The sequence below is a fragment of the Gavia stellata genome, chromosome 2, assembly GCF_030936135.1.
Source record: "Gavia stellata isolate bGavSte3 chromosome 2, bGavSte3.hap2, whole genome shotgun sequence".
Taxonomy (NCBI): domain Eukaryota; kingdom Metazoa; phylum Chordata; class Aves; order Gaviiformes; family Gaviidae; genus Gavia; species Gavia stellata.
In genome coordinates, this window is record NC_082595.1 from 86,894,110 (window position 1) to 86,964,568 (window position 70,459).

The 70,459-nt window shown below is 42.3% G+C and overlaps 4 protein-coding genes across 5 annotated transcripts; 3 read left to right on the plus strand and 1 right to left on the minus strand.

The window, feature by feature from the left end:
• The first annotated feature begins 2,899 nt into the window (after positions 1-2,899).
• On the plus strand, positions 2,900-11,051 carry LOC104251981 (glutathione S-transferase 3). Its single transcript, XM_009821867.2, has 6 exons — positions 2,900-3,001; positions 3,696-3,747; positions 7,224-7,356; positions 7,707-7,848; positions 8,880-9,011; positions 10,929-11,051. Exons 1-6 carry the CDS (start codon positions 2,915-2,917, stop codon positions 11,049-11,051), a joined length of 669 nt encoding a protein of 222 aa, XP_009820169.2. The 5' UTR covers positions 2,900-2,914.
• A 9,178-nt stretch (positions 11,052-20,229) lies between these two features.
• On the plus strand, positions 20,230-26,208 carry LOC104251232 (glutathione S-transferase). The gene is made up of 6 exons (XM_009821869.2): positions 20,230-20,321; positions 21,257-21,308; positions 23,433-23,565; positions 24,428-24,569; positions 25,447-25,578; positions 25,907-26,208. The coding sequence occupies exons 1-6, from the start codon at positions 20,235-20,237 to the stop codon at positions 26,024-26,026; spliced, it is 666 nt and encodes a 221-aa protein (XP_009820171.1). The 5' UTR covers positions 20,230-20,234; the 3' UTR covers positions 26,027-26,208.
• Positions 26,209-27,740: 1,532 nt separating this feature from the next.
• LOC104252083 (glutathione S-transferase) lies at positions 27,741-38,119 on the plus strand. Its single transcript, XM_059835808.1, has 7 exons — positions 27,741-27,763; positions 31,045-31,151; positions 32,298-32,349; positions 32,594-32,726; positions 33,835-33,976; positions 36,468-36,599; positions 37,461-38,119. Exons 2-7 carry the CDS (start codon positions 31,065-31,067, stop codon positions 37,581-37,583), a joined length of 669 nt encoding a protein of 222 aa, XP_059691791.1. The 5' UTR covers positions 27,741-27,763; positions 31,045-31,064; the 3' UTR covers positions 37,584-38,119.
• Positions 38,120-40,156: 2,037 nt separating this feature from the next.
• On the minus strand, positions 40,157-49,030 carry TMEM14A (transmembrane protein 14A). Of its 2 annotated transcripts, XM_059835490.1 has the most exons (5): positions 49,015-49,030; positions 47,445-47,530; positions 45,591-45,692; positions 41,655-41,742; positions 40,157-40,662 (listed from the first exon to the last, which is right to left on the minus strand). In XM_059835490.1, the coding sequence occupies exons 2-5, from the start codon at positions 47,518-47,520 to the stop codon at positions 40,623-40,625; spliced, it is 306 nt and encodes a 101-aa protein (XP_059691473.1). In that variant the 5' UTR covers positions 47,521-47,530; positions 49,015-49,030; the 3' UTR covers positions 40,157-40,622. The 2 variants fall into 2 exon arrangements, 1 of the variants encoding a protein (XP_059691473.1); XR_009484974.1 differs by lacking the exons at positions 41,655-41,742; positions 47,445-47,530; positions 49,015-49,030 and having other exon boundaries at positions 40,623-40,662; positions 45,591-45,629.
• Between the last annotated feature and the right edge of the window lie 21,429 nt (positions 49,031-70,459).

Here is a 70,459-nt window from a genome sequence, read left to right on the forward strand (position 1 = left end):
AAACGGCATATCTGTTAAATCTTCTTGAGCCTTTTTGGCTTTACTGGTGGTTACTACACAGTCGTGATGTGGAGCTCCTTCCCCAGGTGAAGGGAGTAGAGTAGCAGGGTTCAGCGTGTTAGTTACCATCCCAGAGGCTGTTCCTTGCCCTTCATGTATAAAAAAGGTAAATGGTTTACCGTAGTCTGGTGCAACTTGCTTCAAAAGCTTGAATGTCTTTACCTTGTCTGTTGTCCAGTGAATGGGTTCTCCATCATCTTGAGCAATAATCTGTGTCAGTGGTTTTGCCATTTCCTCAAAAGGAGCTATGCAAGGGTGGCAGAATCCTACAGCTCCTAAAAAGACTTGCATTTGATTGTAGTGACTGGTCAGGGCAGATTTTGAACGGTTTTAATATGGCTTTCAGGTAAATGCTGCTCCTCTTGTTGGAGAATGTAACCCAGATATTCTACACTTCTCTTACAAAAATTGTGACTTATGTGGAGAGGTCCCATGGCCCTTTTCAGCTAAGGTAAACAGTAAGGAACGGGTGTCAGCTATACAAGATTCCTTGGCTACTAAAAAATCATCAACATATTGTATCAAAAATGGTTCAATTTTCTTTAAACACAACATCCTGCAAATCTTTCACTAAAATTTCAGGAAAAATAGTGGAGGACTGAGTGAGGTCCTGAGGGACCCTTGTCTATGTTAGCTGTATCTTTCCCAAAATAAATGCAAAAAAGCATTGAGAGTCTGGATGAAAAGGTATACTGATTTAAGGTAGAAAAAGTTGCCCCGTCTCCAGTAAGTTGAGGGTTGTATCTGCCCACCTTTAGGGAATCTCAAGTGTCAATAGACACATAGGAATGGGCAACTAAACTGAGCCCTCAGGGCAAGACTCAGGTCCAAACCCAGGCACCAAAATGTAGCTGTCTTTATGTGAGCTACATGTGTCAGGTCCCTGTATAGTCAATGGAGATACATTCAGTGCATGTAAAGATTGAGGAGACTTTACAAAAAAAACAAGTTGGTTTTTTTGTGTGTGTGTCAGAAGCTTAAGACAATTAAAATCCACATACAGCTGACAGAGTTATTCTTAATAAAAAAAATAAAGCTGATGACAGGTTTTTATTCTCCATTTGTCATTGTTCTCACAAATTTAATGCCATATAAAATTTCTTGTTCATGTTCATTTTTCACTCCTTCTGCTTTTGTTCTGCAAACAATAGATAAATTTTCCAAGAGGATTAAGTTTCATATTCTTGGTATTGCAGTCTGTGGCTTTTTTAGTTAAAGGAAAAGTCTTATTTACTGTAAGTTTCTGCACATTTCAAGTTGGGGGATGCAATATATCTGAGAAGTATGGTAATGAGAGGCACTAGTTAGCTGTTGTGAACTACACGGATAAGCTGCACTGCCATATAGTGAAAGCTAGTCACACAACATGCAGAAACTAATAAAACCATTGTCTTAGAGGCAAAACATTGTAATTAACAACAGCTATTCACACTTTAAAGCTGGAGGGGATAATTTTTTCCTTTATGTGCATTTGGATTATATTGTCTAAATTACCCCAAAATACCTCTATTGATTGTAGTAACATGTCTTGGTTCTTACCAGAATTGCTCAAGGGAGAGCTCTCAATCTGATAGTTCTTTAAAATCAAGTTTTGGCAAAATATGTTCCAAATGTACTTTATTTTAAGTACACTTACAAAGCACTGTGACTTGAAGAAAACACATCACTAGAGTGTAACGAACCTGATTCGAATGGGAAACGTCATGTGGATGCGAAGTGTGACAGACGTCATATTGCAACTTTGGCTTTTAGCTCTGAGAAAACTGTGGTTGTCTGTAAAATTATTTTTTTAAATCAGGAACTCTACTCTGGTTTCTGAGCCATTATGAGATGATTAGGATACCCATTTTTAAGCTTTTTTCTCCCAGTCATTAGTGTATGAGCTTTATGAAGGGGGAATGCTAGTCCCATTTTTTTAGTAATTAGGGCAATGAAGCACAGAGAAATTAAGGCCTGGATTTGTAAGCACTTACACTCAAGTGTCAGCACAAATAGTCCAGCTGGTTGTCCCTAAATATGAAACAGCTCAATACAGACGCTCTGTCTCTGCCACGCACTCTACCGCTCATGGTGCAGAGAGAGGCACTGTTATGGCAAGCTTCCAGCAGCCTCCGATGTGCCAGTCCCCTGGGTGTGAAGGTCCCCGGTGCCTTGGGGGATACTTTTGGGGGCACCTGGAGCCAATGCAGCCAGGTTCCAGGTCTGGCTTTGAGGGACACCTCAAGGCTGCCGTAAGCAGCAAGGAAACAGGCTGCAGCCATTCAGTAGGGCCACCAAAGAAGCTCAGCCTGTTTCATGGAATAAAGGGAAGATTAACAATTCATTTGCCTCTACTTGAGGAAAGAAGTGGATGGCAGTTGAAGGTGCAAAATGCCCTCCGACATCTGGCAAACAATGCTAGACAAATTTCAGCCTGCCAGTAAAACATCTTCATCTTTCGTCTTTTCAATGAGGATGACGGCAATGAGGATAAGTGAGTAACTTCCCTGAGGACGTGGTAGGATTTTCAGTGGCTTTGTATAATTGTCTTAAAATGCAGCAAGGTTCCCCCTGTAGCTTGGTGCTCATATCACTTGTTTAAACATGTCTGCATTTGCTTGTAATCATAACAAACCTCCCTGGTAGTACTGGGGAACGCTTTAGAGATCTGCACATCTTTGCTTTCCTAGCACAGGCTGTGTGGTGTCACTGGTCTAGCTCTCATTTTATGTTTTAAATCAGATGAAGTTTGAACTTCAACAGGCATAGAGAAAATAGAAGTCTCTCTCTCCCCTCAAAATAATTGTACTTACACCAGTTTTATGAGACGCTGGTTTCTGCTTAATATTTTTCAGGGATCCAGGAGCTCAGAAGCATGTCGGGGAAGCCCAGGCTTACCTACTGTAATGGAAGGGGGCGAATGGAGCCCGTACGATGGCTGTTGGCTGCAGCCGGTGTGGAGGTTAGTTGACACTCAGTACGGTGTTCCAGACTGGTGTTTTCAACCGCCCTCAGAAAAGAACAATTTAACATGCACGTGCAGGATAAACGGCTGCAAGAGGGTGGCTAAATTCATTTGGCCAGTGGCACTGCATGTTTGTAACTACCTTGTTTGGGGGTTGGTATTTGCGATGCAAACTCAGTGGACCTGGGAGTTTATTAGAGTTGGTATCAGTCCTGTAAAATAATTAATCATAATGGGTCAAAATGGGGATTTATTTAAAGGCCCTTAATCTGAGTTTTCCAGCTGTGCAAAAACACCTTAACTCAGTCTTATTTAGTTTGCAGTTACAATGTGTATAAACAAAAGAGTGTCGTTGACTTACATACCCTGGGGTGGGGTTAGAAATAGTTGATTTACCTTGTGCTTCCCTTGGCACTGGCTGCAAACCGTCTTCCTCCAGTAGATGTCTGTACACTCTTTTCTACCTGCACTTAGGTTATTTCCGAATCAGTGCCCTGAGGCAGAAGCTCCTCCCCAGCTCTGAGGATGGGTGGAGGATCCTCAGGACATCTGCACCCAAACAGCTCAGCTGAAGATCCAGCCCATCATCTTTTGCTTGGTTCGGTTGTTCTGTTCATGGTTATGTACAGTCACTTATGGAAGAAAAATGTTCAAATACAGCAATGTAACACTATCTTCTCTCCTTTTCCAGTTTGAAGAAATCTTTTTGGAAACAAGAGAGCAGTATGAAAAGTTAATCAAAGGTAAGAATCCCAACGCCTGAGGCTTAGTCCCTCAAAATACTGCTCCAGTTGTGCTAAATTTGTGGTTTAAAATTAGTTTATTTAAACCAGTGCAAACTTCTAGGTGCACACCTAGAATACTGAAATGCTAGTTTTGAGTAACCTATTCTTTCCAGTGCCAAACAACTCCTATAAGCTAAAAGCCATAGCTTCTGTGGCTGTGTTCATTGTAGTACATTAAACAGGGGTAGCAAACTTTCCTATGTAACACAACTTAATTATCTATGCTGTCGAACTGTTAGCATGGTTCCTGGCACATTTTTGGTCCAGGGCAAACAGCACTCCCCAAAGCAATTCCTAGGCAGCATTTGGGAGTTGTCCCAGGCCAAGGGCCATTTCTAAGATGTCATTTACATGTGACCATCATGCTCTATAGGCAGAGAAAGATGAATAGGGTGAATGTGCTGAGCTGTTGCTGAGTTGACTAGTATAGATGTACCTGTGTGTTGGTTCGGAACTTCAGTCAGATAAGCCTCTAAATCAAAGGCTGGCATGGCACCAAAATCCCCAGGAAAGCCAGTTTTCCTTTGTGTTAGGCCCTGTGCAATCATACTAGTGACAGTCCTAAGCAGGATAAGCCTGAGCCATGAAGCTTCCCCCAGTTAGGCAGGGAGACCTGTGGGAAGTCTGACATGGTCAAAGCAGCAAACCACAAAGGCTTCATGTCAACCTTGGGAGTGAGGCCAGATCCCGAACACCAGTGCATACCCCCAGCCACTGCCCTTCATGTCTGGCCAGATGAAATCCAGCAGTGAGCCCCTCCGCAGCCACCCTGGAAGGAGAAGACCTTGCTGCTGGGGTGGGGAAGGAGTTGGGACTGTGAGGAGCACTACAGAGCTCCTGCCCGGCAGTTTACCTGATGCCCAAGACATGTAAGAGAAACCTCACAGCAGGCTGAGCTTGCCAAGACATACTGGGAGACTTGGAAGAGGACTCGGCTGCATTCTGGCTGCTTGCTCAGAAAGGAAAAGCTGTGTTTAAAGAAATTCTGACAGGAAAACTAAAATTAACAAAAATTAAAAAGTGGTATCAAGAAGATCAGAATTAAATTTGCAGGTCCAGCTGGCTGGGAATCCGATGACATGGGAGGCCAGTGCAGGGTAAAGACACCAGTTACAGCTCTAAATATGATAACTCAGGTACTGAAAGCCCAAATCTGAATTTGCTTCACAGGACTAATTAATCCAGACAGAGTGGTACAATTCTGGATACAGTGTCCAAGCTTATCCATATCCAGACAGAAGAATTAAATGGTGATGAAAAGAATAGGGAAGTTTTATAAAGAAGATCAAAGGCTTTTATGTATATATATTGAGCTTAAGAGGGTGAGAACACAAAGAAAAAGGTGGGGTTTAATAAGATAGGTTGAAGAAAGACAAATTAGTCATCCTAATAAAGGGATCTCTAGAATGCTGCCAGTCATGCAGGGCAGGACTGAATACAAATAACCTCACATTACCTCTCCCTCTAATTTTTTTCTCTCCCTACCAACATGCTTTTGCCGGGGTATCCTGTGTTTAGACACCACCACATCGTTAGAACAGTCCAGGTGTGACTGTGGCCCATGCCAGCTGATGATCGGAGCAATGCCCCAGCAGTGTCCAGGATGAAGCCTGGGCCAGGGGCTGTTCCCAACAGGCAGCTTGCAGACAGACAGCTGTTTTGGAGGCTGAGAGAGTTAAATAAAATTGGCCTGGCCAGATCTGTGCCCTTTAGCCTGAGAGACGACTAGCTTGGCTCAATCCGTGCAGCCACAGGTTGCCCAAGTTGCTACTTGGATATCAACAAGCTCTGCTGGTCGGTGACAAACAGTAGGTCTAGATGATTGTTTTTTAATGTATGCTCCACAGACCACTTTCTGACAGCACAATCCAATTTGCAAAGGGACTGGCAAACTGCTTTTAATCCTGCATATATATTCTATGCAGTGGCTATGTGAAGTGGTTCTCACTGCAAAGCGAGAAGCAGTACGCTACTGGTCATAAGAGGAAAATCCCTCTTTTCTGTAGATAAGAAACAAAGCTTGTATACAGTTCACTCACATTTGCTGCATCACTTTTTGTCAACGGCCAGAAAGTCAGATTTCATTTTTCACTTCACATCTTTCTGCTGAAAAACATCCTTGCAGAGCTGTTAGTTTTCCTGTTCTACTGTGTTTCTACTAGATACCAAGTAATATTTCTTCCTTAAGCTGCAGAGGTGTGTGCTGGAAAGACATGAAGACACAGGATCTTCCTGTGAATGTTTACAAGAAACAAACACAGGTTATTTGTGGCTGCAGAGAGAACTACTCTTCAAATTTAAACTGTAAACTAATAATATAGAATGAGTGAAGAATGATTATTAATTCTAGACTAGCAAAGTATTTTAATAGCTCTGTGGAGAAAAAAGCAAACAGACGTGCTTGCTAAAATGAACCCTTATACCTGAAATAAGGATGCACTGAATGGATTAAAATTCAGCAATTAAAATAAATTATTAACTTTGAGCGATGCAAACTGGCAGCTGCCTAGTTGGATTTGGAGTTTTGCTGTGATTTTAACAAGGTGGGATTGTTCTCTGGATGCCCTTAATGTGTAAATGTAGGAGGGAGTATCTCTAAAGACAGTGAATTAGTCCAGCAGAAAAGGGGTCTAGAAAAGACTGACTTTGCTATGCTGAATCACTATGTCAGCTTAGCTCTCAAAGTGCCTCACTGAAGGCTCAGGCAAATGGTCTTATGAGCACCAGGAGAAAATGGGACTACAAAGACGTATCTAAATAGGCTTAAATTGTTGTGGAACGACACTGAGGATATGCCTGTAATGAAAATCTATGGGGACTCTCATACTCTTGTCCCTGGAGTGACTGTGTAAAACTTAGTTAAACAGCAACTGCTGTCACAGTCCCTGCCTCTACCTCTGTAGCTCCACGATGTTTGAAGTGGCCTGACCTCTTCCTTTATCCCAGTAGCTCAGTCTTGCTGCGGTACTACCCCTCTCATTCTTTCTACTCATGTGTGTATGCCCCTGACAGGGAACCGATCTGCATTCAAAATAATTGGATTTTTTTTAAGTTCAGATTTAACACAGATCTTTATTCTCCTCCAATCCCTTGAGTTGAAAGTGCTGGTTCAGGCTTTTCCTGCCAGCATGAGGCAGGGTCCAGAAGTGCAAAGGAGCAGGTGGTGTCACCTCCCATCAGCCAGTGGAGCTCTGGCAATGCTGTAAAGCAAGGGGCCCCGCTGCACTGTGATGACCAAGCTACAAAAGTGTGACGCAGGCTAGTCAATATTTGATCTTTCCCACAATGTTAGTTTACTGCGTGGAGTTTTACCATTAGGGCAAAACATCAATCATCTCCTACACTGCAAAAGAGATGTGCTCAGTCTCTTGCTCTCCTGTAAAGCTAACACTCTAGGAGGAACTAACAAGCTTTCTCTCAACTTTCCACCCTAGATGGAGTCCTGATGTTCCAGCAAGTGCCCCTGGTTGAGATCGATGGGATGAAGATGGTGCAGACGAGAGCCATCCTCAGCTACATAGCAGGGAAATACAATCTCTATGGGAAAGACTTGAAGGAGAGAGCCCTGTATCGTAACACCTCATTTCACTTAATGAGCAATCCGTTATTTGATAGCTGCATTATGTATAACAAATTCAATCCTGTAAATCCAGTAGAAAGGCATGAGAAAGACTAACACAATAAAAAGCAAAGACTCTAGCCTTTGCTTAGGTTTTAACCACTGCTTCTGAAATGCTGCTGAACAGAAACAGGCTTCTAGTCCTTTTAGAAAATATTTAGCTTTAGTTATGTTTAGTTTTGGCTGTGAAAATTGGCACTATGGTGGTGATACAGAATTCCTATAAGTTGCCTTAGTTAATTGGAAAACAGATGAAATAACTTCTGTGCTCTTTTCTACTGTCTTCCCCCACCAATAGGATTGACATGTATGTGGAAGGAATAACAGATCTGATGCAAATGATTTTGATGTTTCCTTTCTCTCCACCTGAGGCAAAGGAGAAAAATCTTGACTCAATTAAGGAGAGGGCAACTAACAGATACTTCCCAGTCTTTGAGAAGGTAAGTGACAGTAAGGATATGTCTATAAAACTTGTATTTACAATTATCAAAAAGTTTCCCCAAAATAAGAACATGTTTGTAGCGCAGGTCAGTTCCAAATCCTCAGCTTTCTTGGCTCTCTCAAAGAAGGGGAAATACAGCAGCACGTTTTCTCTGTTTGTTGGCTTGTGTTGTCAGGACTGTGGTATTTGAACATCTACAAAGCAATATGTTCTCAGCTATACAGCAAAACTTTTCACTAAAGTAAAAGCAAGCACATACGATTTCTTTTCTCCTTGAAGGGATAGTTTCACACTTGTATTTGTTTAGAGCACATCTCTCTGCTGTACTTAATTTCAGTTGGAACATTTTCATTAGAAGAATGCAAAAATCCCTTGCAAATAAATCAGGTAAAGACATTAGGAGTGCTTTAGTAAAACAACAGTCATAGATTTCTGCACATCCCACTTTTGAAAACAACAAACCAAACCCATATGACTCAGGCATCTGGCAACATTTCTCACTTTTTGTAACATTCATCTAGTTTTGATGGAAAACAATAATAAAGACTGAACATCCTAGAAGTTCTTACGACTGTAACTTATTCCCAAAGGCAAGGATTTTCTTTGGTTAGCTATTGTAATTCTGCATTTCTAAGTTTACTTCCTGGTATCAACATTGGAAATAACTTTAAATGAAAAATCTAAATGGCAATTTTATAGATTCTCCAAGTGATTGTTTAGTTCCTCCATTATCCCTATTTCTATTTCTATGACTGTTACTAGCCTACTTAAGTGTGTGGTTTTGTCCCTGTTCCCAGTGCTATCATCATGACGGAGTGACCAAAGTTTGTAGCCTGTGTACTACAAGAGTTCAGATTTTTCCCCAACAATAATGAAGTGATTTAGGCTCACAGCTTCCGGCTGAAAACTCCACCCAGAAATTTCAGATATAATCACTCTTCAGCTCTACAGCTGTGCTGTGAGGCTTAGCTGCCAGGCATCATACGTCCCCATTCTCACCTGCAGCCCACATTCTCTTGTATTCTACAGGTTTTGAAACAACATGGCCAAGACTTTCTCGTGGGCAACAAATTCAGCTGGGCAGATGTTCAGCTAATTGAAGCCATTTTAGCAGTGGAGGAGAAAATACCTGCTGTGCTGTCAGGGTTTCCTCAGTTGCAGGTAATTTTGTTATTGAGCATGCCTGTATTCAGGAGCTAGAGGGCAATCCTGAAGTGACCATCTCTCCATGCTATGTAAATCAGGAGCGTGGGCTCAAGGAACTGTCACTACCGTATGTTTGCTTAACATCAAGCACAAGAGGGAATTGATTTAGTTGGTTTGTTGTAAGACACTGTGCTCCTGATTAACCCTGTTCAGGTACGCCTATCCCTGTTTGAGTGATGTATGCTTCCTCAGTAGAAATGAATTGATGTTGTCCCAAGGGAATCACTGATCTAAGCTGCCCTGTTTTCATTTTCCTGCTTCCTGTCAGTAGATGCTGTGTAATACCAGACAACAAATTAAGTCTGTGATACAGGCTGACATGTTAGAATAAGGTACAATGTGCCATTTTCTGTACTGGCTGGTATTACAATTTTGAGATCCCAGAAACCTCATTTCACTTCTGCCTTCTACAGTATGACTAGAAATTCAAGCCTTAGCATTAAGCCACGGTTTTCTTTCAATAATCAACTTGATACAATCGATGATGAATTCTCTGCCTCTGTGCCATGCAGAAATTCTGAAACCAAGCAGAAGTGAGGCACTTTGCTGTGAGACTCGACCAGAAACTGGAAGCCTCCAGGCATGCAGCATGCTATAGAGCACAGTGCATAGGCAAGCTTGGGGCGTGACCTGCAGGAGTCATTAAGAGTTGAGATACAGTGGACCCAAGTAGTCTGTGACTGGAAAGAAACAGTGTTCAGTACTCCTCCCAAGTGCCTGTAATCATGGTAATAAAGCAGTGTAGGTAATGTAAATTTGGGTTGAGGATGCAAAGCTTGAGCTCATGCTTCTTTGTTTTTATAAACATTAATTTGAGGGGTGCACTCAAAGACTTTGGCTTATTCCCATTAACAAAAGAAACAGTTCAGAATCAGACTATCACAATTAGGTTTTCTGCTTGGAACTGATGAGGAAAAGGGCTTTGATTTTTTTTTTAATTAATTTTTATTTTTAAATCTTAACGCCAACAGTTTAAGCCTGAATTTAGTGTGACAGAACGAGGCACTTCAGCCACAAAGTGGGCAGTAATGTGTGTCAGATTTTATCCCATATGCAGTTTTGCAGCCTCAGGGAGCCTCTAGCTCCCATCTTCTAGCAAGATATCTTAGTCACCAGGCCTGGGTGATAACTTAGTCACCAGTTCTGTTGAAGCCATGCCTTGAATTATGGAGGGATTCCTTCACTGCTAGAAGGGAAAAAGTTTCAAAAATTGGTGGTTACTTATTTCACAGTTTTTACTTTTCTTGCTCCTTCTTGTATTTACCCCTTATCCTTCCAGTGCCTGTAAGGAAGAGGAAATTATGTTCATACATGTGCCAGCAAGAACTGGCTGTTGCTCTGTGAAGCTCCTCTCCCTTAGCCCCATTGTTAGAAGAGGTTCTTGTGTATCTAAGATTGCTCAGCTAACTGTGGGGTCTCCAGCTGCTTGCAATCTGCATCAGTGAGTCCTCTCTGACTGTCTGTACCCTGAGATGTCTCAGGATCCTTGACTCATGGTTTGCCCACACAGTAGTTTGCACCATCAGAGCCAGCAATGAAAAGAAAAAGGTCATGAGCTGAGTTAGTGTATTTGTACCTTCAATACTATCCCCTGGTGCTCCTGGATATTGAATTTTTGCCTTCAGTTTCTTTCAAACAGCAGAGACTTAGACATTGCCTGCTCCAGTACTGCCTTCACTGGTAAGAACAGGCTTTTTGCAGCAGCTGGGTCCTTCCCCTGTTGGACAGAAGGAGACTGTGTAGGTGGCACGAGACCTGAATGGATGTTAGGATCTCTTCTAGCTGCAGGGGGAAGCAGTTGTTCTGTGCAAGTAGCACTATTTGCTACTGGAGTAGCTGGAATTTCTCTCTTACTCTGTTTTTGCTTTTTAGGCTTTTAAAATAAGAATGAGCAACATGCCTACAATTAAGAAGTTCCTGCAGCCTGGCAGCCCAAGGAAACCCCCACCAGATGAATATTATGTAGAAACTGTGTTGAAGATTTTTAAGAGATGAATGCCTTGCTACCTTCAGTGAGACCCAAAATGCTGGAAAAAAAACAACACAAATCCTTAAAGGAAGTAGGAAACTCAGTAAATTAGTATTGCTGTAGTTAAAACCAATGGTAAAAAAAATCCCAAAAACTGAAATAAAGCATTCTGATTACTCTGGCAATGTGACAGCAGATTTGTCTTTATTCATATCAAATGCTTGGCAAAACATGAAAACAAAGGAGCATGGAAGCAAAGAACTATTTGTAGGGTAGGGAATTTACTCCTTTGGAAAAAGACCGATGCAGTGTTAGTATTGTCAGAATGTAACTTATTGAAGAAGATATTTTTTGGATGAAAATAGTCTTCAGAATAAGAGCTACAGAGGAGAATAAAGAGAAGACGACTCGCTGAATCACTTACCATTTAAAGAAGTAGACTTATTTCAAGAGCAATTTTGGTAAGTAAGTACTTACATTGCATTATTTTTACAGTGTGAATGAAACTTCTAAATTATTATTAGTTTCATCTGTTGTTACCAAAGACAAATCTCTTTGGTTTCTCAAACTTCCCAGGTCTTGCCTAGGAACCAGCTCTTACAATGTTCCATTATTTTCTTCCTCTACCTTCCTCTACCAATGAACCTTAGTTCATTGTTCCCAGTGCACTGGAGTCTGTGCACCTCTTCACAGGATGAACCTCTTCGAAGGATGGGGAGGGCACAGCCACATCCTCAAACATACGATCACTCGGGTTCAATATTTGTTCATGCTTCTTTCTGTGCATTCGTCTGCCATTTTCGGGGACTCTCAGCTGCTTCCTAGCCCCAGTTCTGGACACAACAGCGAGCTATATCTTTGTCCTAGTAAAACAAGAAGTGCTAGGGTCCTTTCTCTGGCTCTGAGGCCATATACACGCTATTAGACTCTCTTATTACCCAGAGCTCTGTAGCCCCATCCAAACAGCCTGTTGCGGCTGGGCCCTGGTGTGGACCGACTGCGGCTGGGAGCCGTGAGGGCGAGAGCGGTGGGCTCAGACCAATAACCCCTGAGCGAGCCGCTGTCAATTCAGTAACACAGACAGCGTCTTCCAGCGCCCATGCCCTGGCACTGCCTCGTGTTTGATGCGGTCTTCAGAGAACTTCAGAGGGCAAAACCTGAGCCTGAGCTTTGCACAGAGTGAAAAGCGGGTAGCCGAGGGGTGCTGCTGCTTCGGCGGCATTGTGGGGCACCACCTGCCCTTGTAGCAATGCGGTGGGACCAGTCACACCAAGGTGGTCACAGCTTCTCCCAGAGAGGCCTGTCTGCAGTGGTGGAGGTGATTCACGGAGTGGCAATGGGGAAGGGAGGCTTGGGGTCACAGACCAGTGCAGGTTTCATGGCCAGGACGTCTCAGGTACGTTAAAGGTGTAATAATGTTGCCTAAATTTCTCTTATCATTCTCTCCTCATGCAGGTAAGTTCACTAATAATTTAGTGAGTCATGCTCATTAGCTCTATCCTAAAAAACTATTTAAGGTTTCTTGGAAAGTGACTTTGGTCCAATGTGAGCAATGAAGAATGTGCCACCCAAAAGACTCCCAGGTCTGATGTCAGAGTCAAGTCAGGCTGAAGGGAGGAATGGACCTGCATTGCTTTCACTCTGGATCTCTGCTCCAAATACGGAGCCACTGGGCACAGCAGTGGCAGCCGTTGTGGCTGGCATCGGCACCTTCCTCCACAAGACTGTCAATCCTATTTGGTGTAACTACCTAACCCCCTGGGAGTCGCAGGAGGTCTTGGAAAGATCTCCTCTGGAGATGGCTCTTCACTTAGCTGGCATGCTAGCACACAGGATCTGTGCTGGCGTGCCTCACTCTCACCAGGCGCTCTGAGCCATGATTCCCCAGGCCACCCAAGTGCTCAGCTTTGATACCAGCCTCCCTGTGTCACCCTCACCATCAGTGCTTTTTCTCCTCCTAGTTCCCTAGTAAGAGAAAGCAGCAGGTCTCAAGCAGTTGCTGAAAGAAGTTGCTTTTCCTGTAAAATCCGGAAGGCTGGAAAAGTACCTGAACTTATTTGTTAACAGTTGGCAATGCCCTAGGCAAACTGCCCGTGTGGCTGTGGTGCATCCTGCCACCCTGTGTCACCAGGCACCTCTGTGCTGTCCCAAGAAGAAAGCCCCTGCATACCTGCCTGTGCAGGGATGCCGCCTTCCTAGTAGCTGCTACTGCGGCGATGTACACCTCCATGCAAACTGCGTGGCTTCTAACTTTCCACGCTGAGCAACAGGATGGGGTCTGAATGTGAAAGTGAAATTACTGTGAGCTGGTTGGCACATCACTTGCTTATGCACCTGTAAAAGGTCAAAATGTAGTCAATGTTGCCATCTTTAAATTAAGGCCTGTGGGTGAATTGGCTTTTTTAACATCTGTCTGCAAAGTTTTCCTTGCAAAACTGATTATTTTTCATCATAAATCAATTATTTCAAACCATGTGTATGATCTTACCAGCATTTCACATGCAGGTTACAAATACATTATCTCTTGAGAATGAACCATCATGAAAGAAAGATGCAATCTGTTTTGCACACTCCGGTAAGGCAGAGGTGGCTTATTTCTACAGCTGTACAGCTTCCCCAGGGAAATGGTGGAGTCACCCTCACTGGAGGTGTTCAAGGAACGTGTGGACGAGGCATTGTGGGACATGGTTTAGTGGGCATGGTGGTGTTAGTTGATGGTTGGACTTGGTGATCTTGCAGGTCTTTTCCAACTGTAGTGATTCTGTGTGTGTGTGATTCTGTAGGACAGAACACAGAGAAACAGAGGTTCAGCTTCTATTGATTTTAAAACAAAAATATTAGGGCTTATATACATTACGGAAAACAGTAACTGCCTTGTGAAGAGGCCTGATGCGGCAGAGCAGCATCTGCATAGAAGGAAACTTTGTTCCAGCGGATGTCAGTAACCAAATCCGACGCTTAATATTGCCATGACAAAAGTGTAGAAAAAAGGAAATTAGAAAAAAATATTGGATAACGAACCTGGTAGGGAGAAAACAGAAGAACAAACTTCCTTTTCAGATTGCTCACTCTCCAGCATTCCCCCAGGCCTCTCCCATGCAGCAGACTACAAAAGGACAATTAATTATTTATTTCTGTTAGGATACAACTAGATGAAGTGGGGTTTTTTAACTGAATATGCTCTGCATTTTGTCAGAGGCAACTTCTTCTTTTACTACTATGTCTGGTAGAATTGTGTAGCTTTTTGGCTATGACCTGCAAACACTGAAACTCATCTTTGTTCATCTGAGGGCAAGTGTGTGCTTATGCACATAACTCAAAGAGTGAGTGCTAGTGAACTGTGTACTCAAGGGCACCTTTATGCTCTAAGCATAAATAGAGCTGAAGTAGAAAATATACTTATGAGAGTTATTCACGTGTGTGTGTAAGGTAGGGCCCTTCTGTAAAATTTTATTACTCTTGTAATTAGGATTTAAAAACAAAAAAGTGCATCCCTTAGTGTTGTCAAGCTTTTAGGCAAGCTGAACAAGAGAGTAAATCTTCTGAAAATAAGGGTGCTGAAAAATGCTAGCATACCCTGTTTGCCACTTAATCCTCTAAGAGGTACAAAACCTGTTAAAAACAATTGCATTTCCCACTGGTATAGGACATACAGTGGCTTAAACTGTAGGGACAGAGAGCACAAGCAGTTTAACAAGCCATACGGTACATTCCAGGCTCCATGGAGCAAGAGGGCTGGAGGCCACTGTCAGGAGAAGGTGGATAAATATAGACTTCTGGTACTTGGTGCGTAAGTCTTCCTTTCCATGCCCACCTTGGGTTTCAAAACAGAAGTTGTATTTCTCATTGATTTTCCACTCTTACATTCCCAACAGGTGCTGGAGCAACAGCTAGCAGAGTTAAGTGGTTGGCATCTCTCACTCTAGGATAGTGAGGACCTGCAGGTCAGATGTTGAAATGGTCAATACTTCTTCACATTAGGCCATAAGTGACCTTAGAGTGGAGTCGTGATGTTTTGTATCATGTTATTGCTTGAGTGGGCTTGGAGGGATACTTGCAGAGGAAGTTACTCCCTTAACCTTGGTTTCAGAGAGGAGGATTCTGAAATCATTACTAATAGTGATCTAAGAAACACCTGAATTTCTATAAATACTAGGATCCTTTCTGGCTGGCTGATGGAAAGCTGAGAAAAGAAGGGGAAAGATGCCAAAGAGAAGGTTTTCAGGTATGAAATGCTCTGGAAGTCCTGCCTGACAATGGCATGCTACTTTCTATTCTTCCATACTGACTGTCTCCATGGGGAGAGAATCACATTCAGAAAGGAAAAAAGTCCAGGGACTGGAAGTGTGGAGGCGAAAATAGGGAATAATCACAGGTAAGTAAGTGAGACAGTTTGGAATTTGCCAAGAATACACAAACTAAGATTACAAACTAAGCAGGAGAGAGAGAGAGAGAAAGGGAGCCAACTAGAGGGAACTAGAAGGAAAACTGAAAGCTTAACATGTTATGTGGACAGAGAGCTCTAAAAGCAATGGTGAGCAGGTAACACCCCATTCACAACCTCCTCTTTGTCTGCCTCACATGGAGATGGCAGGAGCTGCTGATGTTAGCCAATTTTACTGATTTTCACTGAATATGACATCGTTGTTTTGGTTTTGCTTAGGCAAGGTTATTTGTTACTCAAACCGTCATGTAAGGAACCGCTGGCAAAATATATATAATGGTAAAAAAAATCCAAGCTCAGTAGCACTGAGAACACCTGCCTGCTTCTAGGTAACCCACCTGCTCTTCCAAATGTTTGAGAAAACACGTAATGCCCTTCACATACCTGAAGCTAAGTGTTAAGTCAGCATGAGGATCACTGGAGAAAAGGCCATTTCCTTTCTTTTAATTTCTCTCTTCCCTGGTTACATTGCACACTTACCCCGCTGGGTTCGCAGGGTGTAATTCAGTGGGGAGAAAAGTTTCATGGAACATAACATGTGAGCTTCACTTTTCAAGTGTGCTGAACACAGGCAGCACCAGTTTGGAAAAACAACAACAAATGGGACCTTTGTTTTAAATAATATGAAACACCACAGCTGCACTTTATTTCTGCAGCAAGGCAGGACTGGGTATATCCCAACAGGTCTCATTAGCCACAGATAATGCTCCCTTCTCTACAGTCCCTACTCCCCCTGGTAATATAAAAAGGCACAACAGTTTGTGTGTGCACCTATTATTTCCCTTGCAAGTGCATTTTAAATATTGGCTCATCATTTTGAACACAGCTCCAACCAAAATTAACATAATCCTGATATGTTTTACGTAGAGAGGAAAGCCTGATGACAAAAAACATTTTCCAATGCTTTGTCAAGAAATCAGTATCATGTCTAAAAAAAAAAATTTAAAAAATATTTATACCCTATTGTTTTAAAGGAAGAAACTAAATGGAAACAAGCTGGTGGGCAACAGCAGCAGCTGGGGTGAATATTCACTCCTAAGTTATTAGGGTATCTTTGACATTTCCCCTAGTTTTAACTCCTGGATGGTCAATCTGAACCTAGAAGTTCTTAAGCAATCAGATGCCTTCAGGCGTGCAAGATACAAACAACACTTCTACAGAATTTTCCAAATTACTTTACGAGCTCAGGGAAGTGACATTTCCAAAAGTCCTGTTAAGTTAGGAGACAGACTGTATTGTATTTTTCACTTTTATTTAGGCTAGTAACTGTGTTAAAGAGGACTTGCCTGAAATCTTGACGGATACCTCTGATAGGGTAAGAAATGTCAGTGTTGGGATAAATCACCCTCTGAAGACTTCTACTCCTCTCCCCTACCCCTAAGGGAAGGTTGAAGGGACTGGCTTCATCTAAACTTTTAACTGCCTCAGTTGAGACAGCATCCTTTTGAGTAGTTTGGATATCAGCTGTAGCTCAAGTGCATGGTGAGGGACTCCTCCTGAATTTAGACCTACTTAAAGGAGACTAGACTGCTAGACTAGATGTAGGTGTCTACAAAGTTAGGTGAGATGAATTTTCCCAAGTTGTCTACACCGTGTTTAACTTTCATGCTTGAACTCATGCTTTCTTACCCTGCAGTCCTCTGACACAGTGGATGTCAAGTCTTTGTAGGAGTAGTCACTAGACCTGGGATACCTCCTAGAATTTATCATGGCCAGGCCTACAAATGATTAATCCGGCCGAGCTACCTAAGAGTGAGTTTGGATTTGTGAAACACTACCAGACGCGCCTTGGTGCACATGCCTATGCAGGGAAAGCTTCAGTCATCTCCCACGTTATCCTAGATTCTGGGTCTTAAATCAGGTCTGTCCAACAATGCCGGAAACACTGTTTCCAGCAATGTAGTTCAATCTTTTACTCTTAAAAACCCCTGTGCTAACAGCAAAAGTCAGCACTCCCAGAAGCCTAGAGGGGAAAGCAGTCACTTCTCAAGCAAGCAAATAAAACATTCTTATGCAAAGTTCTGTTTCATTATAAAATATGAGCAAATTACTTCAGGCTGGATGTTAACAGAAAACAAAATGTGGGCAGCTTGTGCTTCTACAGCACTACCAAGAGTGGGCTTCCGCTGCACTCAGCACAGATGCCTGGGGCTCTCCGCGACATCTCTGCAGGGCTGGCCATCGTGCCATGGCACACGCCACAGAGTCGGGCTCTCTGGAGCAGCAGCTGGAGGCCAGCAGATGCCCTGAAACATGCACAGTGGTGTGGACGCCTCTGCATAGGTGACTGAGCCCTGCTGCAGGCTTTCAGAGGCTGGAGAGAAGAACCTCCCAAAATGTTAGAAGGGACTGAGGGAAATAAGAAAGAAAAGAGCCTGAATCAGAAGGCGGAGGCTATAGGATGCGCTGTCAGTGAGAGGTCCCCTTCTGTGAAGCCTGGCTCGCCTCACGTGCCATGTAGGGTACAGAGTGTTCCATCTGGGGACTAGGCACCTCCTAAAAGACAAGACATTGCAGTGGTGACTGTCTTGATGCCTTGCCCTTCTGTGGTTCTAGCTCTAAATAAACAATTATGCTTATTTTATTGTCAAGCATGGAACATATTGGTCTAACAGGCACCAGTGGTGGAGACTGATGGGATGAGGATCATTTTCAGCTACATAGCAGCAAAGTACATCTACAGGAAGGACCTGAAGGACAGAGCCCCCTGTACTGTAACAACTCATTTTTTTGTTTGACAGACTACAGTTCATATAACCTCTCTGTGTAATACGAGAAGAATATCCCAGCCCACAGTTACGTTCAGGGTGATTCAGCACATTTTTATACGGCACACTGACCTTACCTGCAGGTGATGTCTACAACAGTATTAACCAGCTAGATTAGACAGGCAGGATGGTGCATGGGAGTTTATGCTGTATTGACTCTTTGAAGTCAACAGAGTTATCAGAAGAAAGCAGTCAGGAGTGCAGAGGGCAGTTTGTCTTCCGATGCTGCTCTTCATTCACTGTCTCCTACAGTTGTCTTTGGCGTGCGTTTTCACCAGGTCAAATTCAGGAAAACATTTTTGACAGAAATAGAAAAAAACCTTCTACATCCAGGAATGAAATTCAGCAGAAAAAATGTCCTGAAGGGATATCCCCCGTCACTAAGAAAGGGAAGGAAGCTTATGAAGGATTCAGGCTGAATTAGTTGATGTGACTTACGTAAAGCAGCAATCTATCAAAAGTAAAAAACCACAAAATATGAAAAGAAAGTTTTTACTTATTATTTGATTTATTATTATTTTTTATTATCACAGTATTTTTTGAATCACGGGAACTTTTTGGCCATTCTGATTATTTTTAACTAGCAGGTTGCCAAACAATGAAAATAGGAAGCATACAATTTTCTGCTGGCACAGATGTTCCCAATGATCATGACCTCTCATGAATCTTACATTTGTACATAGTCAGCATTAGTCAGGAATTTCTATTCTGTAGGTGAGAAGCGACTAAACAGACCTAATCGTTTTTATTTGTTTAGGAAATAGGAGTTTCCCATCGGCAGAGAACTGTTTGCAATTCTCTTTGTAGGAGGGGCTACAGACCAATATAAACTCAAGGCAAAGCTACTGAGAGCTTAGAGTGAGTTATACTGTGCACAAGGTAAGCTTTCTGGATTTTGGACATGCATAGGGAATTAGTGTACTTGAAACTAAGTCTGTGAATGGGTTTTATGGATTAAATACTTGTTTGTATGTACTTTCTTTACTAGCATGGTTATGTGCATCAAATGTTAAATTATTAATCAACTGCTTTCTAGGTGTACAGATTTAAGAAAAAGAAATGTAGATCTCAGATGTGTGGAGTGCTTCCTCTCACCCCGTTCTTTCTATTGTAGAGGAGATGACATGTTGCAAGGGGAATATGTGTTTTTTGTAGCCATTTGCTTTTTACTGCCTTCAATGCTGTAGCTTTACTGTTGACACGATGTTAATAACTGTGAAGCTAGTATAAATGAGGCACTGTCTACATGTTTGCTGCTGATGCGCACACACTGGTTCTGAATGGGGAGGATGACAGTCTGTCTAGAAACCACTGTTGCTTTAAATTCCAGCAAAGAGTTGGAATTGAACCAAGGAGGTATTGCACTTTGGCTCTATCATCTATGGTAAAAGCAAATCTAATGTTACCAGAGACAAAATTAAATTCCATGTCTTCAGGTGCTTGCTTAAAGAAATGAGAAGAGTGGGGCATGTTGTAAATGAGATTGAATGCTTGCAATGGGGGAAAAAATCCTTCCTGTCACTTTATAATGGAGCATAATGTCTGCTGGAGAAAGCACGGCAATTGCTGAGTTTATATTGTGTATCTGATTAAACAGTAAACTGTATCCTGAGATAATGCCAAAATAAACAGAGCAGTGTATGTTGCGCACAGTGCTTTTTGGTCAAAACAGAATACTTTGGGGTGCAAAAGGGTTTTGATTTGCTTGTTCTCTGACATGGGCCAATCGCTCTCAGTACAGAGTTCTGCTTAACTAAACTGCACATATAAAAGACATCTTAAGGTAAAATGATACAACGCAGTCTCTCAATACAGTCTTTCTCCTCCTCTACTAATTTGATGAGAGTCTTGGACCATAAATCATTGGTTTCAAACAATACAATTTTGAACAATGCTTGAGAACCACTTAGAGACTCAAACCCAGCATTCTGAATCTTTATTTTGCAAAACCTACTTCTTTATTCCAGATAGTAGGAAATCAGGCACATCATAGAAACATGTCTGGGAAACCCAAGCTGCACTACTTCAATGGACGAGGGCGAATGGAATCAATACGGTGGCTACTAGCAGCAGCCGGGGTTGAGGTTTGCCTCTGTTTTTTATACTAAGAGCATGTGACAAATATGTATTTTTACTGTTCTTTATAAAAAATGTGACTGACCAGCAGTTTCAAGCTCCGCATTTAATGCTTTGCTGACCAAGCCAACAATGACCACTAGCTTACCCTAAGCAGGGGAGCAAGTTCCCGTTTCACTTCCAAGCACCATGTGGCAAGCCTACTGGTAGCACCACAAATGTCTCTCCCCTGTAGCTAGTGAAAGAAAAAATTTAAAACCATAGCAGCAGAACCTGGCTTCTTATCTTCTGATCACAGGGGTCAAGCACTTTCAATTCTGAAGACCTTCAGTTAAATCCCAATGTCCAAACCAGCAAAAAATTACTATGCCTACTACAATGCAGCTCACCCCTGAAGGTAGTGTATATTATAAATACAGACTAATTATTTTTACCTCTAGCGGTTTCTGATATTAAACTGGAGAGGGAGTGTGGGGATCTGTGTATTTTAAGAGCTCTGAATTTTTGTCATGGCGATGGGCAATGTGCCAGAAAGCTGCATGGGGCACATGATTTCTTCTCTTCATCCCTCCTTTTGCCAGCTTGTGGCAAAGGACCAGTGTGAATTTACCTATCCTCTCCTCTGCCTGCACCATCCCTTGGCAGCACTGACAACAGAAGCAGCATGGTCATCATTTGCTCAGCAGACAGCATTTTGTGCCTTTCATTCACCTCAGCTTTAGCCAAAATCTTACCTGCACAAAAATATGAATCACATGTGAGAGGGAAAAGGAGAGGATGTGACAGAGGCAAAATAAAATTTTAAAGATATCACTTCCAAATTTGATTTATTTTTTTAAAAGTCAAATTCCTTAAAACAGCTCTTTGTGCCCTCACTGTCTCATGCAAAGCAGAAGCTAAAACATGCAGTGACAATACAACTTTTCTTCTGTATTTCCTGCAGTTTGAAGAATGTTTTCTGGAAACAAAGGATGATCTGACGAAGTTACAGAAGGGTAAATTTCCTTCACTTTTTAATAATTAGATAAGAACAACAACAACAACAACAATAATAATAATAATGATAGTTTGTCTTAGAATACCTAAGAAGTCTTCTGTCTCTTAAAAAGAAAATCTAGACTGGATTGTACATGAGGTATCACAGATGCACACTGTAGTGTTTTAGATGGTGTCATCCACCCAGTTGCTTCAGTCTTCACTGAATCACAGAAGGGCTGAAGTCAGAAGGGACTTCTCGAGATTGTCTGTTCCAACCCTGCTCCTCAAGCAGGGCCACCTACAGCCAGTTGCCCAGGACGGTGTTCAGTTGGGTTTTGAATATCTCCAAGGACGGAGAATCCACAGCCTCTCTGGGCAACCTATGCCAGTGTTCAGTCACTCTCACAGTAAAAAAGCCTTTCCTTAAGTTCAGATGGTTGACTCTCCTGTGTTTCAGTTTGTGCCCATTGCCTCCTGTCCTATGACAACACAGGTTTTTGTCATCAGGTCATCTTGAAATTCATTAGCATTTTAGGTTGCCTACAAAGCTGTTGTTTTATAATCTGTATGAAACCAGAGTTTCAGATTTTTGAGTTTAACCTGTACCTCTGATGCGTTCCTGTTTCCCAAGGCAGCTACTCACTTTGCTATCTTTAGCTCCCATCTTTGTGGACATGATATTCACATTTAGAAGGTGGAGAGGGAAGTGCTGATCTCTCTTCTCTGGTATCCAGTGACAGGACGCGTGGGAATCGTTCAAAGCTGTGCCAGGGGAGGTTTAGACTGGACATTAGGAAGCATTTCTTTACCAAGAGGATGATCACACACTGGCACAGGCTTCCTAGAGAGGAGGTCGGTGCCCCAAGCCTGTCAGTGTTTAAGAAGCATTTGGACAATGCTGTTAACACCATGCTTTTAACTTTTGGTCAGCCCTGAATTGGTCGGGCAGTTGGACTAGATGATCAGTGTAGGTCCCTTCAAACTGAAATATTCAGTTCTGTTCTGTTCTGTTCTATTCTATTCCATTCTATTTGATTTCCTCCAAATAAAATGACATGTCTGTGCTCTTCCAGTTCACCTGGCTTTTCAAAGAAGTCTGAACTAGGGTTGACATTTGTAGTCCTGCTCTCCTTTAGGAACAATGACTTGATCCTCCTGCCACCTGCTGGCTTTCAAAAAGTATTTTGAAACACGAGAACGTGCCCTTAATAGCAGGCAGTTTCTCTGCATACTTGCCTTATAGTGGATACAAAGATGGACGTAGCTGATCAGTTATTTGAGTCAAGAAATATGATTCCATAAAGCAAATACTCTGACACACTTCTCTGATCGGTTCTTGGAGGTATTTTGACTTCCTCCTTTCTAGAATAAGGCTTCTGCAGACTAGTAAGGGATTTACATGGCTACATTTGTCTCTTGCAGGAATCTCATGAAACCCACCCATTATTCCCTGCTTCACATCCATACAGATGTATGCCATTGTATAAAGTCAATATAGTAGTCACAAAAATAATATTATATGCATTTATATACACATTATATGTTGACAAACCCTTAAATAGCCAAGATTTCCACAATATGTAACAAAGCGTGACAGAAACTGGCTCATTATGGGTCAGATCCTTCAGTCCTTCTCATCTGTATTAACCTCCATGAAAACCATCTGAATTAGGGCCATGCAGCCCTAACTTATTTTTTTCAGAGTATGACTGCTAAAAGTTCTGCATTTGGGTGCTTCCTCAGATTTGAAGAATCTTCAAGAAGCTGATTGCTATATTAAGTTATTAACTTGTCACACGGTAAGCATCTTCCATACCATGTTCTGAGAATGAGGAAGACTGCCACTGAAAGAGTTATCAAGCACTGGAACAGGCTGCCCAGGGAAATGGTTGAGTCACCATCCCTGGAGGTATTTAAAAGATGTGTAGATGTGGTGCTTAGGGACATGGTTTTGTGGTGGACTTGGCAGTGTTAGGTTTAGGGTTGGACTTGATAATATTAAAGGTCTTTTCCAATCTAAATGATTCTATGCATCTATGACTCTAAACAAAAAATAATACATGTAGTTACTTTGCCAAACACCCACTAACAGTTCTCACTCAGAGACTGAATGTCTCCTTGTCTTTTCCCCTTTTCCCTAGATGGATCCTTGCTGTTTCAGCAAGTGCCAATGGTGGAGATTGATGGGATGAAGATGGTGCAGACCAGAGCCATCCTCAGCTACATAGCAGCAAAGTACAACCTCTACGGGAAGGACCTGAAGGAGAGAGCCCTGTACTGTAACAGTACCACCTTTGTTTGTTAGACTACAGTTCATACTACCTCTCTGTAGTCCACAAGAATATCCCAGCTCACAGTTGGATTCAGGGTGATACAGCAGCTTTTCATGTAGCACACGTTGACCATGACTGTGGGTGATGTCTACAACAGTAATAACCAGCTAGATTAGATAGGCAGCATGGTGCAAGGGAGTTCATGAAGATCAAAGGTCAATAACAGCTATCAGAAGAAAGCAGTCAGGAGCACAGAGGGCAGACTGTCTTACTGATGCTGCTTTTCATTTGCTCCTGCAGTTGTCAGCAGCAGGCATTTTCACCACATCAAATTCAGGGAAATGTCATCGATGGAAACAAAAAACTTCTCTCTCTAACCAGGAATCAGAATTAATAACTGGTTATTAAAGAACACGGTCCTTAGGGCACAATGGTTTGACCTGAAGTATTTTTAAATGCTTCAAGTTAATTAGCACAGGTAAACACATTTCAAGATATTTGTTAGAAATTGTATAGACCCACTGTTTAACTTGCCATGTCTGATTGCATTTTTAACACAAGTTTGGATGACACACCTGCCAACTTTTTACTCAAGTTCAGAAAAACTTAATACAGAGAAGTATCAACCCTAGTGAAAAATGGAAGGGGTACAGTCCTTCAGTTTTTGGTTAAGCACTTTGCACTTGTCTTTCACCCATGCTTCCCCGCAAAGCTACTGCACTTCAGGGGGAGCTGCTCTAAGCTATGCATGATGGACAGAAGAGGTGGAGAGTTTCCAGCACCTCAGTGGGGTTATGCCAGTAGCTATCGTGCCATTCAGACCTACCGTGTTTGACTTGAGCAACTGGATCTATTCCTTTCAGAATTGATATGTACGTGGAAGCAGTAATAGATCTGAATGAGTTACTCATGACCCACACTTTCCAACCAGCAGATAAGAAGGAGCAACATTTTGCTACTATTGTGGACAAGGCCACAAACAGATACTTTCCAGCCTATGAGAAGGTACGTGGCAAAGATGCAGTAGCTTAATTAATATCGTCTTCCTGAAACTCCATCCTGGATCTACACAAACAATTTTTACTAAGGAAAACAGAGAAGAAAAATTACCACTTAAATATAAATGCTATGGTTTCAGTGGGGCTGGGAAGAGGATGGAGACAGGACACTACAGAGGGGGCAGAAGGCACTACAAATCTGGGCGAGATGCAGAGCTGCAAAAACCCAGGACACACTGAGCTCCCCAAATGTCCATGTTTCAGTCTGTATGTTGTTTCAGACAAAAGACACTACAGGATCAGCTTTTACATAAAGTTTCTTCCTGAAGTGCGGAACCCCCACTACCATACCTGCTATGTAAAAGCATTACAGCTCCTGTAACAAAAGGGAAGATGGATTAGCTGGGTGTCAAGACCATGAGGCACAGGTTACATGTGGAGAGGTCCCAATACAATTCCCAAAATTGAAAAGGAAACAAGTGAGAAGTAAGGGAGCTGCCCATAATCTGAAACAGGCCAAGACACTCTTACTATGGCCTGGGCTGAACTTAAGCCTCTTGTAAATTTTGTATAGGCACTTGCAGTGATGGTTGTATCCCATAAAGCTTAGCATTCAACACAGCAGCGCTGATTACATGAGCTACAGAAGTGAAGGCAAGAGGGGTGCAACTGAGCTGCCAGAAAGAAATGCAGCAGAGAAAGGACTGATAAACTATGCGAAGGATGACGGTGTGGTGAGATCATTTGTTTGTACTACAGATGTTCTTATTGCATTTCCTTCTTTCAAGGGTAACTCCATGCAGTGTATGACCTTGCTTTGAAGATATCATATTAAGTCACACAGAGAAAAGAAAACACATCTGCTTCTGGTTCTTTGTTTTTAGGTTTTGAAAGACCATGGACAAGACTTTCTTGTTGGCAACCGACTTAGCAGGGCAGATGTGCAATTACTTGAAACCCTTTTAATGGCAGAAGAGTGCAAGCCTGATATACTTGCCAAATTTCCTCTCTTGCAGGTAATGGAATGGACAGTTTTAATGAACAATGAATCAACACAGGGCCACTGATGTAACCTGGCTGAGAAATATGGGGGAGTGGGAGCGTGAGGAAAGAAGTGAAAGACAAAATCAAAATCAAATATCCTAAGTACTTTTAGCCGGCCTTAAATACTGATGGTTATTGCCACCTTCTGTCACTATAGCCACAAAAGCATAATAGGATGAAGCATATAGATTCTCCTGTAGGATCAACCCCTAATGTTACTTTTAGAGCATGGATAACATCTAAATGTCTGACGGTTACCATGGTTCTTAAGCACAGTGCTGTTTTGGTTTTGTTTTGTAGAGTTTTAAAGCAAGAATAAGCAATATCCCCACAATAAAGAAATTCCTGCAGCCTGGCAGCCAGAGGAAACCACCACTACAAGAAAAAGATGTTCCAAAACTGATGAAAATTTTCCACTGACCAGCAACCTAATCCCATAAAAATCCTATTTCATTGTCTTTGTGTTTGCTGATAGTGGCAAAGTGAAATTAATGAAAATAATGAAAAGGTTTCAGACCTCTCTTTCCTTAGCTACAGGACTGGTTTTAGCCTACTGCAAACACTTCCAAAGCAAATCTACATGAGCATACCAGCAAATGAAATAGTTCGCTGAATTAGGGGGTACACTGCACAACACAGGATGTCTTAAATTACTTAAGAGAATACATGAAATAAAGTCTTCCTATTGACACTCAAAACCAGTTTGTTCAATGACTTCTTTCTGCTCTCTTGTTCTGCCTTTCTGGCATTCCCAAGAGTTGCTGGGAAATGAAGAGAGCTTAGCTGAAATAGTAAGTTACGTATCTGTTCTGGGAAATGCCAGGCAAAGCCTGCAGGTTTTGGTTTGAGGGGGATGACAAGTTTGGATTCAGCTTTCCTCTGAACTTAACTTGGAGTATGCTGGGACCAGAAGTCCCACTGCACCTCTGTTTTGTCACTAGACATTTAAACTTTTGTACTGTAGCTTCACCAGTATTTCCTTTAATAAAAGGTCCACTGTAGCAGCTAAAAGCACTTTGCAGACTTGACTGAGAAACGAATGCTCATTGCCAACTGTAAAGCTGAAAACTTATTGAGGAAGGAGTCAGATTGGTGTCAGGTGCTAGTGAGACCTTGGAATGTAGGACTTCATGTTGACTTATGTCACTTTATATTAAACTCAGTTAAATATAAGTTGTACATTATAATCACTTAAATCAAGCTCTACTACTGAGAGGCTAGCAAGACAGTTGAACACATAAATATGTGTATTATTTAAACACCAAATCAACCAAGTATGTAAATGCAACAGCCAGTGCCCTAAAACCAACTCATGCTCCAGTACTGGCAGTTTTAAGCTGGGCAAACTCAGGGCACTAAAACTCTTGTTAACACTGACAGTTTGTTCATAAGAAATACCATGCAGCTGGAACCAGTTCTTAGCATCAAGAAAGGAAAAAACCCAATGTTTTTCTACAGCAGAGCATGTATTAATTAGAGTTGTTGCAAGAGCCATTTCCCTTCCACTTCACCGAAGCATTTGGGCAGCACTTGCAGCTGCTGAGCGCTGTCAGAAACTTGAGCCAGAAACCTCGGCCATGGCTGCCAACTCTCCGCGGCGCAAGCTCCCCTGCATAGCCGGGCGGTTTTAGGAGCCTGCGCGCAGACCCCAGCCTTCGGCACACAGAGCCAGAGCACCTGGCACACCTACAGCTCGGCACCCCTCGCACCGGGGTTGCAGCCCAGGCCTCTCCCCCAGTCATGCCATCGCTGTGACCCGCCACCTCGGTGGCCTCAAAGCTTTTCTCCAGCCCCCTGGCCGCCGTGTCCCTCTAAAGCGCAGCCGCGGCGCCCTGCCGACCTCGAAGCCCGCCCAGTGGAAAAAGCCGCTTCACAAGCCTTCGGGGACAAGGCCGAGGGGGCTTTTCCCCCAGCTACGCTTATAGGGTTTAGGGATGCGGCTTAACTGCGCGAAGCCGCCCTTCGGTGCCCCAGCGCGGTGAAGCCGCCAGGCCTGAGGGAGGGCGGGGCGGGCAGGGGGCAGGCCGCGCGGCACAGCCGCTGAGGGCAGCAGCCACAGTCGCTGAGGGGAGGAGCGGCCGCCTCTCGGCGGGCCGGGCGGTGAGGGCAGTCCGCGCACAGCTGGCTGGGCCGGGGGATCGGTCGGTGGTGCGGCTGGTGCGGAGGGTACTGGCGGCGGCGGTGGGCTGGGGGTCTGTTGCGGGGGTCGGCGGCCCCGCGGGGGTAGGGGGGTGCGGGGCGCCTGGTCCCGGTCCGGTGGAGAGTGTGACTTTTGCTGTGAAGCACGGCGTGTGGCGGCGGGGTGCAGGGGCTGGCAGCTGCTCCCCGGGGAGAACTCCGGCCCGCGGGATCGTGTGCCGCCCCCTCTGCCGCCGAGCACCGGCGGGTCGGGCGTTGCTTGGCGGAGCTGCAGGAGCGCGTTTCTCGCCGCGGCTAGGCGTGGAGGGCAGGGCAGGGCAGGGCAGGGCAGGGCAGGGCAGGGCTGCCTGCCCTCTCCCGGCCGCCCGCGCGGGGGGAAGGAGCCCGCCTGCGGGTGCTGGCGGCGGCCAGCCGCGGCCCCTGCCAGGAGTGCGAAAGGCGAGAGGTGCGTGACAGGCCGACTTCTCCTTCAGGAACGTGCTTGAGTGTCCTGCGGCGTTGCCCAGGGGTTACTCCCCACTCTGTCTCCTGCAGCAGTGACCCATGCCGGGCGGGGTGGGTGTGCATGGAGGGCATTTGTGTCTGGCTCTGGGTAGGGTCTGCAGGGAACCTGAAGAGGAATTGCTGTTTGGAGTTAAACTTTTAAAATCTCTCGGGGTAGTTTGTCTTTCACCTCGTTCAAACGCTCCTCCTAGCTTGGGTGGTGGAAGGAACGCTTTTTGAATCCAGACTTGGCCCGAGTCCCAGTAGAAACCACACGCTGGTGAGCAATGACAGTCTTAAGATGGTCTCAACACCGAGCCGGGCTTGATGCAGTATGGGGCCTGTGCTGTAAGGTCATCCTGCTTGAGCAACCCTGTGCGAGCTGTGTTCAAGGAACAAAGCGTTGCAGAGAACTACTTTGGGGTCCGCATCCAATTAGGAAGAAAGTTTAAGATCTTGCAGCAGATTATGAGTTTGCTGTTAAATTCTCATACTTGTTTCTCACTGGAAGGCTGGTGCCTGAATTGTTGCGGACAAAATAGTGTGATTTTTTTTTTTTTTTAATACAGCAATCACAGCAGTAGCTGTCACTCAGACAACTGCCTTGGTGAGGCCCAAGGAAGGTCCGATGCACTAGAACATCAAGAAAGTTTGTGATTTCATTTCAGGTCCATTATTGCTATTCAAGAAAGATAATTTACCAACTTTGCTACTCTTTCATGACTCACAGCTTTACAAAGGGATATTCATTGCAGAGCAGTAACAAAGTCACCAAAGTACTTTGCAACCCTATGTAAGCATTCAGCCTAAACGCCAAAGTCAGTCCTTAAGCAGTGCAGTTCCAGGAAAATGTAAACTTTTTCTTACCCGCACAGAAAGCCTCAACCCTTGGCCAATCCCCTCAAGGAATTGTGATGAACAAGTACAGGTTATGTTGATACCTGAACTTTTTTCCACTGGCACTTGCTCTGCTCTACAGCTTTCCCAGCTGTTTGGAGTGGAGCACTGAGCTGACACTGGCAAGCAGGGCTCTGGCGGGGCTGATTTTTATCTGCTGTACCTCTGCTTCAGGGAGAGGTCAGGGAAGTTTGCTCTTTCTGCTTATGCTAGCTTGTCCTTGTAGTGCGTTTCCCAGCCTTGATCCCACATGCTGGAGGTTAGAGTGCTTGTCCAGTCTGTGAGGGCCCAAGTCCAGTTCTCCTCTCTGATGGTGTGGAGTTGAAACCATCATCTACTTCCTAGGCATCAGGGAATGAAGTATTTTTGAACTACGGAGGGTTGAGAGATCTTTCACTTGGTATGGTTGTAACTCACATGCTTATAGGAACTAGAAATGGAGCGTAGGTCATGGTCTTCTGTGTGTAGGACGTGGCAAGGTAGCTGTGATAAGACGCTTCTTTAAATGCCTTGTTTATGTGCCCTATTGCTGTTCAGGTGTTAGGAATCTAGCTAGGCATCCAGCAGCTCTAGACTTGATGACAACTCTAAACCGTCAAGACATAACCAAGTCTTTGTTATCAAGCACATATTAATGTATCACAAGAACTTTGTTGGAAGAGACTGAAGTGTCTGGGGATATAGGCATTGTCAGGGCTAGGTGGAAGCTGAGCAGCAGTTTTGAAGACCTGCATTTTGGAGTAGAGCACCAGGATTCTCCTGTGAGTCCAGTCCCTAGTAGAGCAATGGCTGTTCCTTATATGGCCTATTGAAGATACCACCCAACACAAAGGACTTCAGTGGAGAAGGCCAGGGATGCAGTCTCCCCTCTCACTGTTGTACTGTTTGTTTGTGCCTCTTCATTGATGCCTTTGGGATTATGGCCAAAGTTTCCACTTTGTGGCTTAATTGTGTACTGTGAAGTCTATGCAAGAATAAATAAGCCTGCCTGTAAGCAGATGAAACCTTGGCTTAACAATGAAGCACTCTGTTAGGCTGTGACTCTGTCCTCTTACTAAATCTGCTTCGTTCTTCTGGGACCCATTAAGTGATAAGAGTACAGTGTTAGCTTTGTTTCCAGCACCAGGCAAACTCACATCAGCTGCCGGGTTCATACTATGGCATGTGACTGCCCTTGGTGTTAGTGAATTTTGAAAGGATGAAGGCACTTCATCCCAGTGCCATCATCCGGTGGGCTGACTTCAGCCCCCTGCTGCTGGGGGCATTGACCAGACATTATCTGTCTAACAGAGGTCATGGTCTCGTTTGTTTGGTTTTAATTTTAAAGTTAAGTTTTCAGAGCAAATAGGATATAAACCCCTGTTACAGTTTAACTGTTGTTCCTATATTGGAATGGGTCTTGAAGTCGGTCCACATTCTCTATAATGGATATACTGTGATTTGGCTAATGGTCAAAACAGAATTAGCTAAATATGGAAGTCAGCAGGCCTGGTGAAATATATGCTGGAATATATATTGCTGTTATAAGCTCATATTCGTAAAGGCACAGCAGCATGGGGCTCTGCAACTTCATAATGAGAGATGTGAATATAATGCTGGTGTCTCTGGGTTGGTGTTCTTGTGAAGCAATTCATTTGACATTTTCAAGTCTGGTATGACATGTATGCTATCACAAAACCCAATACCTACTGAATAGATTGCATCACTACAAGGTTAAAAATGTATTTATTCAGGAATACCCTGGTAGTGTGTACTTTTTTCCACTAATCCACAGGAAACTTGGTTGAATCAAGCCCAAGTATCTAGGCCTTGATTGCACTTCCACATTCATCCAACTGTATTTAGTAGTTTGGAGTGGAACATTTAACATGCTAATTTAAACCATGCTTGCTGTAAGATCATCTTCTTGAATTTATCAGGAAACAAAAACTCTGAAATCATGGCGGGGAAACCCAAGTTGCACTACACCAAGGGAAGGGGGAAGATGGAGTCAATCCGATGGCTGTTAGCAGCAGCTGGGGTTGAGGTTTGTATCTTTTCTTATAAGGTGATCAGATTAATCTGTGATTAAAATAGGTATTCTTTGGAAAGGTTTCCCAGTTACATCTATGCTTAGAGATATGCACAACATCACATGTTGTGCTGTAGAATACTTCGATTCAGTGATACTCTCTCATGTTGTATTTATTTAATATATTCCTTGAGCAACAGTTGCCCAGTAAAAGGATTTTAACATACAAGGAGAACTGTCATTTTTGAAACGTACTTTAAGCTGAGGAGATCTTAAATTGTTGCTACAGACCAAAACAGTGTGTCTCTGACTTTTTCTAACGTTCATTACTTCTCTGTGTCTCATGTTCTCAGCTGAAAGACCATGTGTACCACATGGAAAAACTTTAGAACATTATCTCCAAACAACATGCTTTTCGTTCTTTGGATACAGAATTTGTGGGCAAGAAGACTAATTACAACTTATTAAATGTTGCCTGTTTCCCTGTCAGGACCCGAGTAGGATAAATCAGCAGAGCTGCCCTGAAGGCAGTGGGGGGTATCATCTAGATTAACATCAGATGAAAAACCATCCTAAGGCATCTTAATTTTTACATGCAATTTTTGCTTGAATATGGTGCTTTGAGACTATTTTCTTAGAAACTATTTATACTGCATTGGAAATAAAAGGCTTTTTTAATGGTGCTCACTTTTGAATGTTGCTGACAGAGAAGCTGCAGAGCACGAGTGCTGAGGAAACAAAGATCTTGCCCTCATTCAAATGTCCTCATTTAAAAAAAAATGCTATTGGGGGAAGAGGGAGATAAATGCTGTGTAACAGAGGCATAACTTATTAAAAAATTCTCAATATTTCACATGGCATCAGCTGCTTTTAAGTGAATGATTTGGTGTCTGTTAATTGTTTGTGCAGGCAAGTAGACTGGTCTTTGTAATGAAGAAAGCTTTTTTTGAAGTGTAAAGCATTGTACATTGGGGGGGGTGTGGGGTGGGGACGCTGTAGTCCTGGGTTATTTGCTGGAGCAGAGATGAAGAATAGGAGTAGGGGGTCAACACAGTCATGAGAAGTATGTGGAATAGTGTGGAGAGGTGGACTCCAGACTCCCTTCCGCTTCCCCATTGCCTTTGGAATGACGCAGCATTGTTTTCTATCTTTGCTTTTCAGTTTGAGGAAGAATTCATAGAAACGAAAGAAGACCTAGAAAAATTACGCAATGGTGAGTCTGTAAACTGTACCCTAAACATAAATTCACACCAATATAACAAAAGGACAGCAGGTGAGATTTTTGTAAGACCTCCAATATGATGTGACCTGTAAAGAGAAGATTTGAGAGACCTGCTTGATTGCAAATGCTGTCATCCCTCAGAATTGGAAATGTCTTGATGTGTTACCAGGTCTCTTTCTCAGATTCAGTGTAGTACTGCAGCGGTCTGAGTAGTTTGCTGCTTTGTCATCCCTAGATGGAGTCCTGATGTTCCAGCAAGTGCCCATGGTGGAGATCGATGGGATGAAGATGGTGCAGACTAGGGCCATCCTCAGCTACATAGCAGCAAAGTACAACCTCTATGGAAAAGACCTGCAGGAGAGAGCCTGGTACAGTAACAGTGCATACTGTCCTTACTAATAGTCTTCCATGATTTTTAATATTTATGAGAAGAATATTGCCATGAAATAGCTGCATGCAAAGGTGCATATACATCTGCCAGTGCTTCCTCTGCTCAGATCCAGGGATCGGGTAAATGGATGTTGTGGTTGATAAATGATTGTTAATTGTCAACATGGTGAGAATGTTATGGCCACCTTCAGGCTCATTTGATTTCACAGAGACCAGAAGTGCGTTAAGTTCCTGCAGAACTGCAGGACCTTAATAAAATAATAAAGGCTAAGTATGCCTTTTTTTCCCTCTTTAAACTGGAAAACAGTAGGAAAAACTACAGCTGCCTGAAAAAACCCCGAAGTGTCTTTAAGTGTTCTAATTTCCTTGTTTCAAAATGTAAAGAATCTTTCACAGCTGATTTAAAAAACCCCATGTTCAGTGGCTTAATGCTACTGAAAGTTAAACCAATATTTTCCTAAATTACTTTACTATGTAAGCTGTGAATACTTTCCATTGTCATAATTAAAGGGCTAATGCAAAAGCAAAAATCCTTGTTTACTCTTTCTTTTAAAAAAAAAAAAAGTCATGCAAAAGTTCAGTTAAGTCCTTAACCTAACTGACTACCTCTTATTGTAAAGGATTTATTCTGTGATAATGGAGGGGCAACTCCAGAGACTGTGGGGATTATTATGGACTGGCATGTCTGAACTGGCAATTGGCAGCCATTTGTTGCTGGGATCCTTTTGTGATTAGGCTGCAAAACTATTTTTTTTTTCTCTAGTGTGGTTTGCATATGTGGTCTTTTATCCCACAGCATAGATGAATAGGTTATCAATGGAAAACAGTGTGAACTCCACTTTAAATACGTTAGTTGCAGACTCTTATTTATACCTTGCTTGTTGCAGACACTGTGCGCCTGTTTACAAAGATCTGTGCTTTGGAAAAAAACTAACCTGGCATCAAAGCGGAAGAATAAGAAAACAAACTAGTGTCTTATTCACTAATAAGCATTTTACTCAGTGATCACTTCAGTATTGTATTTCAGGAAAACAACCAAAGTGGAATTTTCAAATGATAAATGTTAAATAAAAATGTTCGTTTCAGGATTGATATGTACGTGGAGGGAACAACAGACCTGATGGGAATGATTATGTATCTCCCTTTTCAACCAGCTGACACAAAAGAAAAGAATCTTGCCTTAATCATTGAACGAGCTACAACCAGGTACTTTCCTGTTTATGAAAAGGTAAGTGATAAATCACCAGTAGTCCACAAAGACAGTAAAGTGGGGTACAGGTCCCCCCCCACCCCACTTCCCTGGCCGCACACACCTACTTTCTAGAAGGCAAGTGAGAGTACAACTCTGGAACTGTCAGCATTCAGCAACGTGAAGAGAGGGCCAGGAAATAATGTTTGGCTGGTTTCAGTACTGAGTATCTTTGCTGTCTTCTTTAAGACTCCTCAAAGAGCAGATCCTACTTTTTCAACTTAGCTTAGTGGCTGATAGCTCCTAGCATTTTGCATAAATGCACCATTTAAATACCTGTGCCAGCCTTCAGAACTTATTGCCTGAAAGTGTGATATACTCTTGCTGTTCAAAGTTAAATATAATTGTGCTTTATAATTAAGGACCTAATTCTGTGATCTTTCTCAAACTCATTGCTTAAATATATTATACTTACAGACTGTTAACTGTCTTTTTCTGAATCACTATTTGGGCATCCTTAGGTGTGCACAAAGGGGCTTTGCAAACAGGATGTATCTAGCTTAAAAGCGTAAAGCAATTATTTACTGGCTAACATGCTAGTAAAGAGTTCCCCTCTAATGAGCTACGAGGTAAAGCATTGGTATGCTTGCCACCCCCATAGAGCACATGAAGGGTCTTTCTTGGCTAGGCAAGAGTCGGTCAGGAGGGGACGGGTTGTTCTTTGCTTCTCCCTGGAACATAGGCTGGATGTTACTGAGTTGCCATTTTCTACCAACTTGTTTTTCCCTTTAGGATATTTTAATTTCTTTTGGTGTTAACATTTTCCTATTTGAATTGAGCCAGCTGTGATCCTCATCTTACCAGCCTACTCCAGTTTGTAACTTTACCTTTTGTACCTTGTATGGTACCTTTTGTACCGTGTATGTACTATACAGACTTTCTCACACTGCTTTTTCAGAGTGTAGCAGTCTCCTCGGAAGTCTGTGCCAGGGGTACAAAGCTGTGTTGTTTCAGAGTTGAGCCGGGTTTCTAGCTTGAATCCCTGGTTCACAGGCAGCTGAAGTCCATTCAAAAAATACAGGACTTGATACAATTTCATGTGCCTCTATCAGAGCCTTAAATTGCACAAGGGAAACCCACAGAGGCTGCCCTGTGGAAAAAAATTTGCACATAAATGACATAAGCCAGCACTCCTGTAATCAGAGTTCATATAGATACACTGCTATACCCCTGGAAGGCTGTGCTCAGAGAGGTTGATTGCATGCATTAATCTTTCAAAGATTTGAAGCCTGATAACGTAAGTATTTAAGTTATTAAAAAATAAAAAAAAGGACATTTAGACACCAGCATTCTCTGAACCTGTGCCTAGGTGGTATAAACTAGTTATGTTTTAGTATGTATGTTCACTGGAGGAAAGTCTTTAAAATAATCCTTGTTTATTTATGGTAAAGACACAGCTAAACTCTTCCATGATTTTTGGCCTAGTTAATTTTGTTAGAATGATTAATAATTTTCCTTCTGTACCAGCTGTTTAAGTTGTCCATTGATTCAGCTTAGCAGGGTTTGCAGTCCATGTGTTACGCAATCCTGACAGAAAATATCCCTAGCTATGAGTGTTCAATTTAAACACTCAAAAGCCAGATAGAGGGCAAAAGGTAATGCAAAGCACTGCAGGCAATCTGGTTCCGATGCTCTGGGAGTTTCCATATGGCTTTGATAGACAAGCTGTGGTGGACCTTGTTAGAGCAGTATAGGAGATACTTTCATGTAGTTACCAGCCTTGCCTTTGTCAGAGGTTACCACGTCTTTTATAGTAAAATTGGCAGATGGGACTGGAGAAGGAATTGGCTTCTAAAGTCAGACTGCTGTCCTAGTTTTACTGCACGTTTGTTAGTTAAGTGTAGCATTAGGGTATATTAGGCACAGACACGTTTCCTTCTCCTGCTTCACCTACGAGAGTGATAGCCTTCAGGGAAAAGGTAAGCTGGAGAGCTGGTAACTGCTCTGAAGCCGCGCTGCAACTTTCACCACAACTTGTCTATTACAGCTATTAGTAGCACTGGTAGGCTGTGATTCTCGCATCAGCAGTTTGCTGTGAAAGAATCCTTCCATACAGGATGAAGGGTGGAAAGGCTGTGTTCCTTCATTCTTGACCTGTTTCAGACTGTAATCAGCAATCTCAAATTTTGCTGAAACATCTGGGAATTCACTTGACTTACACTACAGGTAAACTGTCCTGACTACCCCTTACAGTTACTTTGGTCCTGTTTCTTTTCTATGATTTAAGTCTTTCTTGTGGGACTGGACTTGCTACAGCTACCTGGTGCAGTAGGTTAGAGTGAGTGATAGGTCCACGCACACTGAAACATGAGTTTTGATTTAACTTTTTTTGTGAGAATACCTATCATGTTCTAACTTTATAGATTCTTAGATGGATTTGCTCTGCTGTGTATTTTTGTAGAAGTCTTGTCTGTAATGAAATATCTAGATAAAATTGTTACATCCAATTTTTTTTGTTCGTATTTTGTAGGCCTTAAAAGACCATGGGCATGATTATCTTGTTGGCAACAAATTAAGCTGGGCAGACATCCATCTGCTGGAAGCCATTTTAATGGCAGAAGAATGTAAGCCTGATATATTGTCTGCATTCCCTCTGCTACAGGTTAGTAATCATCTGATCTCAATATGGAATGTAACACACAAATGTCACTGCCTGGTTTTAAAGGCTAATTGATGTTTAAATATTTTGAACCATTGTACTATCTTACTGACAGTTCTCTGGTCTATTTCTGTTGACTGCAACAACCCGAACACACATGCACTGCCTTGCCCCAGAGCTGCAGGGGGCTCACCTTTCTCTAGCTCTGCTTTTCCCAGCTGTTCTCAGCTGGCAGGAATTCACTCAGTAATGCTACCAGTTTGGTCCTGTAACTGCTACTTCCACATCTTCAAACACAGCAATGAGCATCAGGAGAGGAAGACTGCAGCCTGTTTTGTCTGCAGCTCCTGTCCTTCTCTTTTTGCTAGCAAAATCGTATTTTGAAGAAGTCATATATAGGAGCTGTTAAGTTTCTTATGTCTTGTCTTCCATGGTGCTTTGCACCGAGGCATTCCTGTCCTTGCCTTTTTTTTTTTTCCCAATATATCTGCAGGATTTGGAATCAGGCTGTGTTTTTTGCTTTTACTTTTTTCTTTCTTTACCAGATGAATCTTAACTGTTCAATATTAGTTTCTCCCATCCCCATCTGGGAACTTAAGGTAAACTTTATAGCAACAGCATTGCAGATCAGAATATTCACACCTGTTTTTTCTAAAAAGACTAATATGTTGCAGGTGTGGATTTGCCTTTTTTTTTTTAAAAATGGAAAATGCTGGGTGCTGAGCTGGCTATAAGGAGCCACTACTGTTCTCTGTTTAATAAGTATCTCTGAGAAGTAAAAATCCAAGACACCTGATTTTTAAGTTATAAAGGATGGAATTGTAATTTCCTGACTCTCACTGGCTTTACTGGTGCTTTTTACAGGCTTTTAAAGGAAGAACAAGCAGCATTCCAACAATCAAAAAATTCTTGCAGCCTGGCAGCCAGAGGAAGCCACCAACAGATGAGAAGTTTGTTGCCGTTGTGAGGAAAATATTCAGTATCTAATCATGTGCCTGCTGAAGATAACACAACTGTAGTATATTACCAGAGCTGTGCCTTAGAAGTGTAAACTGCAAATATGTATTCTGTAGCTTGCATCATATAGCCAGTCACAAGATAATCGTTGAAACAGAATACACTTTTAGATTAGAGTAAAAGGCTAATTTGGATCTTTTGAGTACAGAAAGTGGTATTTCATGGAGTAATTATATGAAATAAAATATGCAGATACTTGTGGGTTTTTTAATTACAGTTCATGCCTGGTAGGGTAAAATGTTTCAGCTGTAGCTTCCAGAGTACTGGAGAAGGAAAGCCCTCTTCCCCTTCCTCTCCCCATTTTAATAAACTGTAGGAGGAAAAGCCACTCCATAAAAATGGGGAAGTCATTTAAATTCAGGCCTAGAATCTTTCGGGTTTGCTCTCTAGGTGGTCTCATAGATTAAAGTTCACTGTCCCCCCCTGCTGTATTTCACTGCTGCCTCTGTGCTTTCAGAGCTGCAGTTTAAAAAGTAAGTAAATAAAAATAGAAAAATTAAAACTTGTGATCCTTGTAAGTTTATGGGCAAAAGTAAGAAACTTCATTTAATCCCCACATGAATCTCTTGGAAGAGATTTTATTCACTGAAAGATCAAAGTACATGTGTTTAATGAGCTTGATGTGGTTTTTATCCATTGAAACCACCTATTCCCTTGCTCTTCTTTTTGCTGCTTGGCTGGATGGTCACAGTGAGGAAAATGCCACTTGATTGTTTTTTCGTAAGGTTTTACCTTCTTCAGTCACTTCCCAAGTAGTTGTAAAGAGAACTGCACTGGCTGCTTACCTTTTCAGTAAAAGAGTTAGTTTTATGTGAACAGTGCTTAAAGCATCCACTGCTACAGATTCTTTACCCTAATTTCATGGGAACCATCACTGTCCCCTTTAAGAACAATGCCGTGTTTCTTAAACTTACTTGTTTTTCTCAGTAGGACTTGAACTGATTAGGCAGAGAAAAGAGTCAACCAGTGTGTATACAGAACTGCTGCCTAGCAGCAACTCCTTTTCCAACTTGTGTATAAGAAGACCCGCATAGTGTATCTTAGAGGTACAAACCAGAAACACCTCAATCACCTAAGCACTGCCCAGATGAGCTCCTAAAGAGTTCTACATTAAAATGACCTAGGTAGCTGGAAGCAGTAGTTTGCTGTGCCCGCTGCAGTACTGAAGTTTCATTGAACTACGCCTCTGTTCTAAACAAGTGCTATGATCACTGAACCATCACAGAGACTGGCAGAGAACATTACCTTTGCATTTTGCGATTCCTCAATCCCATAGGGATAAGTTGGACTTGCTGAGAATGCTACTTGTTTTGGGCTGCTCAGGATTTTCAGCAAAAGCCTTTGGATTACAGTTGGGTATAGAGGCTAGCCCCAGCCCCCTGCCCCCATGGGCTAATTCAGCGAATGCATAGAAGGCTCAACTCTGGACATGCTCAAAAATACAAGATGTTACTGCATTTACCATCTGGGCTAGCAGCAACTGCAGGATGGCTTCTGCGTTTCAGCACCAGGTTGCCTAAACTTTTCACTGGAGCTTAATCTAAGGCAGGATTCACCTTGTCTACAGTACAAATATCCAAATCGGCATTGGTCACCTAAGCCTGTTATGGTACATGGCAGTTCAATTCCTCTAACCTGTCTTGGAGTTCTACTTCAGGATAAAATGAACCACATCTATGTGTCCAGCCATCATTTTACGTACCAAGATCCCCATCTGAAATACATACCATACCAGCTAAATCACCTGTAAGCTTGGTGACACCTGGAGGTGACTGATACCAACATTTGTTTGTTAGCAAAAGATTCCAGAGCTGGTGGCTGGGGTTTGGGGGAATTGCCTTTTTTTTTTTTGCCAGTTGTGCTTTAGACATCTGAGTTGCTCATAACACCTTGTCACCACCTAAGCCCCTGCCAAGGATAATAAGCTTGGTATTCTGCTGATGGATTTGCAGAGCAAATAGCCTTTATAAGCAAGCTCTATATGAAAAAAATGAAAAGAAGCAAAATTTCTCTTTGTCTTCAGCAGTGCACTCACCCATATTCAGTTTCCTAATGATTTGGCTGTACATTCCTGTGCACTGGAAGATAGTCTTAGCCAAGCTTTCAGACCCAGGGAGTATTTAATTATTTTCCATGCAAACCAAAGCAACTTCAATCCCTGAATAGTTTATGTCTGAATAGTCTCCTTTGCTTATGGGGAGGACTTCAGCAACATAATCTGTATAAGACCACAATGGCAAACCTGTTAAAGAGTACTGAGACTGAGAGTTTAGAACCTATTTGTGCAAGATGGTGAACCTTCCTCAGCTGTGGTTCATGTCAGTGGGAATTTACAGCATGGTACATGTTTTAAACCGGTACTGAGTACAAAGCAGATAACCAGACTCTTCCATTGCCAAAATGTCTCACTAGTCTGCATAAAAAACTGAGAAGCTTTGAACATTTTACATTTTATTTGAACACTGGTAATAGTTCTTACATTTAGAACCAGTGGAACACAAACATGTGTTTGAAAGGAAGGTGGGTCTTCTAGTGCAACACAGTACAGACCTGAGCCTTTATTGATTAGCAATTGACAATATGATTAGAATTGATTACTTAATCTCAGAGGCTACAAAATTATGGTTCAATACAATACACCTTTTTAGCATAAACATGTATTTTTATATATTCTCTCAGAGATACAGTGCCAGACTAACTCAATTTCTTGGGGTGCTCAGCACCCCTGAAAGATCAAACTTAGAGAGAAAGATGTCTGGAGTTAACAGTCTGCTTAAACGGAAGTAGATCAAAATACATGATCGAGAAAACATTTGTTTTAGTTTAAAAAAAAAAGTTCGCAAAATATCAGCAGATGTCAATAATCAAATAACAGGTACAGATCTTTTACAGAAAAGATAAATGCAATGTAAGACTTGTGTTCAAACTTGTCTTTCAAGTATGGAGAGCTTGCCTGTTTGTTCGGTGGGCCTGGCAGTCATACTTCAGTTCTTAAGTTGCTAAATTCTCCTACAGCAGCATAAAAACAAGCCTCAAAATCATCAAAAGGCTGCAAAAAAAACCAGAACAAAAACCCTCAGTATGGTTGTGCATGAACAAAACTAGTGAAAGTCATCATTAAGTCACAGTGCATTCATAAATACCTGACACTAGAGCCTCTAGTAAGCAATCCTTTAAATCTACAGCCTCAATGTCTGCTGAAACACTCAGTCCACCTAAGCTTGAAAAGCGATCCACAACGGAAAATAACATTTTCCTGTTTAAGTCATGATTCTTTAACTTTGCATCTTGACAATTTGCATCTGATTTTTTCCTCCCTGTATGTAATTGGAGTAAAACAGTTAATGGTGTAATATTAAATCTGGTAACGACAAAGCAACAGTTATTATTCCTTCAGAAGATGGGGATTCTGACTTACAGTTGAAAAATGTTTTGAGTTACAGACTCACTGGGAAAAAAAGTTTTTACTTACTCCACAATTTAATTCCAAAATAGCAAGTACAGAAAATTATGTTTTCCAGAATGCCAAAATAAACAGCAGCAATACAGCAGTCCGAATGGTTAGAAACATCATAATTTGCAGTAATACTGACCAAAGTTCTTACGTCAGGTCAAAACTGTCTTTGTTTTCAAAGGTGCTGCGCTTCCCGTAGTTTTGAATGCAGCACTTCTAAATCAAAGTGTTGGTCTTTTTTAAGATGACTGTGTTGTATGAAATCAGATGACTAATTTTATGCATAGGTGTTTGAAAACTCTGAGGCTTACCTCAGGTTTTTCCAAGAGCCTTATCAATATGCATTAATATTTAACTGCAGATCTTTCTGTGCTGAGAAAGTCAGTCCATATCAGATGTATCCGCCTAGTGAGATGAAAAAGCTGTTCACTGGAAACAGGACTGTGACCTCCAAACTGGTTTCACTTAAACCGTACAGTTGCTGGATAATAGTAACTTCCACTGATACTGGCTTGAATCAGATGTCAAATGGCAACTATTTGAAAATCAGTGAAATCTTTACATTAAGATCCTCAATATATGTTTACCTCAAGCATGCTACTAGTCCGGCTGGCATTAATTTCTTGGACCTCTTGAACCTCATTCCCATTATAATGGTCAAAAGAAAAGCTGAAACTGTAAAAGACAATTTGATATATTTATGTTCTCACTTCTCCCAGTGGACCATTCAGGAACATGGAGAGTTATCAAAGGTCATTGCTATATTTTGCTATGAACTTAATTTAATAAAACATTAGATCAGAGATAGGGTCTACAAAAACATTCTTGCTTTTCCAAAATACACTGCTACGATTTCTTTCAGCTACAAGTAAGGTTTCCATGTGCAGCAGAATGCTAAATCCTATTCTGCAGCTACTAAGTTTGTCAGACAGTGAATTCTACTCCCCCGTATCTACATTCATGGGGATACAAATAAAGTAGGACGAATCTTCATTTTAACAGTAACTTATATACTGAATTACAGGAATAGTGTCTCATAAATCCCACCACCCTAGATCATTGCAGCTGTCTTCTAACTATTCAAGGAGCTAGAGCATCCAACTTTATCTGTTTTCTTTTTAGAATGCCAGCTCTTTATTTGCTAAGCCTTAAAAACTAGATTTGAAGGTTTGCCACTTGATTTCACTACAGAATATGTCTATCAATATCTCCTTCATCATGACTACAAGTTCCCTTGTTTCCTTTTGCTACGAGGGAACCATCCTTATCTGTGACAAGAGCTGGGCAACCCAAGAGGGTAACAAATGCAGTGCAAGCAGCAGAGAACAAACATCATGAAAGGAATCACATCTTCCTCCTGGAGCAGTTTTACCTAAAAATGGAGGTAGCAATGAACTGATCAGGCATGGGAATTTCATACCAGAACGCTACATAAATGAAAAGATGGATGAGTACCTAAGACTCTGCAAAAATAGCTAGTTTCCTTTAAGAACTGTAACCTTCCTTAAAGTGGGCTGAGAGGCAGGACTTCTCATGGGCAGCTGGGCTTTATCACTCTAGCAGCCAAAGTAATGGCAGTTACACAATCTCTCCCCTTTTTTATGGAGCAGTTAAACCATCTGGCTAAATCTCTTCAAACTCTACTGTCTATTCCAGTGGACACTCCTGTGCTTGCAGGTGTCAAGAATTAGTTTTAAACTCACTCCAGCATTATAAAACAAGCTCTGACAGTAACAAGCATCTTACAAAACCCTACCAGCTATGCATGTGCACTCATTAAAGATACCCTGTAAAAAGGTATTATGTTCCATTATCCATTGCTCTTATTTTCTGGTCCCATAGCCTTGATCCTCTCAGGAATGTCTGAAGAGTGGACTATTCCACAGCGTGTGTCTTGCCAGAGCCGTGAATATACTTAAAATTAATTACAAGCTACAAAACATGTTCAGTCTATAATGTTCTTTTTTCCAGTTACTAGTATCTGGCTTTTCACATGTGGCAGTGAGTTTTCAAGACGTTCAACTTTTAGACCTGATTTTCAAAAGTGCTAGATATTCACTGCTTCACCTTAAATCAGTCAAAGAAATTCTGTAAGTCAAATTCAATTCAGAAAATCAAATGCAATTCAGTAAATCAGATTCAGATCAGAAATTCAATAAATCAGGTGCATCAAGTTGCAGTCTGAATAGCACTAACTGTTGCATAATGAGGTCTGAATTTCTACACCTATTCCAAACACATAAAATTGCACTGAAGCATTCAGGAAAGCGCAGAGTTAATTTCAGGGGGAGTGTGAAAATGCTGGAAAGAATAGTTTATAAAACGACGAAGAAATTTTGCCTGGGGTATCTGTATGGTACATACTCTCTGTATGTAGGACAAGTTACAAGAACCTTACTATCCAAGGTCTTGTACTAAAACATTACCTACATTATTGTAGGAGAATCTTGCACAGGTGATAAATACTATAGATAATTATGGGTTTGGAGGATTTTTTTTAATTTCCTAACCTTTTAAAGGTTTGAGTACTTGCTTCATTTTACATTGCAATTTACTCTACTGGTTTCTAAGTTCAGAGCAGTCACTTTCTTCCATGCAGTTAATTTCCTTCTTTCATTTGTGCTCTAGTTGCTTTTGGGACTTTGGGAGGTTAGGTGTAAGTGAAAACGTTCTGCTTTTCTACAAAAGCAACACACTTATTACAGACACAGTAGCCACCAAAAGTTTTTAAGGTGTGGACCTGTAGATGTTTCCGAGTGTGTCCAATTCTCCCTTCCATTGAAGTATTCCTACTGAGTTCTTTATGCATTTGAGATATCTATGTATATAGAAGCCAGAAGACACCCTCTTCCAGACTGAGATACATCAGCCTGGAAGAGATTAAAACCAGCCTGAATGGTTGGCCCTGACAGAGTACTTTGCATGAATACTTCCTAACTCACTTCTGTGGCAAAAATGACCACAGTTAGTTCAGATCACCTTCTTTGTTTCATTCAGCAGACGTGGATCTTGAAGAGGCCACCCATTCTTAGCCAAGGTTAAATACATGTTTAGGTTTTAAGCAATTAGAACATTACTTTGTAAACATCCTAAACTAAGACTGCTTTAAGAAGTCTTTGTTCCTTTAACTCTACATAATAAGAACTTTCTAAGGCAGGTGTAGTGAACTCTATCTCATCTGTATTGCTGTAATTTCTGTTAAATTAGTAATATACATTTCTCCAGTTGAGAGAAGGTCCTCATGCCTACAGCTACATGAAATGCACAACACTGACAATATTTTAGTATATCTGATGTTCACAAGCAGATTAGTGGAAATTTTGTGTTAGTCCTTTCAAAACCAGGGAGCTGGGAAACAGGCAACATTTAGTAGGTTTTAATTAGTCTTCTCTTCCACAAATTCTGTATCCAAATTAGTGATTTAATTGACCCATAAAAGTACAATACCATATGCTACTTAAAAGCACCTCACACTGAATGACTACAAATTTACACATACTTAAGGCTGTGTCTTAATTCCAAAAAAAGGTGTGGTTTTTTTTTTTTTTAACAGTGGGATAAATTAATCTGAGCAAAGTCATGGTGGCAAAACTGGAATATCCAATTTTAGGCCATCTAGGAGCAGACCAGGTATGCCATTACCACCTTTACTAAAGAGCTCAGTTGGTGGGAACTTACTTTGCTAACAACGCTATTCAACATCTTTTTGAAATAGAAATTTTTACAACTGTGGCTGGTGTAAAGCACAAAGCCAGCATGAACAGTATACCATAAATTCTAACTAAGTTCAGAAGCGATTGTGTACTCACACAATCTGGTTTAAATGTAATTTAAATGCATTTCTGCATGTGAAACCACAGCCTAAGCCACCTGTGCTCACCATGAGTCTCACCATGTGTCTCACCATGAGTGAGACAAGCTCCCAGTGGCTCTTATTGTAAATCAGTTGTGTGAGGTTAATGTACCCCTTAAAGACTGTAGTTTCTTGCCTCCCTGAGGGTTTCATGGCAAACTAGCTAACGTGACAATTATTGCATAGTTTGTATCCTGTCCTTCTTATCAGCAAAGGAAAAACACTAAGTCAAATTATTATTTTCATTGGGAGCTGAGAATATGTTAACATTATGTAAGCCTGCAGCCCACACCTACTTTACTTCTCAAATTACATTCTAATCTGTAGTGCTAATTACTTTATTCCAGTACTTTCCCATGTTTCTCAGCTGGATTTCACAATATTTGCAACGTTAGGTAACCATCTAATAAAGGAGGCACTGCCAGGTGCTAACACACGCCTACTGGCTTTGTCTGAATGATCTGCCTTACGTTGCAAATCGTTCCACAGTTAAGCTCTTGAATTTTGCAAGCTAAGTTGACGTGTTGAACTCTATTTAAAAACTAACATTTAAACCAAAGCAATACTCAAAATTTAATAAAAGAGATAATTTTACATGCAATTCAGGAAACTGCTTTTTTGGGGTTTTTTTGTTTGTTTGTTCCTTTGTTTACTGTTGTAAAACACTTACACAATGATATCTTCACATTTCTCGGATCACGTGTTACGCAGTAAGCTCCATAACCAGCCACAGAACCAAAGGTGAGACCAGCAGCTAAAGAGATTTTACTACCTGCAAGAAACCATTCAAGGGTTATTTCTGACTACAATGTCTTTAAGTTCAATCTTTACACAGTAGTTCTCTCTATACACAGTATTATTCAAATATTTAAAAAATAGAACCGATTTTGCCACAGTGCAGCTAGCTCACTCAGTGTGAATAGAGAGGTAGTATTTCTGCAAATGGGTCATTCTCTTGCATGGCATTAGGGGCAAAGTTCACTAAATTAGAGGGAGACGATCAGGATCTAGTAATACTTGCAATCTGGGAAAAATAATCTTCGAAGCACAAACCTAAATTTGGCTGTTTTCTCTACCATACATACCTTTAGAAGCATTTTTATAATTTCTCTGGACTGTCTGTTGACAGTCCAGAGAAACGTATCTTAGCGCACTTGGGAGTCTCCAAAAATGATAGAAATGTGTCAAAATATATAAAGGGTGAATTGGACAACACATGTAGTCATAAGTCTTTCAGTCTGACATCAGTCCTGGACAAAGAAATGGCATCACCAACATCACATTTAATTAATAAAGAATTAAAAAACAGTTAGATGGCAATGAGGATAAAGATACGGCTTTAAAAAGTAACTCGACATCTTCTTTCAGTGGTATTACAAAACCAGTTCATAAAGCCCAGAGTTTCAGTAATATACTGAGGTTTCTGAATAGGCATCTGACTCTGTACCATATGATAAAAGCATAGAATCAGCACAGCAGGCATTATCTGATTTAACCTGATCCCAAAATGTTTATAAATAAAGAATCCATACCCCCAGATGTCATATAGCTCCCAGTCCTATTATATTGAATATTTTTAATCAAGAATTTGCAAGAAAACAGAAATCGTTACCAATTAAAAAAAAAATCTAGATTTGCCACAAGCACTGACCAACTATTAAAGAGTGAAGAGAACAAGCGAATGGGACAGTTAGTGAGTGCAGCAGGGTGCAAACAAAAAAATACAGCAAGTGTTTTCAGAAAGTCAGATATAAAGCTATGTCTCTAAGAGCAAAGCATGTGCATGCTACACAGGGAAACGGTGACCCTGAATCGCAAGAATCGGGATGGATAATGGCGATGGTGAAGATGACTGATGTGCTGCTGGGATGTGCACTTTGTGGGAGAGCTGAGGGGGACCAGCCTGGAGATCCCGCCTGCCTGTCCTTGGTACCACTGCGACCTCTGCCGGGATGCCGTGCTGGGCTCGGGCAGGGCACTGCTAGCTGGAAAGGACTGCAAAAATGACTGAAATATGGAAAACGTGCTTTATAGCACACGATAACCTAAAACCTGATTATCTGAGAGTTAATATCTAAGACATAATTGACCACCAGATCAGAATGCGCAAGTAAAGGGTTTTCTTTCCAGCGTGCATCTGGAAATCTCAGAATCAAGCCAGGATGCCTCCGCAGAAAATAAACTTTAATCAAAGATCATCTACTGTGCTCAACGCAGGAATGATTAAAGGAAATGAGAAGGCCCAAAATACACTGAAGGTCAAAGATAACATGACAGCCCCTTTTTGCCCTGAAAACAAACTAATCAGTTAGATTAACAGAAAAAACTGACCACTTAAATGCTTAAGTTGACCCAAGTAAATCTCATGAGACTCAGCTCATTTATAGCAGTGCAGCATGGATTTAAGTTGCAGTCGTGTTCATTATAGCGAAGTTTTCATGTGTCACGTAATTTTTTTTTACAAAGCGTAGCGGAGAGGAAACTCAAATGCTTCATTTCCATATCCTGCTATCCCAGTATTTACCTTTACGTGCGTATCCTACAACACCTCCAACAGCCAGCAATGCAGCATATGCAAAACCAATCCAGTCAATAGCCATGGTTCCAACTCTGGAGAAGAAAACACATTGCAACTGAAGACAAACAAGTTCCTTCTTCCTGGTCAAAAAAATCCCATTACTTAAAGTGTTCTAAATAACATTACACTCTCCTCAGTCGTGTTTGACTACTGTGTCAAAATATTCAAAAGGTGAAGGTGTGTCTATTGGCTATTGTATCACCTTTTCACTAACTGCTGCCCTTCCTTACACTTCAGTTTCTAGGTATACCGTATTTCCATTAGAAATAGGAATTATTTATAGGAATTTACTATTAATTAATTTACTTATTATTTAGTTTATTTATTATTTAATTATTATTAATTATTTATTTATTATTATTTTATTATTTATTATTTAATTTATTTATTTATTATAGGAATTAGAATAGGTATTTTTGGAATGTATGTAGCATGCATTTTTCCCCAATCAAAAATACATATATGCAAGCAAAAAGCTTGACACTACCCAAAGCATCAGTTTTGTTGCACTTGTGCCATATGGCTGATCTGGGGGTTTGCTATGGATACATACAGGTCTTCTGAGCGCACAGCTTAGTGCCCTTTCAACCAGGCTATACTTGGTGTACTTCAAGCGGAATGTCACAGGCCCTGCAGCACCAGGCAAAAATAGGAATTTTCAGAGTCTACCCAAAGTTTCCAGACAGAACCCTAGGCTGTCTTTGGGAAGCTACACATACAGCAGCTTTTTCCTGTCTCTGTCTATGCCTCTTTTGTTTCACCTTTAGATTCTGATGCGTTGTCCAAACTTAGGCTTCTCTCCTCCAAAACACATTTAAGTTACCTTTGTAATACTGATCCCTACTTCCCTGGCTGTGCTTTGCAAAGGCAGGAGTGGCGGTGGAGAGCTATGGCCTCTCTTCCACCAGCTGGTGGGATACACCTTTCCCCTCCTTCTCCCAAATTCAGGGTATACCTAATTAAGTTCATCCTTTTTTTTACCTGAGCGAGTGTGGCCTTGGTCACAGTGTTAAAGGGGTGGCAGGAAAAAGCACACACTCATCATTTCATGTCAAGCGTTTAATATTAAAGTGAGCAACTCACAGCGAGCCCCTCAAAGCTGTAACCCCCTGAAGAAGACAGGTGGTTTTAGGGGGCCGTGGCACCCCCGAAAACGAGGTCCGCAAAGGTAGGGGCCAGGCTCAAAGCGCGGCCTTTGATCCGCCCGGCCTTCGTGGCCTAGGCAGGCCGAGGCCTGGCGCGGCCGGCCGCCCTCCCTCCAGTGGGGACTTCCACCTCCTGCCCGGGCCCACTGGGCCCGCGCCCCCCGCAGCCCGCCTCTCGCCACGCTTCTCCCACCTCCGCTCCGCGCAGCCCCGCGCTCGCTTCCCCCGCGCTCCGCGACGGAGCCCCCGTCAGAAGGCAGGTGGCTGCGGAAGGGAGGCCCGCCGCCCTCCCCGCGGCCCGCTCGCCCTCAGCCGCCCCCGCCGCGGCTCAGCCCCGCTGGACGCGGCGCCCCTCCGCCGCCCCGCCGTACCTCGTCCCGCCGCAGCGCGCCCGCCCCGCCGCCCTCCGACCTCCCCTGGCCCCGCCTCCCGCGCCCGGCGGGCACCGTGAGGCGTCGCGGGGCCGGCGCCGCAGTCCCGCCGCCGCAGTCCCGCCTCAGCGCCGGCGCCCGCCTCACGGCCGCCTCCCCGGTTTCTGCCCCTCGGCAAAGGGGAAGGAGGGCGTCTGCGGCTGTCATGGCCGCGCCGCGGCGGACCTGGCCGTGCTGCCGCTTGCGGAGCTCCTTGCGAGGGGCGAGCGGCGTCTTGTGGCACTTGGCTGAGACGGGAGTCGGGGAGACAAGCCCGGGTCGGCGCGGGGCAGCGGGGCTTTGCACCATGTTTGTCGGGGCCCCTCAGCGACAGGGCCCAGCTCCCGGGTTGGCGTCCCCTGCCTCGTGAGACTCCTTGTCCTGTCCTCAGGCGGCTCCTCTGCCTCGGCTCCGCCGGGAGCGGAAAGATCCGTGGCTTATTTTAGGCTTTTAAGCCTAAAAAACACTGCCCTGCCATGTTGGGGATGGAGGAACTAATGAAGGAGAAAGATGATGACTGCAGAGCCGCTTGTCCCCAAAGGGGAGAGGAGAGCTGGGCAGGGGCTGCGGCCAAGGTCTCCTGCCTGCACCACCCCAGAGACACTGCGACCCAGCGACAGGTGCTCATTGCCATGCTGGGCACCCTTCTGACCACTGCCCCTCACACGGAGCGGTTCCGCTCTCCTCCTCGCCTGCATCTTCGAAACTTTGAGGGTTTCCTGCATGAAGTGAGGCGAGCAGATACATAGACAGAACACTGATGTTACCTATTTGTCAGGGGAAACCAACAGGTGCAAACCCCAACACTCAGATACTACACACATAGCTAATTTATGAAACTGCTTGCTGTGGGTATTTTTAACACGTTGACTTCTTGTCTGATAGCCCTGTTTGCTGGAGCTATTCCACTACAAGCTGTTTTTCTCCGTATTTTGTCATCATCCGCTGTATTTCTTTAGCTTTCTCTCAAGTGGGCTGTTCTTGACTAGCGTGGGATGTGTCCTTCAGCGGTAATTGAGGGGTGCCTGCCTGTGACATTCCCCACGCGTCCATTGTTCCCACAAACAGGCTGAGCATAAACATGGCCACAACAGGGAGAGACGTACAATGCTGCGTGATGGGACTTGGATACCTGCCTTTTTCAGGGGTCATTTGAAAATCCCTGCCAAAATCTTGTGTTTCCTTTAGATTTCTTTGCTTAAAGGTGTGGGAGTTTTCCGCTCCAAAGAGCTTGCTGGAAAGCAAACCAGTGTTCTCATTAGAGTTAACGTATTTAATTTCCACTCCTAAAGTTCCATTTGTTTTTTCTGTTAGCATTTAACTGCTGCGACACAAACCCACTCCATGTGAGCTGTCCAAGTCTGTCTGCTCGGTGGAAAACAGAACCACTCTCCTTATCGCACCAGTGTCTGTGGGAAGGAAGACTGAAGGTACAGCAACTTTGGAAAACAAACACAGGACACTTGAGGGCAGGACGGCTCCAAAATGCAAACCAAAAGCAGATTTATAAGTTGAAATCCAGAAGTACTGGATTTCCTTATGAAGTATTCTGAGACTTGCGGCTCTTGAAAAGCACAGTAAAATAAACAGTGGAGTAAACGGATCAAAACCATGCAATTCTATTTGAGGGGGCTCCAAAGTGGAGAAAATACAATGTTTTTTGGCACCTCTAGGATAATGACCAGTTGTGGTTACTGATTCAATGATACTCCTCACTAAAGTAGACTGGATAACCCTGAAGTCTGGGCTAAATTTTAATTCATGTAATTATATGCTGTTTGTTATGTTCCCTTCCATTTTCAGTTGCGAAAAGTATTTGGTATTGTCTTCCCTAAGCTGGTACTTAAACTATTGTCTGATGTGAAATGGTTGCTGTATTTTACAGCACAAGTAGTCTCCTATGGGAAGTTTTTAATGGGAGGAGAATTCCTTAAATTAGTTTGTTGGTAGCATGATAAATCAAACCCCTTGGTCCTAACAGTGAAGTATAACAGAGCTAGCAGCAAAGCTAGTGTTAATGTTGCTAAGTGCTTTCTATTCTAGTTTTCAGTTGTTCATAACTGCCAGTCTGAGCTGAAATTTCCCCTGTTGGGTGTCTGCTTCCAGCTGTTTCATTTTAGCTTGTTTTGGTTGTTTTGTTTTGTATTATGATTTGTTTGCTTTGTTTTTGGAAAGTTCCATTTACAACTATCGAGCCAACTATAAGGGTGAATTTAGAGGGTTTTGTGCATTATAAACATAAGCATTTCACTGAACAGCCTCTAGCATCTCTCTGGTTTGCTTTCAAATTTGGCAAGTAAATTGCTTTAGTTTCAGGGGTATATTTTTCCATCTTCATGAAAATGTGACCTGAAGAGAAAAAGGTTTAAAAATGCTGAGCAGAGGCTTCTTAAAATTGCCCAGCCCAGTCCCCAGAAAGTTCCACCCATGTTGATCATGTGTGACCTTTTTTAGGTCCATCTGCATTCATATCTGAAAGTATGCGCTCTCTCTAGAGAAAGGCGGAGTTTGTGCCTTGATTTACTAGTGTTCTGTATAAAACAAGAAGCCTTCAAGGGGCTTGGGCTGAAAGGTAGTGGAGCCCATCTCCCTCCCCTTGAAAATTTTTGCTCTGGCTACCTGTTGTTAGAGAGGGTGTTGACAGGATGAATCACGTAAAAGACCTGTCTCCTGCTGTAAGCTGTGTGTGTTTTTTGTTGGTCTTCCTGTATTAACACTAAAGGCTACTCATAGTTGTAAGCTCCAAGTAAGATTTAATGCTAACTGCTAGACCAGAACATAATGTGATACCAGAAGGGATCTGTAGAATGGAAGAGTGCCTCTGAAATACCAGAGACAGAAGAAAAGGTCCTGAGTGGGGGAAAAAGGAGCAGCTAAGCACCCTGAGACAGCTGTAATTTGGGAACATTTTTGTGCAAAAGATTGTTCTCTTCATCAGGTGGGACTATGGAAAGGGAAGAGGAATAAAGTGTGGTTTTAAAAATGCAGATTCAGAGGCTTCAGGTTTAATAATCTGTAATTAAATAAGGAGGAAGACAGTTATGTTCTGGTACAGAAAGGTGACTGCTAGAAATTTTGTAAGCTTTCAAATATGTATATGTAAGCTTTCAAATATGTATACACGTGTATATAAGCAGTGAGAAGGAAAGTGGTGTTAAGAAGGTTGTTTCAAAAGGCTGAGGAGACAGATCTGGAGCCTCACTGGGCTGCATTTATGGGTCATTACCCCTCAGTCCTGAAGTGTCAGTTCCTGGAAAATTTAGTATGAAAACTTAGATCCAGAATCATCCCTGGTAATTCAATCAAATGGTAAAAAGCAGAGATATTGCTCTTTATAATAACCATGAAGTAATCTGGCAGAGCATGTACATTAATAAACAGCCACGCAAACTAAGGCCTTTTCTATGGACTAAATATATACGGACATGGACTAAAGCCTGCAAAGGGAAAAGAGATGGGTTCTTGCACAGTGATTTCACAGGAGATGGTGCTCAAATTTAACAGCTCACTGCTGCCAAAAGGGCCTCTTTATTTCCAATTCTGCTTTCCAGTCCCTTATTTTGTGCAGTAATTGATGGGTTTTGTGCCTTCTCTCCTGATCCTCAATGGCTGAGTCAACTCAGTAGCCCAGCAGAAACATAAGTGGGCAGAAAAATACGTAGTTTTTTGCTGAATTAGTTCAGTCAGTCATTTGTTTCAATTAGTTCACTCAGGAGGGTCTAAAAAGCATCAGGGCACAAAGGAAGAGCAGGGACTGCGTGACCAGGTGAGAGGCTGGGGAGAGCCTCTGCAGGGGTCAGCAAGAAAGAGTGAGATATCCTGAAGCTGCATATTTCCTGACTTTTCAGGGAACTTTGCTTGTGAGAAAGGATTATGGTATGGCACTGGGTGAAATTCTTGGTAAATTCAGTGAAATGCAGCTCAGAATTATGGTTGTTCAGTGGTATCTCAGGAATCTTCCCAGGTGCTGAGTCCAACAAACTAGTATTTCTGGAAGCTAGCAAACACTGAAATAATGTACATGCCCACAGAAACCTACCTGTGGGCCCTCGGAGCTGACAATATCCAATTTTACTGTGAGCCAACAACATCCACAACATTACTATGAGGTCTCCAGTGAAATTAGGTTCTAGCTACGTTTAATATTGAAGAGATTAATGGGAACAAAATGCAAGAATGTGATTGTGATATGGAGTGATATCGGAGAATATATGTAAAACTGTTTCTGCTCACCAGGCATGATCAAAGGGCTATAGTGGATGCTAAGATTGAGTGGTTAAACTGCTCTGGGTTCTGATCAACGTAGCGATTTGGTTTTCCTAGTTGAGTTCTCAAAAGCTGATAGACTCTGTCTCCTGAAGAAATGGAGGTTTTTCTCCTCAGTATCTCAGGAATCCTTGGGCTAAATAAATCCAGATTAGGACCACTAGCTGTGCTCTGCTTCTGAGATATCCCAAATTTCCCATCTTTCTTAATAAGTATGTGGATTTTAAAGTGGTTCAGGAAGTCAGAGTGAAACCCTGAGAGATTTCAGAGACATTTGAAGTGGCTTGTTTGTCATTGTGTTATGTTTTCAGCTGATTGAAAACAATTTAGGAATATGAAAATTTCTTGGGGGGGAAGGAGGGATTTTGTGTGTGTGTGTGTATTTGCAGACCCTTTCCCTAGTATTTGTGGTCCTAGGATAGACATCAGATCTCTGATACCTCTCACCACTATGTGCTTTGTACAGTGGGGTCTGTTTTCAGCTGCACAAACTGAGATACAAGAGTCTTCCTGACAACAGCTCACCAAAGGACAGAGAGACAGCATCCCTTGCCTTCTCCAAATTCTAGCAGATACACCGAGGCATATCTAAAAACTGTGTATGCCTCAAGACAGCTTCCTGGTCTGAAAAATAGTTTAAAGCTACGGAAGTTTTAGGATGAAAGTTCATACATGCATGCCCTGTCCTTACTCTTTCCTAGACATAGTTCACACCCAGTGTTCTTGCTGTTTCTCTCTTACCTATGGCCATTGCCTGACACAGGACCATGAGCTGGCTGGATCTTTGGTCAGGTGCAGTATGGACAAGCTTATGGATAGGAGTATCCAAATCATAAACATCTTTTGGATCATTCTCACACCAAAAAAGAAAGGAAAGTAAAATACAACCTCCTTTCCAGAAGGAAGAGGTCTGCGAGATCCTAGCCTTTATGGGGTGCACAGAGAGTAGCTCAAGCTGTGATTTTGCAATAACGAGTTATTTCAATTACTGGCTTCTCCATTCTTGGTCTCTTCCTTGAACCACCTCTGGCATTCAGTGAACTTTGTGCCAAGCCATGATGATAAATTACCAGAAAATTGAAAAACGGCTTAGCTTGCTATTGACATTTCTGCTCTGAAACTGCAGTCTTGGAGAGCTGATGATCTTTGGGACCCTTGCTCATATATCGAAGAGAGGAGTGAAAGGCAGAGGGACAGTCCTGGTCAAACCCACATACCATACTCTCAGGGGGCAAATAGAAGGGAGAGAGGCTATCCACAGCATGAGCTTCAGTTTGGAGAGAGTAGTTATGATCAGGATTTGCAAAATCAAGGCAGTGGGTAGAGTCAATGCAGATTGTTGTTCTCCAAATCCTGCAGTACTAGAACTAGGGGGCATTCATTTAAAGCAATAGGAGATTGGTTTAGAAAAGATAAAAGGGAATGGTTTTTTATGTGGCAGATTTAGTGAACCTGTGGAATTTGCTGCCAGCAGAGGTTTTGGAAGCAGATAGGTCACCAGACTGGAAAGGAGACTAAATGATTAAATGGACTACAGGTTTTTAAAGAGATACTAAAAGGAATGAGTAGGGATGTGCTCTCTAACATCCCTAATACAGTGATTGTGGATGCTGGAGGAGAGCAAGGGAAATGCATAAAGTAGCCTGGCTTGCATGTTCTCATTAAATAGCGTCTGTTGTTAATGGAGAAAGGATACTGGGGATAGCTGGATGTTGGTCTGACCCACCAGGGCATCCCTCGTGTTCTTTTCAAGGCCCTGGTTTTGTGTCCACAGGTATGTGAGGACAAATGTAATGTTGGTAAGAGTTTGAATTTTATTTTTTGAAGATATCTCAGGGTTCTCTTACCTCAGTGAAATCTGATACTTAGATCTCTAACACTGTGTTGTACCCTGTTGAGGAAACATGCAGTTTTAGGACAATCCTTCTTGTAGTACTAGCACTTAGAAAGGGGCCCTTAGACTAAACAATAGCCCTCCCGATGTTGCATTTTTCCTCTGGGATCCTTCTGCTCTGTCTGCACAGAACTTGATGAATAATTGTGTCCCAGAAAAGATTTCATAAGCTATGATAAAATTTTCCCCCAGGATATCGGTGTATTTTGGATATATTATTTTAAAGTCTTCTGCTGGAAAATGTCTAGTGCAGCTGAAGGAGAAAGAATGCCAGATTAGACAGATTGCTAGGCATGAATCCAAACCCTTATTTGTATGAGTATTCCTTCTGCCTTTAGATAATCACATTAACATCAGGAGTATTGCTTACACAAGTAGTACTGAGAAAAAGTGGTGAACAGGCTTGGGCCCTCAAAGCAATGTTCTTGTTCCAGCACTTTCCCAGTGAGATTCTGACCTTGTTTCCTCTTCAGAGCTCATTGGAGTTGGGACATTCACTAAGGAGGACCACCCACTACTCATCAGCCTCCAGGAATGATTGCCAGCCCATCTTCTAGACCTATCAGAAGTAACATTTTTAACAGTTCAGACGTTTTCCTTCCCCTTCCAAAGCTCATCCCACACTTAGATACACGAGGGTATATTTGACAGGACTGTATTTCATGCTTGGTTGATTATGGAGCCAGATCTTTGGCCTCTGCCAAGGGTTTTTTTGCAGCTCCTCCAGTGCAGATGAGCCAGCAACCTTCCACAGCCATGTGGTAAAGGAGCCCCTGGTGGGCGTAAGACTGGTATCTCATGGTGGTTGTCATCAGGCAGCGTGGGTTAGGATATGTCTTCTGCCAAGCCAGCCTGGAGGAGCACAGCTCAGTGAGACCTCAGGGATCTCGCCTAATGACAGCAGTGACCTAAAAAGAGGAAAAAGCTGTCTTCATTTTTTGTGGCTGAGGGAGTACCACTGTGGGTGCAAAGGGAGGATTATAAACATCAAATGATAGAAAGTGTTTACATGTCTACTTTTACATGCAATTAATCAAGCATGGAAAAAATGAAGTAATTTTTATTTGTACACCTAAAAGGAGAAGCCAAGTTAAAGCACTTATATAGATCAGCCCCCAAAAATGAAAATGTGAGAAAAATAATGCCAACAACACTGGAACTTAAACTCCAGATTTCAAGCCAAACATCTATGAAGGAAGAAGTGTTCCATGGAAAAATATCATATTCTTGCCATTTTTCTGACCACAGAGTTACACTCCTTATGGTAAAGCTATAATTACAGCATTATGAATACAATGCCACAGACAATGGCCTGTCCATATTTTTCCACTATAAACCCTCATGTGACGTTTGCAATTCTGTGAAATACAATTATCTTTGGCTAGGATATCCAGCTACAGTCTCAGCCCAGAAATAGATTTTTTTTTTGTTGTTTGCTTCCTTGATCAAGTTGTTCAAAGTTCATTGTTCAGTAAGTCTTAGAGCCTTCCTGACTGATTGCCTGCTTATGCCCTATCCGTACTGCGAGGATGTATGGAAAGTTTTGCTGTCACTGGTAGTGCATCAATGCTGGGCAATATTCAGGGCTGTGAGGCTATTGCAAAGTCCACACTTTGGACCAAACTGCCTACATTTGTATCAGTGCAGCTTGGGAAAGTCAGGACGGCAGGGTTATAGGAAACTAGCACTGACTAGCATATCCAAAAAAGCAAAACGTGCTTTAGGGAATACTAGAGTATGTTATTACAGCTATGTAAGGAGGGAGAATTGGCCAGGCCAGTTAAATGGGTAAAACTGAAAAGATTTGCCTGTCTTACAGAAAACGGAAATTCTGAGTTGATGTTACAAACCCCCCCCCAAAACCTATAAGATTAGTGAAACTGCAACAGGCAAAAAACACTTGTACAGTTGTGATTTTCATTCTTTAGTGGGGCTTAGCTAAAGTTCTTCTCTGTCAGATTGTGGTAATTGAGAAGCAAACCCAGCCCCGCTTGTTCTTTTCACAGACAACGCAAAGGGAAAATATAGTGCAAACAGTGAGTGCTGATCCCCAAATTGAAGTATAAGAGCATGTTTAACGCCAAATGCTAACCATGTAACGTCTGCATATAAACTCCTAGGAAATAGGTCTGAAATAACTGTATGTCTAATGTCTTACTTCAAAATAATTATTTTGAGACAAATATCTCATGCACTTGAGGGGTCTCACCTATATTTAGATGTAATTCACTAAACATTAATTTATTCTTTGCATGAATTTATTCAATGTCAGTGCTCTGGAAGAAAACATGAAATCCTTGTGCTACAGAGATCTCTGGTTGCTTCAGCAACTTGTTAGATGTTGCAGGGAAAAACTGCTGAGTTCACATAGTTTAAAATAAATATGGATAAAAGCAGTTTATTGCTTTATTGACATTATGTAATTAACTAGCAATCAGTGAACTATGCATACAAGATCAGTAATACCACAGGTGAACCATACTGGAAATTTCTAAACAGCTTTCTGTAACTATTTCCAAAGCCGCCTTAGCGTACACATACATACACACAGCAACTCATGGACAGACACTCGCACAGACTTGTATGCACCCCTTTACTCATGGGCAGTATGGGTTACAAAAACACTCCCCCTTCCCAAAGATTGCAGGGCTCCCTGTTTACACATGCCTTCTGCAGGAGATGTGGGTCCTCCACCTTTATGCAGACCCCTGCAGCTCCCTACGAGTCCTTGGCTGAACCATATGCCCTTGAGAAAGCTGTTTCCTCTCCAAGGTCTCTCCCTCCTGTTAAGATTTTTCACGCTTCTTTTATACTTCTTTTCAGTCTGACTCCTGCTTTGTGTCAAATCTCTTTGTAATTCCCCAGTAACTGTTTAATCTGGCTGATGGTCATCTTTTGTAACATGATCAGTTTGGGCAAACGCTGACCAGGCAGTTTGGTGTATTTGATCCACAGACACACACACACACACACACACACACTTTGGACTCATCTTTGTCTTCACAGGTGACATTATCTATGCCATTTGTCAAGGGGGGGGCTGTGCATCCCTGTCAGGTCTGTAGTGAGGGAGAACCATCCTTGGCACATGGGACATGGGAGCAGGGAGAGCAAGGGGCATGGCCAAGCAGCTGCCTGCACACACAGGGCTGACACTGCTCAAACCAGAGAGAGTTGTGATGTTCTGGATGCATCCCACATGGTTGAAGGTAATGATAAGTGGGCAGGCAAACCTACTTCCAGACTCTCGTCAGGCTGCAATATCCCAAAATAAAATTAACGGTTGGTTTACTTAATGTCTTTTGAACACCTATTATGATTCTCAATAAAGGGATCATAAATGAGGCGGAAGCAGCAAATTGGATCATTGGAAAAACTGTGCAGAGAGGCCATCTGGGCCTGGTGTTTTACTGGATGGTGAAGAATTTACATTTCACACTCCCACAGTTTACATTTTCCGAGGTGATAAAGACATTTGGATCATTTTATTTTTTGGATGTTTTACATAAAATGAAGAGCCATGATTGAATCTGGAACTGGGGTCAGGAAATAACCAGACTGTGTACAATGTGGTAAAGCGCTAACAAATGCCACGTGTTACATGATTAATTTAGTATAAATGCCAGTTATGGATTTGGTTTGTCAGCAGTTGGCTCGGGTTTTGTGATTACTGGCCAATAGTTTAACTGATGATTTGATCTATAACAGAATCCTCAACTTTTGGGAATGAAAGAGAGTTGCATTGATAATTTAATGCATTAAGTGTACGCAGGGCTGTTAGCTTCTAGAAAGGATACAGGTAAGTTCTGGGGTCTTAATGTAACTGATGAATGGCCTTTACTCTCAATGCAGCATGATTTATGGTGGTAAATCAGGGCAGGGGGATAGAGCTATGTGACTGCTATTGTTTCAATATGTCTTCAGGCGGCGTTTTTGAATTGCATATTGACATGCAGGGAAAACTCTGGGTCTGACTATAAATACAGCTGCAAAGTATGGCACCGCTCTTGCCTCTGAGTCAATCTCTAATAGCTATTCTTGGCATATCAGCACTGGGCCATAGGGAAGGGCCATCTGTCAGAAGTAATTGGAAATGGAGGCAATGACCATCTGTACGTGTTTAAGGTCTCACATTTTTTACAAGCTGAAGATTAATCCACTGTTATAATTTATAGCGTGTCTACCTATTATCCTCTACATTTTTCAAGAGAATTCAGTATTCTTGGTCTTTTGTCTTCCACTTCTGTGGTCTGTCTCTTTATGTCACAAACTTATATACCCCCGTCTCTGCAGTTCACTGTTGACTGAAATGACCCCTGTAAATCTTTGTAAGTTTGAGATTTTTTTAAAAGATGTGCTATGTAAATTACAGGTCACTGTTACTGCTGGAGCTAAAATGCAAGCAGAAGCTTTCCCTAAAGCCTTAGGATTTTGTGGGGGCTAAAATGGAATTCAGATCTGGTTTCTACTTTGCAGTGTCAATGAATGGTATATTCCCTTGCTTTCTCTTATCCGTATGGTATAAATCATTTGGCAAATGCAAATGCCATCTCTGTTTCAGAGAAAAGATGTATAGATGTGTAAAGTTACTGTGCCTGCAGACTTCCTGTAGGTGCACAGCTATAGCTGGTTAACAGTGAATAATAGTGTACACTATTTGTAGGATAAAACTCTTGATTCGATTATGAAAATAAGGATTTTTAATGGTTACTGTACATGTTGAACAGTTGAATTTTACATACACATTTCTATTTAAACATTTATTGGGTGTGTTGGGGTGGATGAAACCAGCTGTGTCACATGCATGAGCACGCACACACACACAGAGAGCAAGTTTGGCTTCTTCCAGAAAAAAAAAGGTTGTTTGAATATTTTTGTTAATTATCTTTCTAATCCAGGCATTCAAATACTGTATATGTGCCGAGCTCACATGGAGACGAAGGAAAGAAACAGAGAATTTTTAATAAAAATGCAGTCCCAGCAGGATTTGAAGTACACTGCTTTGAAATACAAAGCCAGAACTTTATTATCCAAGCTAAGCAAATTTTCTGAACATATTCAGGGTGTTGTTATGGTAAGTGAAGGAAGCCTGTGAAGTTGCTGGGAGTTGTTTGAAACTGAGAATAAAAAGTAAAACACATTTACATTTCAGTGGATGGTTGGCAGAAGTCAGAAGAGTCCATTTTTCTGAGCAGGATCTGCATGCCCGCAGACTACAGAGAGATGAGACTAATGGCTCATTTGCTGTGCAGCCTTCTGCTCTTTATAGGCAAACACCACGTCAGTGTTAGGGAATGTGGAGATGAGTATGGGATGCAATATGGAGCGCAGAGCAGCTGAGCATGAAAGCTATGCATTTGTGTCTCAGGGAGGCGAGGCGGGGAATACGCAAGGGTATTCCACCCTTTCCACATAGCATCCTCCTCTCCCATTTTCTCTTAATACAGAAGTACCAGGAGAAGAGTGGAGTTGCTGAGTAGAGGAAGTGGAGACTGCCTGTGGCGTGCTCAGCCCCGGCATCTTAGAGTAATGGTGGCTTTCGCAGTCCCGGGTCCCCAGCGTTCTGGGGCTGCCATGCTCTGCACACCTGCATGAAGCAGTGTCTTTTGGACCAGGAGAGCTGTGACCGTCTGCCTGTTCATTTTCAGAGCTGGAAGCTGGCAGCTGGCTGTAGTGGTGGGAGGAAGGTGACCTTGTCACCTCCCTGTTCCTGCCACCCCAAGAGCCTGGCTCTAAAGGCCTGAAATGACCTGCCATAAAACATCTATGAAAGACTTACTCTTTCTTAGGGTGGAAGTGTTCTTCAAGACAATACCACCAGAGGCCCGGGATTTAGACCAATTGGTTTTGCTTTCTAACAAAAAAAAAAAAATCTGTCTGGATTTTAGTGATAATTTGCCTCCCTAAGGAGCCTTTTATGGTGGAAATGACTGTGTGGATCCTGTGTTAGAATAATTAGTCTGACACCAACTAGTTATCAAACTCATCACTAGAGTATATGAGCAATTCTTGGGTACAATATTGCCTCACAGAAGCTACTGCTGTCTGTCACATTCCTACTCTTGTTCACCAGCTCCAAGGGAAGGAGTTTGCACTTTTCTTTTTTAGGATTGGTTTGGAGGCTTTGTAGAAGGAGAAGGTAAAATTGGTTCAGAGTCTTCAACCACAGACTGTACAGAAGGCTTGTATTTCCAGCATGGACATGGTGTTCCTGATCAGATTCACACTTCTAATACTAAAGCTATGTTAGCCCTAAGTCACTATCGTCTTTTGGGACTGTAAGTGTCTAACCTCGGCCCAGTCTATTAAAAGCTCAGGTGTTCTGAATTCCCGTTTTATAGCTTTGCATAGAGCAACATTTTGGCTGCTTCTGATGACAGTGGTTTTGTGAGGGGAAAAATAAGGAAGCAAATTCTCACTCTTGTTTATGATTTCTGTGTCTTTTTGAGAAAAGGTTCAGTGCACTCACATTTAAATGTAACTTAAGGTTCTTCCTTCCTATTTTTGAAGCTTACTTTTCATTTAGTCGGATGTTACTAGCACAGAACAGTGTGGTTGTTATCTATTATACCATGATATATTTACTGAGAAAATTTTAATAAATAAACCACAGGCTTGAACCTCTGAACCCTTCTAAACCAGCCGATTCCCATGGGGGGTTCAGGAGTTTTTATGGACGGATACTGTGTTCTCATGAGAATTTTATTAGAGCTCATAGACTTGAGACTGACTAGCCAGAGAATTTATGAGGTTACATGGGAACTATCACATTTTTCATTCCAACACCCTGTGAGTTTATAAAATGAACCCTTCCATAAACTGTGTGGTTAAATAGAAGAGTTTTAATGCAACTTTAATAAAGTATCTAATGTTATCAATGATTTCTCATCAGTCAGCGCAGCTGGTTAATTTTACCACCTTTTCAGTTATCCTAGGTTAGAGAGTTGGGTAACGGGTTTTTGCTAAAAATTGAAAAAAAGGCAAGGGAGGGGAGGTCATATGTTACTAAATGCATCAAAGAACGCTTGTCAAGATGGATAATAGGAAGGGCGAATAGTGTTCGCTATGTATTTGCTTAGCCTCTATTCTGTTTACTCTCTTGAATACTCTCTAAAATTCCTCTTGCTGTTTTGTTTAAATTTAGAACAATGTTGAAGTTCTGTAGCTGCTCATTATCCCACTTCAAATTTAACTTAAAATGTTGTTTTGCATCATGTAGTTCAGCTGGAAAGCTGCCCAAGCCAAGAATTGAGGTCTGTGGTAGTGAACTACAGAGGAAGTGGTCTAAGCAAGACTCCCTTCTGGGGATATTCCAACATTTCATTACATTGTGTGTACTAATGAGTAGAGCAAAGGACTGAGAGCCAGGAAGGGCAGAGTTTTAATCAAATGACTCATGATATGGCCTTCAGCAAAATACATGACCTTGTAATTCAGCCATCTTAGCTATAACAGTGGGTAAAAATAGGGGCTCAGTGTAGTGTTCAGGCAGAGATACAGATGTGCCTGTTTCAACTGCGTTCATGGTCTGCAGTTTTTTTCCTCAGCATTGGAATAGGCACCATGGGAAGACAGAAGATGTCCTTTCAGCTGCTCTAGAGAAGCTCAAATCAATGTTGACATGCATTCTTCCTTGAACAAGAGCTTTTAAAACTGTCAGATGGAGGTCAGGCCTTTGCTCAGTCTGATTCACCTGTGAGTGATCAAATTTGTTGGTTGTGGTGGTGATCAGGTGTCAGGGAGACCAGGCACAAGGAGAATAAAGACACACATTTTGAATGGTGGGTTCAAATCAGATGATGTGCTCCTGGTGCAGTTTGCCCAACCAGGTATAGCTGGGAGACTATCAAGGCTACACAGTTTGGGACACTGGAGCCCAAAGAATGTTCTTTAATTGGTACATGAAGCGCATCAGATTTCCAAATGGCACTGGAAACGCTGGCTTGGCCATCATCCCAACAAACTGTGGTTGTTTAAGATGTCACAGGCCTTGTTTTAAGTCAAGGGTAGGTCTTTGGTACTTAGCTAGCTCTGATCTAGTTAAGAGCAGCCTGCTTCTGCTGCTGCTTCCTGCAGCTCCAGCTACCTGTGTTAGTCCTTACGGCTGTCTTAGATGACAGCCCCAGAACACCACCTGGGGACCTTCAGGCTCTCAGCAGTGTGTGAAAGCATTCACCTGTCCCTGAAATTCCTTTGGATGGAAGGTGCCATACAGAAGTATCAAGAAGAGCTACCTATCCTACTTCTACATATTTCAGGCCCTAAAAAAAGGAACAGGACTGGCTCACTTTACCAAATTTGGAGCCATCGCTTTTATTTCAGTCCCACATTACACATCTACCTGACTGTCCTTCAGAAATGGGAGGAAGAAAACCCGGTGGGATTTGACTGCTTACCTGATCAGCTTTCATTCCTTAAAGCCCTGTTGTGATGGCAAAACGCAGGAAGTCAAAGTATCCTTGGTTCTTAGTCTACAGACTTAGCAGAACTGCATTTTTATGATGATTATTCAAGCATAGGAAAAACATAATAAATGCGTCTCATGTCTCTAATCTTTGCTATCTCAGGTCAGGAAGGAATGGGCAAGTTAGATACTGTATTGCCTTTGGTAAATCAATTGATCTGTGTATTTTCAGATGTTTATGCAGAACAGGTTGAATAAGCCTCTTGTGCTTCAGAGAGAAAGTATCCCTGAGCTAACATTTCACTAATCCTGTGAAGATTAAAGTAGGAGGAAATAGCATACAAACAGAACTACAAATCATTGAAGTTACTTAATAAGAGAAAAGCACTAGGTTGGCTCAAAACCAATCTGGAAAGGCTCTTCGTTGAAGTTATCAAGGTGACCACACAGCTAGATACAATTTCTAGCCTAATTTTTTAAATCTTATGTACTTTTATGAATTTGTTTCTCTTCTGTTTGACATTTCACATTCGCTGGATTTTTTCTTTTTCTGCTTTGGTTCATGTGAGCACAGCAGTTTGGAGTTGAATCATTATTCCTCAAGTTCTGCAGCAGTTAGTTAAGAGGAAAATGTAGAAACAATTTCAATTTCCATCACACTAGAAAAGAAGTTTTGAAGGTACAGGGAACTTATGAACTCAACTCCTGGCACTTCTAGTGGAAGTTGCATGCTTTTGAACATCTCCATAATAAATGATTACCACATGGGTGATTTTTCATCTCCTTAAAGATTTGCATCATACCCTGCTTGGTTCTCTGTGCAGTGCCTAGCCATTCCTATTACATAAAATTTTCTTAACATAAGCAAGGACCAATCAATGTCAGTCCAGATATTTTTCTCACCGAAACGTGTTCCTATAAAACAAATACGAATTTAGTCAGTGGTCTCTGGTACAATGTCAGGCCTCTGATTGGTTGATGAAAACATTCTGGTTTTCTTTTATTATTTAAAAAGAACTTTATGTTTGTCTCTTTTTATCAGCCCATAGCATAACATGAAGCAACAAAGAAAGAGGCTCATTTTGTATCTCTGAATGAATCAGGTTCTCATTGGAATACATTGCAAACAATGCTGTAAACTGTTAGGAATGGGTGAATAACAGTGTTCATGGGGATATTTGTTGCCTCTAGCAAATAAAAAATTGTTCCCCTCATAACAGATAGTCATATTCTGGTTATCTGTATCCTCTTCCTGCCAGCCAGTGCCCTAGCAGAGGTTGTGGCCACTGAGCCCATATCTCTACTAGAACTGCCCTACTATGTGCTCAGAACAATTATTTCAGGCTCTAGTGAACGTGTGTTTCCACAAACATCTGGCCTGTGAAGTGTGCCTGCTGACACAGAGGCACGCTTTTATTACCCTGTTCAGGTTCTCATCCTGCCTTGCTGCCTGTTTGCCAGCCCTGACTCTGCGAGCTTCTTGGGCTTCTTCAACCAGTGCTACAAAATACGAAGCTTACTAATAATTGTTTAGTATTTTAGAGTTAGTTTTAAATGTAGGAAAGTAGATTTTATTGCTGTGATCTGGCCAAGAATTCTGTTTGCAACTTGTGCTTCCAAGTGTGCTTCACTGTTTTAGATATTTTCTAGGAAGAAATTATTTGACCTTTGTCCTATCTGTCAGTGATGAATCTCTGTGCTAATCTAAGATTCTGGTGCCCTGTTCATCCACCCTGCTTTTCTTCTAGCAAGAAAGCACTGGTTTTTCCCTACCCATCCACAAAGAAGAAAAAAAGCTGAGGATCTTCTCATTAGCAAAGTTCAAGCTGAGAGAAGGGATGATCTGAGCATCCTTTCAATGTGGAAAACTTCAAATGAAAAAAGAAAAATTGAGGAACCTCTAAAAGAATGTTTTCTGATGATGTATTTTTCAATTGGAGTTTGGATTAAAAGAATGGGAGAAGGAACCTCCTTTTGTTGAGCTAATTGATGTCATGGAATAGCACAGAAATGTTTTGGAAATACTAACCAGCCGTTTTCCTTCACAGCCAAAGAAGGAAAACCCAAGGGAACTGTTGCCTTCCTAATTGTGGAAAAGTGCAGGAGTGCAACTCAAAACATGCTTTTTCCATCTTTTTTTTAATTGTGCGTTATAGTTTAAACGTATTTCCATAGTGTGCAAAACAGTAGAGAAATTTGAACTCCAGGTCATGAAAGAAATACACATGGATATTTGCAGAAAGTGTCCTCATTGGGTGCTGCTTCAGAGTATCATATACATTTTTAAATTTGCCATACTATATAGAAAGTATTTTTCATCAAATATTCTTAAAGTCTATAAAATGTTCATTAAATATGTTTAGAAATATAGTGTGAGAAAACCTGTTTCTGTTGGCACTGCCATGTTATTAATCTATCTTTTCAGACATGTTTTTGTTGGCATTTTCATCAATGTTTGGCCTCATTTTTAATGAACTTTTAATTGCTAAATAGTGGTTATCTGGGACACAAAAATCAAAAGTAGTTAAAGTTCCTCAGAGCTAAGAAGAATAGACAGAAGTACTGCTCAGCATTTTACACAGTAAGCTGTGGAACAATGAGCTATAATTATCTCCTATTAAAAACAGCAAAATAAGAAATATGCCAGTTTATATTTGAAGTTGGCAGCAGTTCAGAAGGTTGAAAGAATGAGAAATTGTGGAAATTCCCTGCCTTATTTTTCCCTTCGTGCTTCTTCTATGTGAGTTTTTTACGTTGTGTGTAGATGCTCAAAATTTATTTGCTCTACAAGCTCCATCTTCCATCCCCTCATCGTTAACATCGGTAGCATGAAGCAGATAAGAGAGGGTCAAAAAAATGTCAGTTTTCATTATTCTAGACACCAGACAAAACACCTTTCAGCCTAACTTAGTAGTTACCTACAATTCCCATAGGTGTGAGGAACAAGGAAGCATTAGCATCCTCATTTTACAGATGGGGAATTAAAATACAAAGACGGCAAGTGTATGGCTCATCTCACTGACTTGAGCTGCATGCAAGTTAGATGTTTAATACTGAACTAGTTGCTTAAGCTCCTTCCTTAGTCGAGGCATATAGCCCACAGTGATTTATCCCATCTGTCTTAATAATCTGTATTGGAGTTGATGGAATGGGTTATCCTTTGCATAAGGCTCTTGCTCTTTCTATCTCTCCACTGACTATAAGGGGAGCCAAAGGTGAAAATTTCTCCAATGAATTCCTCCACTAGTGGTAATGATCAAAACTAGCATAACTGAAATCCCAGATCTTCATGAACCAGTCTTGATCAGTCTCAGATTGGCCAACTTCTGCTTATAAGGTTTTCTAAACTTTCAGATGCAAATTTTTAAGCATTCTTTAGTCTAGAAAGAAACTGGTTGGATGGTTGGGCTCAGTAGGTACTTGTCTGATGGTTTGTACTCTACCTGGAGGTCAGTAACAAGTGAGGTACCACACGTGTCTGTCCTCGGACCTGTCCTGTTTAACATGTTCGTCAGTGACCTGGAGGAGGTGAGGGAGGGCATTCTCATCACGTTTGCAGACAGCACCAAAGTGGGGTGGGGGGGTGACCAGCACAGTTGAGGGCAGGACTGCTCTTGAGAAGGACCTAGACAGGCTGGAGAAATGGGCCAACAGGGACAATATGACATTCAACAAGAACAGATGCAAATGGGATGGCAAACATCAGCCAGCAGTGTGCCCTTGAAGCAGAGAATGCTAATGTTATCCTGGGCTGTGTTTGGAGCAGTGTTGCCAGCAGGTCGAGAGAGGGGATCCTTCCTCTCTACTCAGTTCTGGTCAGGCATGCTGGAGTGTTGTGTCCAGTTCTGGGCTCCCCGGTACAAGAGAGACATGAACACACTGGGAGTAAATCTAATGAAGGGCCACAAAGATGATTAAGGGACTGGCGCATCTCTCCTATGAGGAAAAGCTGAGAGAGCTGGGACTGTTCAGCCTGGAGAAGGCTCAGGGGGATCTCATCAACATGTCTAAATACCTGAAGGGAGGGTGTAAAGAAGATGGAGCCAGGCTCTTTTCAGTGGTGCCCAGTAACAGGACAAGAGGCAATGGGCACAAACTGAAACACGGGAGATTCCCTTTGAACTTATGGAAACAGGTTTTTTCTGTGAGGGTGACTGATCACTGGCACAGCTTGCCCAGGGAGGTTGTGGAGTCTCCATCTTTGAAGATACTCAAAAGGCAATCTGGGCATGGTCCTGGGTAACCTGCTTTAGATGACCCTGCTTGAGCAGAGGGATTGGAACAAATGACGTCCAGAGGTCCCTTTGAACCTCAACCATTTTGTGATTCTGTAAAAAAACCCCTGTCAGTGATTCAGGCCAGGGCCTGACTGCCTGGGGGGTAGATCTGCTGAAGAGGCCCTGGTGGTCCTGGTGGGCAGTGAGCTGAGCCTAAGCCAGCAGTGAGCCCTAGCAGCAGGGATGGCCAACAGCATCTGAGCTTGTAATAACAGGAGTATGGTCAATTGACTTGGGGTGATGCTTATTCCCCTTTACTTTGCTCTCATGAGACCTCATCCAGATTAGGATGTCCAGTTTTGCTCCCAGTCCTCCCTTTGCAACACATAGATAAACTGGAGCAACTTCAGTGGAGGTTGCCAAGATGGTCAGGGCTGGAGTACATGCCCTGTGAGGAGAGGCTGAGGGAGCTGGGCTTCTTCAGTTTAAGGTGGCTTCAGAGGGACCTAACAACAGCCCCCAGTACCTGCAGAGAGGGTGTCAAGGAGTTGGAGCTAGGTTCTTCACAGTGGTGCATGGTGGAAGGATGAAGGACAATGTCGCAAGTTGAAACAAGAGAGGTTCACACTGAGTATGAGGAGAAACCTTTTCCCCACAAGGACAGCCCAGCAGTGGAACAGATTGGCCAGAGAGATTGTGCAGTCTCCATCCTGGGATATTTTCAAGAACTGCCTGAGCAACCTGGTCTGACCCCATAGCCGACCCTGCTTTGAGGACAAGGTTGGGCTAGAGGCCTCCTGGGATCCCTTCCAACCTGAACAAGTCTGTGACTCTCAGCTGACCATGCACTCTGACTTCTCCTTCATGCCCTTTCTTCTTGTCAAGGTCAACAATGTCAGGAGAGGAGCTGAGATCAAAACTGAACACAGCATTACATCACTCTCCTAATCTGCATTGTCCCTGGGTTACTGAATGCTCTGCTTAGTTCCACTCACCACACTACAGACTAGATGTAGGAGAACCAGGAAAGATACAGAAAAGAGCACTGTGAGGAAAGACTAAGCCAGCTAGGTTCTGCAACTTGAAGAGAGGTGCTGGGTCTGGATGCACCACAGGCCGAGGAAGTGCTGAATACTGAGGCGATGCTAAAAAGGGAATGGTAAGTCACTGTTTCTTGGGATACAAGAAGTAGAGAGCACTCAACAAAATGATCAGGCAGCAAGTTTAAAAGCAAACAAGACTTGTTCATGAGTATATACAACATTGTGAAAGATTTTGCGGAGATCAAAAGCACAAGTAGATTCAAGAAGTGATTAGATGAATTCATGGAAAATACATTCATTGGTACACAGGGATTTGGATGAAACTGTCACCTCAGGAAGTTCCTAAATGACTGTTTACTGGAGGTCAAGAGGACATTCAGGAGAAATTTCAGCTTATGCATGGCCTTGATTGTGCCCCTGTGCATCTGCTGCTGCCCACCACAGAGGAGAGTCCTGTGCTGGATGGACATTGGCTATTCTGACACTTCTCGGTACTATCTCCCTAGTAGCAACCATAGCCTGCTCCTGCTCCCTGATGAGGGTGGATGAAATGGGCAGGTAAAGGAAGAGACACCACAAGTTCTGAAGGAAAAGGAAGCCACGTGAGAGAAAGGCTCAGGAATTAGGAGACCACACTTGTTACTGACCTGGGGTTGTTGGATAGCTCCAGACTAGCAAATTTTTTTTTTTTTTTTTTTTTTGCCACATTATCCCCATCTATAAAATTTGTCTTTTTCAGTCTTCTGTGGGGGTTATTAGCATTCAAATATTAGTAAATATGAAACACAGCAAGTGCCATCTGAACATAAGGAAACACTTTTTCACTGTGAAGGTTACTGAGCGCTGGCACAAATTGCCCAAGAGAGTCTGGGGAGTCTTCATCCTTGGACTTATTCGAAAGCCTGCTGGACATGCTTCTGGGCAGCCTGCTCTAGGTCACCCTGCTTGAGCAGGCAGGTTGGACCAGATGACCTCCAGAGGTCCCTTCCAACCTCAAACACTCCGTGATTCTGTGATTCTGTGAAATACCAATATTAGTAAATATTAAATGTAATTAACATGTTAGGACTATTCATGTTAGACTGTTGAACCTGCCTGGAAGTTCAACAATGTGCCTGAGAAAGAAGGGGAGCCGCTCCCTGTTTAAAGGGAGTTTTTAGCCATGTTTTTTGACATGACCAATATTGCAGTGCTCTACGTAACCTACTCTTTTATGAGGATTGTCTTGCACTGTATTTGGATGCTTCTTGAGGTCCACGTGGGTGAAATCATAACTGCCATCCACCGATGACTTCTTTACAATATCTCAGCAGGACGGAATACTCCTAAGCAAGTATATTAGATGACTAGATGGCAACCTCATGTTCAAAGATAAGTGTGATGTTTTTACAACCATATCTTCCTCTCCAGCAAGCTGGGCACACAGCTACTTTCACTATCTACGCATTGCCACCAACTTCTGTATTTGAAGCTTTGTCTTTGTTCAGCTTTGATGCATTTATCAGGGCAGATGCCCTTGGCTGAGCTCATAAACACAGCTGTTACCAGAAAACATATGAATATTACCCCAGGGAGAAAACAG

Coding starts and splice junctions, on each gene's coding strand:
- LOC104251232 (XM_009821869.2), top strand. CDS start 20,235: ATGTCTGGGAAACCCAAGCTGCACTACTTCAATGGACGAGGGCGAATG. Junction 23,566..24,427: donor GACCTGAAGGAGAGAGCCCT/GTACTGTAACAG, acceptor TATTCCTTTCAG/AATTGATATGTACGTGGAAG. Junction 24,570..25,446: donor ACTTTCCAGCCTATGAGAAG/GTACGTGGCAAA, acceptor CTTTGTTTTTAG/GTTTTGAAAGACCATGGACA.
- TMEM14A (XM_059835490.1), bottom strand. CDS start 47,520: ATGGCTATTGACTGGATTGGTTTTGCATATGCTGCATTGCTGGCTGTT. Junction 45,693..47,444: donor TGTAGGATACGCACGTAAAG/GTAAATACTGGG, acceptor GGTTTCTTGCAG/GTAGTAAAATCTCTTTAGCT. Junction 41,743..45,590: donor AAATGTGAAGATATCATTGT/GTAAGTGTTTTA, acceptor TGTCTTTTACAG/TTTCAGCTTTTCTTTTGACC.
- LOC104252083 (XM_059835808.1), top strand. CDS start 31,065: ATGGCGGGGAAACCCAAGTTGCACTACACCAAGGGAAGGGGGAAGATG. Junction 33,977..36,467: donor ACTTTCCTGTTTATGAAAAG/GTAAGTGATAAA, acceptor CGTATTTTGTAG/GCCTTAAAAGACCATGGGCA. Junction 36,600..37,460: donor CTGCATTCCCTCTGCTACAG/GTTAGTAATCAT, acceptor TGCTTTTTACAG/GCTTTTAAAGGAAGAACAAG.
- LOC104251981 (XM_009821867.2), top strand. CDS start 2,915: ATGTCGGGGAAGCCCAGGCTTACCTACTGTAATGGAAGGGGGCGAATG. Junction 3,002..3,695: donor TGGCTGCAGCCGGTGTGGAG/GTTAGTTGACAC, acceptor CTCCTTTTCCAG/TTTGAAGAAATCTTTTTGGA. Junction 3,748..7,223: donor GTATGAAAAGTTAATCAAAG/GTAAGAATCCCA, acceptor TTTCCACCCTAG/ATGGAGTCCTGATGTTCCAG.